The 64,808-nt window shown below is 43.4% G+C and overlaps 2 protein-coding genes across 6 annotated transcripts in view; both read left to right on the top strand.

Annotated features, from left to right (window-relative positions):
- The first annotated feature begins 30,171 nt into the window (after nt 1–30,171).
- On the top strand, nt 30,172–45,980 carry Cep20 (centrosomal protein 20). Of its 4 annotated transcripts, none has more exons than XM_041676685.1 (5): nt 30,172–30,260; nt 34,266–34,463; nt 36,158–36,242; nt 42,402–42,488; nt 44,911–45,980. In XM_041676685.1, exons 1-5 carry the CDS (start codon nt 30,233–30,235, stop codon nt 44,912–44,914), a joined length of 402 nt encoding a protein of 133 aa, XP_041532619.1. In that variant the 5' UTR covers nt 30,172–30,232; the 3' UTR covers nt 44,915–45,980. The 4 variants fall into 4 exon arrangements, with proteins under 4 accessions (XP_041532619.1, XP_041532617.1, XP_041532616.1 ...); XM_041676683.1 differs by having other exon boundaries at nt 42,378–42,488; XM_041676682.1 differs by having other exon boundaries at nt 42,355–42,488.
- Nucleotides 45,981–57,527: 11,547 nt separating this feature from the next.
- The window catches only part of Myh11 (myosin heavy chain 11), a 97,036-nt gene continuing 89,755 nt past the window's right edge, over nt 57,528–64,808 (top strand). For both annotated transcript variants that reach the window (XM_041675919.1, XM_041675920.1), the window contains exon 1: nt 57,528–57,683. The gene's annotated coding sequence lies outside the window, so the exon portion shown is untranslated. The remainder of the gene's footprint in view (nt 57,684–64,808) is intronic.

Here is a 64,808-nt window from a genome sequence, read left to right as displayed (position 1 = left end):
CTGTCTCAAGAATAAGGTGCTGGGCAGTGGTGGCGCACACCTTTAATCCCAGCACTCAGGAGGCAGAGGCAGGTGGATCTCTGAGTTTGAAGCCAGCCTGGGCTACAAGAGCTAGTTCCAGGACAGTCTCCAAAGCTACAGGAAACTGTGTGTCAAAAAATATTATAATAATAATAATAATAATTAAAGAAAGGTGGCAATTCTGGGGAAGGGCTAAACAGTACAGAGCCATTCCTGGCCTTACCACAGTAGGTTCCTGGCACCAACGGTAAGCAGTTCACAGCCATCTGTGACTCCAGCTCCAGGGCAAGTCCTCTGACCTCTGAGAGATGTGAGCTCACATGCAATAACCCCCCAAACAAGCATATACATAATTAAAGATCAATATATTAAAAAGTAATAGGAATAAATTGTTGCCAAAGACACCTGAAGATGCATGCGTCAACATGCATGGGCACAACTTGTGCATACAATATACATACAAAACACAAACAAAAACACACTGGGAGGGAGAATTATTAAGCTCATAGTTTTGGAAACTGAGAGTCCACAATAAGGTGGTCCTGTTGAAAGAACAAAAAAAGAAAGGTGAAGTGGGTACTTTTCAGTGGGCCCTGCCAAGGTCTGCCACTAAACATCAGTTAGCGTAAGAGGTTTATTGGGGGAGGGTGGAGGAAGAGGGTGAAAGAGTGGAAGGCCTTGTGGGAGGGGGGACGTGAGAGAGGCAGGCAGACAGACAGACAGAGATATAGGGAAGAAACAAGAGGAAGAAAAGAGGAAAGAAAGGAGCAAGAGACAAGAGGAAAAAAGAGGGACAAGAGAGTGAGCTGTGCCTGTGGGGCACTTTTCAGGGGTGCACTTTTCAGGGGTGCACTTTTCAGGGGTGCACGTGTCACACAGTGCTGGAAGAAAGGCGCCTGGCAGGGGCAGCTCCTGCACATCAAAACCACATTCACCCCTTTCATTTACCATAAAAATGTGAGGGAACAGGGAGGGGTAGCTGGTAGGTGGGAATGGAGGTGCTGTGTTCTCTAGACTGTTTCCTGTTGTCTGGGAGTGTCAGCATCTTTCGGGGACCTGAAAAAGCTAGGATGCTGGCAAGTGCTGTCCAGGCTCTGTGAAAGTTCAGACCTGGTTGAAGCAGTCTGCGAGGTTGGACCACTTAGGGGTAACCATTTTCAAGCTGTACGGGATGCAGATGTTGAGGAGCTCTGGCAGGATTCTGGCAGAGCAGAAGATAAAGTTTCAGACACATTAGCATTCTCTCTGTAATCTGTACTGAAATCTGCACTGTAGAAAAGGCAGTAGACTCACGCCTTTAAGTCATGGGGACCCAAAAATGCTTCTCGTTAAAAACATGAACACCCTTTCTTTTTCTCAGAAAACTGGGATGTTCTTAGCACAGTAAGAAACACTTAAATCTATACCTAGAAAACAACCAAAGGAGATTTAAAATCTTGAGCTTATGACTATGATAGTAGTAATGGTTCTTTGCCAGAGATAGATTAATAATTTATCAGAATTCCATTGATTAATGTTAAGACTATGAACATTAGTTCATAGGGAGGGAAAGAAATCTGAAACTTTTTTATTCTTTTTATACCTTAGATCACTTTCTTATCACCATTTAAGGTTTCACATCCTCAGACCTTTATAACTTGCATTTACATACCTTAAAAAAACCTTCTTTGACTCTAAAACATTTTCTTAGATCTTCACAACTTAAGGTTTAAACTTTACATCTTTTTTTCTATATAATCATTTACCAGAAGATACAGGTGATTGATTAGTGAATCATTGTAGAGTGAATTCCCTTAAATAAAGGAACAGTAAAAAGTTACATTGAAATCTGTTTTGAGGGTTTCAGGGGTCTATTTTAGCTGCTCTAGGCAATTCTTTCTGTCTGAAGCAGCATAATCAGTACAGAATAAACATCAGTGTAGCTAGTGTTCCCTGGATGCTATGCCTGGCATCACACCATGTTCGTCCTGCTCAGCACAGCAATCCTAGGAAACAGGTGTACCCTGATGCTACAGGTAAGGAAACAGAGGCAAAGAGAAATTGGGAAGTTGCCCACATGTGGCTGAGGAGTTTATAAAATGTCACAGATAATAATACTCTCTGCACCACCGCTGTCACTAACTAATAACTCCTGGGTCTTCCTTTAACTCCAACCTCACTGTCCCAGGAAAACTCTGGAAGAGAGTGCCTAGCTCATTGCCCTAAAGCTGAGTAGGGTTTGTGGCTTCATGTAATCTCAGAACATGGGAGGCAGTGGCGGGGGTGGGGGTGGGGATAGGATATTTCAGGCCAGCTTGGGATATACAGTGAGGGAAGAAGAGGAAGAGAAAAGAGGGGATGAGAAGGAAGAAAAAGAATGGCAAGTTAGGGGCTGGAAAGATGGCTTAGCAGTTAAGAACACTGAGTGTTCTTCCAGGGGATCCAGGTTTCAAGTCCCACATAGTAGCTCACAACTGTCTGTAACTCCATTTTCAGAGGATCTGATCCCATTGCACAGGCAAAACAAGAATTCACACAAATATTTTAAAAATTTTTACAAAGTATACAAAAGAAAGAAAGAGAAAGGAAGGTGAGATAAGGAAGAAGGGAAAGAAAAAAAAGAGAAGCGAAGGAGGAAGAGGAAGAAGGAAGGCAGAGAAAGTATTCTCTTGTTTTCCTGCGATCATAGAACTCTGTTTCTCTTTGTGTCTTCTCTAGTACTTTTCCATACTTGGAATTATTTGTTTCTTTCTTTGCTCTCTGTAGCCTCCCAAGCCAGATGGCAAACTTTGTGCTTCAAGCATCTTCTATCTCTTAACTGAATCCCTGCACCTGCCTTCTCTCCAGTCTCCCAGTTCCCCCATCTCCCCACCACAACCTGAGCCCTTTATGGCAGCTAGGGAGATCCTGTGAAGGCAGGAAAGCATCAAGTCACCATGACCTCCCCAATCCTTTGTAGAAAAACAAATGTGGAAATGACTCAGCAATCTCAATTGCAGGAACACGCCCAGAAGTGAGAATGTGAGTAGGCGTGCACACTCATGCTACATCAGAGTATTCTCCAGAGCCGAAGAGGGAAGCCAGCCTGAGTATAGATGGGAAATGGACAATAAAATATAGCATCTATGTACAATTGAACCTTCACCACAAAAGGAAGGGAATACTGACTATGCTATGCTATGACATGGATGATCCCTGAAGACATTATGACAATCAAAATCAGCCAGTCATGTCTTCAGAAAAATGGATGGACCAGAGCACATGACACTGAATAAAATAAGTCAGACCCAGAAGGACAAATGCTGCACGTTTTGTCTTCTGTGTGAAGTCTAGTTTTAAAAAACTATGTATGATATAAATGTAGAAGGTGGGTTGTGGGCAGAAAGAGGAGAGGTATCAGCAAAAGAAAGGAGGGGAGACCAGAAAGGGTAATGTGGTAAGTTAAGAACACATCCTACTCTTGCAGAGTGACTGAGTTTGGTTCCCAGCACCCATGTCAGATAGCTCACAATGACTTGTAGCTCTCTCGCCTCTGAGGGCACCTGCACACACATGTGCACATATAAACACAAATTTAAAAACATTTTTAAAAGGATAATACAATATGTGGGTGCATATGATCAAATACCATCAAACTCTGTGGTTGTATGTACATATGAGCTGAGTATGGTGGTGAAATCTCTGTCCCAGCACTCAAGAGCAGAGACAGGAGGATTACCACAAACTGTAGTCCCCACTCCGCTGTACATACAAATACTAAGCCAGTCTTAGTTATAGAGTGAGACCACATCTCAAAGCAAACAACTAAATAAAATGTCATAGTGAAATCCATCACTCTGGGCCAGACACAAATATCAATGGTGGAGCATTTGCCTAACATGCATGAGTTCATAGATCCAATCCCTAAAGCCAAAAGCAAGCAAGCAAATGATCCACTAAGATAATTGGGACAGTAAGAGCACTTGCTACACAAGCCTGATGACCTGAGTTCTGTGTCCAGAACCCATGTAAAAAAGCCAGTGTGGATGCAAGCCACCTTTCCCAGGTAAGTGTAATTATCACCCTGCATCAAACAAGCCTCTCTTTAGAGCATATGGAGACCATGACAGACAACCACAACTGGGCACAAAGCGAAAGTCAACAGATCATGGGGAGCCCAGCCTCAGTGGACACATCTCATCACAGCTCCTGCATCTATGGCTCAGGGAAGGTTGTGAGAGCCAGAACAAGAAGTTTGCTGAGAAAGGGTCGCTCCTAGAAATGGCTGCATGAACAATGGTCATATCAATGAATATGGTAACAAGGAAGGGATAAGGGTCTGCAGGGTCTCACCTATAGATAAAGAACTATAGGGGCTGGAGAGATGGCTCAGTGGTTAAGAGCATTGCCTGCTCTTCCAAAGGTCCTGGGTTCAATTCCTGGCAACCACATGATAGCTCACAACCATCTGTAATGAGGTCTGGTGCCCTCTTCTGGCCTGCAGACATACACACAGACAGAATATTGTATACATAATAAATAAATAAATAAATAAAAAGAACTATAGGCAGCTAATGACTGCCCAGAAAAGGAAAATCAGCTCCTCCCAGAAATGAGCTCCCTTATTCACTGTCCGTGCAGAGTCCTGAAACAATATACACACAAACAACAAAAATAGACTCAGCAAGCTGTATCTACACATTTTAGTCTGTGTACATACATCATACATACATACATACATACATACATATGTCCGTACTTACATAACAATAATAAGACTATCAACTTGAGATTGTTGGAAAATGACATGAAAGGATCAAGGGATGTTCCCTGGAGAGGCTGGAGGGAAGAAATGGAGAGGGAAGAAAGTGGTATAATTCTATTTCAATTTAAAACATATTTTTAAAGCCAGATGTAATGACACACATCTGTAATCCCAGTAACCTAATGGTGAAATAGACTGAACTAGGAGAATCAGCTGGAAGCCCTCAGGACCAGCTAGCCTGGGGTATGTAGCACAACAACAGGAAGAAGACCCTCCTCAGCAAGGCGAAGGGGGGAACAGACTCCTGAAAGTCCTCTGACTTCCACATGCATCAGTGGCTTCTGTGCACCTGCACTAACTCACACATACATACAAAATAATGCAATGAATAACTAAACATTTGAAAAGAAATATTATTTCATACAATGACTATACATGATATAAAAAATTAGGGCAATCATGGTAATGGTTTGATTAAAAGTAGTCATAAAAGAAATGTATTCCCTGAGTCCACATGTGGTTCCTAGATCAGAAACATTCAGAAACAAAGCTGGAGTCACTACCACAGACTGCAATCATTAATAGGAACAAAGTCACAGTAGGGGGTGATAAAGAAAGTTATAGAGCTAGGTGAGGGTTGTAGTAGGAGTAGCAGGCTGCATTCCTGCCGCCCCGGCTCCCAGCTGCCTGGCTAGCTTATGCCCCAAAATAATTACATGGAAACTGTATTCTTTTAAACACTGCCTGGCCCATTATATCTAGCTTCTTCCTGGCTAACTCTCATATCTTGCTTAACCCATTTCTAAAAATGTGTGTACCACCACGAAGTGGTGACTTACCAGGAAAGATTCAGCATGTCTGACCTGGCAAGCTGGCTCCATGGCGGCTGCGTCACCTCCCTTCTTCCCAGCATTCTGTTCTGTCTACTCTGCCTACCTAATTTTCTGTCCTATCAAAGGACCAAGGCAGTTTCTTTATTAACAGATTAAAGTAACACATAGACAGATGACCCTCCTCCATCAGAAGGTGAAGAATTCTGTCCATTTGACAACAGGCAGACCTGTGAGCTCCAACTGTGACTACCACACAGGACACTCAGACTGAGCACACTGATACCCTCATAGAATGAGACAGGGTTCAGTAGGTGTGAGAGGTAGGCATAAGGCCCCTTTCCTGGGACCTATAAGCTTTTACAGTTGTGGAGTGGGGAGGGTCTGAGGAGGCTCTGCCCTTCCCTTTCATACACAGGGAATGGTTGCTGGAAGAAAGAGCCTCTTCAGTGTCATAGCTGCTCATGCTCCTGTAAGTAACCCCAACACATTCACTGGCTCACTAAGCCAGACATCTGTGAAATGGTTTCTTTGGTTTGTCATTGGTGACCGATCAGGTAGGAATAGATGTGGGTTACATCCTGCTAGGAAAAGTGGCACAGCATATGGTGACCACATGAGTTTACTCAGAGACGTTTGAATTGGTTAAGATGCTAAACTGTCCATTGTATCCACATCACTACAGTAAACCAATGCAATAAGCAGGCAGAATAAAATGTTAGGAAGAAGTTATGGGGAGTGGGGAGAAGAGGCCCTGGGTCCTCGTTTCTGTTTTGCACTGCCTTAGAGACAAGAATTTCCACGCAAACAGCATATGAGACAGCTAACATTAAAACATCAAGGGAACTTCACTTCCCCCCAAAGCTCATGCAACTTTGCCAGCACCCCTTTCTCACAGTAACCTACAGAATGAGAACTCTATGGACCCTTCTGGCCTGTGTTTTTTATCTTATTGGCATTCCTTTTGTGTCTGAAAATCTGAACACCTGCACCTCATAAAGGGCCTTGCCATCATCTCACTCACTAGAGGAAGCAGAAGATAATCATCACTTTTCCTTACTCTTGTAAACCTGGTTAGAGATGACCTCTGCTGAACAAGGTAAATTTAAAGGCCACCAAAATCACATATATAAATATTGTTGTGACACCTCAGTGGGATTCTCTCTTAAGGTGCTCAAGTGTGTACTACTGTCTCTCTTTTGTATGTGTGGGGGTAGGGTGTGTGTGTGGTGCAGACACTTGAGTATGTATACAAACTTGTGGAGGCCAGAACACAAGTATCTTCTGTCAGCCTGGCAGTGGTGGCACATGCCTTAATTCCCAGCACTAGTGAGGGAGAGGCAGGCAGATCTCCATGAGTTCAAGGTCAGTCTGGGTTACACAGAGATACCCTATCCCCAAAACAAACAACAACAAAAAACAAGTGTTATCTATCATCCTCTGCCTTATTGCCTTGAGACAAGTCTCTCTTTGAATATGACGTTTACTACTTGGGTTAGTTATTCTGGCTGGCCAGGGAGCTTCAGAGGCTTGTTTGCCTTCATCGACCAGTGTTGGGGTTATAGAGACACATGGTTAGACCCGTAATTTTACACTAGTAATGGGAATTCAAACTAAGGTCCTCATGCAAAATTTCTCTTAGCTGCTGAACGATCTCCTGACTCTCTCCTTCCTTTCCTCCTCTTTTCTCCTTTCTCTCTTTCTGCCCATTCCCCTTAAACCTAGAGTCTCCCACGAGCTAGGTAAACACTCTATCAGCACTCTTAACCACTGCACCACCTCTCCGGCCCCTTGTTTTGTTTTTTGAGACATCATTTTACCACATAGCTGATGTAACTAAAGCTGGTCTGGAGCTTCCTACATAGCCCAGGCTGGTCTGGAGTTCATTATCTATCTGCTTCCTGAGTGCTGGGATTACAGGCATGAGCTACCCTGCCATTTAAATAATTCTGTGTGTGGTGTAGATGAGAAATGTCCCTCACAGGCTGTGCTTGATCAATCTGCCAGCTGGTGGTAGACCCTGCTCTGGGAGGCTATAGAATCTCTGGGGGATTCTATAGCTGTGGGTAAGCCCTGACCTTACAGCTCTCCATCGCTTGTTTGTCTGTTTCCTGACTGCCAACTTGATGGAACTGCTTGCTCATGAGACCACGAACCATCTGCTGCTGTCCGTTCCCATCATGATGGCCTGAATCCCCTCAAACCACAGACAAATCAATCTTTTCTTCCTTGAGTTGCTTTGTCAGGTATTGGTAACAGTGGCAAGAGAATAATTAATACACCCCAGCTTCATTTCATAGTGATTCTTCCTGAGGTGTTTTTTCTACAGTGTAAGTGAAGACCTTAGACCTTAGCTAAGACTCAAACGGCTGTCCTAGAGGGAAGGTCTCAAGCTGCACAGCCCACAGCACTGAGCTGAGTTCCCTGCGGCCAGAAGCAGCAGTTGGGCCTTAGATGCAGCTCCATGGCAGAACACACCTGCTTAGCATGCATAAGACCCAGTGTTGACACCCCTCACTGAGATGATGACAATAATGAGGAAGATGATGATACCAGGGCTGGTGAGATGGCCCAGTTGGTAAATTGTTTGCTGTACAAACATCAGGGCCTAAGTTAAGATCCCTAGCACCCATGTAAAAAGCCAGGCACTGGGCTGGAGAGATGGCTCAGAGGTTAAGAGCATTGCCTGCTCTTCCAAAGGTCCTGAGTTCAATTCCCAGCAACCACATGGTGGCTCACAACCATCTGTAATAAGGTCTGGTGCCCTCTTCTGGCCTGCAGGCACACACAGACAGAATATTGTATACATAATAAATAAATAAATAAATAAATAAATAAATAAATAAATAAATATTTTAAAAAAATAAGAAAAAAAAAAGCAGTCACTATAGCACACACCCATAATCCTATCACTGGGGAGGCAGAGACAGAGGATTTCTGGGGTTTGCAGACCAGACAGTCTAGCCAAATTAGTGAACTCTAGGTTCAGAGAGAAACCCTGTCTCAAAAATTGATGTGGTTTTTGAATATTCCCTGGCACCTGGAGTTTAGAGAGAAAGTAGGAAAAACGTAAGATAAATAAAAAAAGATAAGGTAAGATAAATAGGTGGGCTGGTAATGAAGCCCACTGATAACATGATTGCCTAGCGTTTACCAGGCTCTGGTTAAAAATAAATAAACAAAATAAAAGAGTTTTCTGAAAGTCTTGAATCACATTTTAAAAAATTTATTTATTTTGCCTGGTGGTGGTGGTGCATACCTTTAATCCCAGCACCTGGGAGGCAGAGGCAAGCAGATATCTATGAATTTGAGGCCAGCCTGCTCTACAGGAGAGCTTCAGGATAGCCAGGGTTGTTTCACAGAGAAACCATGTCTTGGAAAGAGAGAGAGAGAGAGAGAGAGAGAGAGAGAGAGAGAGGAGAAATTATTTTTATTTTGTGTCTGTGTACCATGTATGTGCAGTGCCCTTAAAGACCAGAAAAGGGTATCAGATCCCCTGGAATTTAAGTAAGATGGTTGTGTATGGCCAGGTTGGCTGGGAACTAAACCTGGATAGGATCTTCTGGAAGAACAGACAGTGCTTTTAACCACTGAGCCACCTCTCCAGTCTCTCGCGTCATATTTTTAACAAAGGCTCTTTGTGATCCTAATATTTATATACTTGTATGCACATGTGTGTAAGCAGTTGTATATTCCAAAGCCCGAGGTCCATATCAGCTGTTATCTTATATTGTTCACCATTTTGTTTTAATAGTTGCTTTACTTTTTATGTGTATGTGCATGTATGTGAGGCCAGAAGAGGTCATCAGACCTCCTGGAGCTAGAGTTACAGACAGTGTGAACCACCTACTGTGAGTGCTGGGAACAGAACTCTGCTGCTCTGCAGATGCTCTTAACCACTGAGCCAGTTCGCACCTTGTTTTTTGAGACATGATCTCTTGCTGAACCTGGAACCCACTGATTCCACTGGATTTGCTGGCCACCAATCTTTCTGTCTCCTCCTCCCAGTACTGGGATTAGAGGCATATGCCTTTATGTCCAGCTTTTTAACAGGGGTGTTGGGAATCCCAGCTCAGACCCTCATACTTGTGCAGCTACACTGTGTACACCAAGCCATCTCCTCAGTTACTAATGTAGTTTCTAGGCAACAGCGATATGGTAACTAAGATTCTGCTCAGCTAGTCAAGGCTTAACTCTCGGTTCCTTTTTTTCCTTCCTTCCCTCTTTTCTTTCTTTCTTCTTTTTTTACTTTCTTTTGGTTTTTTGAGACAGAGTTTCTCTGTGTAGCATGACTATTGTGCTGAAACTCACTCTGTAGAGCAGACTGGCCTTGAACTCATAGAGATCTGTCTTCCTCTGCCTTCCAAGTGCTAGGATTAAATGTATGTACCTCAAGTATTTCTTACTAACCATGTTCTGCCTGGACAAGTTGTTCAACTTCTCATTTTCTAGTTTTTCTAGGTGCACCGTAGAAATGATAACAGTAATTGTTGCATTTGATTGTCATAAAGATTAAATGTAATGATTTGAGGAAAATATTACGTCTGTGTGTGACATAGAGCCGATTGCCATGATCACTGAGTGTAAATAAGTCATTCCCAGACTGTATCACCAGCCAGCCTCTGATTGATGTAATCACAGCAGCAGAAACAAGAGAGATGCTGCTCAGCAAGGTGAACCTGCCTTAACCTCCCAAGGGCTGGGTCTTCAGGTATGCTTCATCACACTTGGCAAAGTATTGGCAAATAGGTTGGACATCATTAGAATGAAAAGCTTTTGTGCATCAAAGTATACTATTGATGTGGGATTCCCCTCTGTATGCTATGAATATGTTTTAATACCATTGATTAATAAAGAAGCTGCTTTGGCCCATGGCAGGGCAGAATATAGCAAGGTGGGAAAATAAACTAAATGCAGGAAGAAAGAAGACAGAGTCAAACAGATGCCATTTAGTCACCCAAGAACCAAGATGTGAGGTAACCAACCACAAACCTCGTGGTAAAATAGAGTTAACTAGGAATACGCCTAAGCCATTGGCCAAACAGTGTTGCAATTAATATAGTTTTGTGTGATTATTTGGGTCTGGGTAGTCAGGAAACAAAAGCACAATCTCTGTTTACATAATGGTGCCCGAGGTTCAGCACCCAACATTCGGTACATCCACAGAAAGCCTAAGAAAGCTTTTAAAGGAAAGGATTTCTAGACCCACAAAAATGGGAGTCAGTTGGAGCTTCTTGGCAACTGCATTTTTCAAATAGGCTCTTTTTGTTGGCCACAAGCAGAGGTGTGGGTTTTTTAAGAGATAGCTTCCTGGTTCATACTGATGACATAGATGGCTCTGGCTCCTTGGTGATGTTGGAGTCCCCTCTGTGTACTGTGATTACCATTAATGAATAAAGAAACTGCCTTGGCCTGTTGATAGGGCAGAACTTCGGTAGGCGGAGAAGACTGAACTGAATGCTGGGAGAAAAAAAGGCGGAGTCAGGGAGATGCCATGGAGCTGCCAGAGTCAGACATGCCAAATCTTTGCTGGTAAGCCACTGCCATGTGGTGATATACAGATTACTAGAAATGGGTTAAATTAAGATGTAAGAGTTAGCCAATAAGAAGTTAGAGCTAATGGGCCAAGCAATGGTTTAATGAATACAGTTTCTGTATGATTATTTTGGTTCTGGTCAGCTGGGACAAACAAAAGCCTCCTCCAACAAGGTCCTGCTACAGAGCACTTAAATGTGGTTTGTGAGCAGAGTCCTACAAGTTGCTTAATGGTGACATAGACTGGTTGCGTCCCTGGTGCTGGGGCAGTGAGTATGCCTCATAGAGGTAGAGAACATACCACCATCATGTTGGACAGGGAGGAGCCAACAGGCAAAGCCTAGCCATTCCTGCTTAGCATTAAAAAAAATCTCCTGGTCAGAAAATGATTACAGATACACAATAAGACAGATTCTGGTAAAAAAAAAAAAAAGACATCTGAATGGGTCACAGTGTTGGATACATGTACATGAGCTTAGGAGAGAGAGACAAAAGAGTACAGACAGTCATAGATTTGCTGTAGGAAGTCTTACAGCCAGTGATTATCTGCCCACTGGGGTGTGGCCTCATATACTATATAAGTCAGTGTAGAGCATGTGTCTGCTCTCCTTCCAGTTGCTGGATTCAGTTTCTATTCTCCATTCAAGCAGAGGATTCTGATTTGTGAGTTTACCCCTAAATAAATAGCCATCTATTTCTCAATGCTGAGCTAGTGTGGGATTTCTTTTAAGCATCCTTCCACATTCGGTGCCCAATGTGGGGCTCGAACCCACAACCCTGAGATTAAAAGACTCATGATCTACTGACTGAGCTATATACCAGACTAATCTTGCAACTTAACCACAAGTTTACTTTCACAGGATCCCATAGAAAGAACATTACCCTCATGAAAGCTGGAAGTAATGTCCCCTCTTCCAACAAAGTTTGTCCTCAGGGTTAGGGACATCACTTAGGGGTTGATTATAATTGTATAGGGTTGGGGGTTGGGAGGGAAATTTTATAGACTCAGTAATCTCTTTGAAAAAAAGGGGGGAATTGGATGGGGTAATAAATTAGTATGAGCTTACTCACACTAATATTAATAGTAATAGAGTGAATACTTGTGAGTTATTATTTATAGGCAATAACATTGGTATAGATTCTTGTATACTGATGCAAAGTTAAATTATATTGAATATTGTATGCACGCATGCTTCTACCTATGATTAAAACATTTTTTATATATTGATACATATTTATCATATTGCAATGTTCATTTCTACCTCTGACCAAGATACTTATACATTGTTTGCAGTGTGAGATCATTGTTCTCACTTGTTGCACATTTGTTTATTGTATAATATTCTTTTTTTATTGTATAATATTCTAATATGAAGTCCTAGTCTTTAAGTTATATAGGTATTAAGAATTATAGATCATTAGTCATCTATGTTTGTTATACTTGAAGTTAGATTAATCAGGTTCTTTAGATACATAGAGATTATATTCTGCATAAATAAGTAATCTTCAACCACTTCAAAGAGCTGTAGAATATGGCATTTAAAAAACTTAGAGTCGGGCTGGAGAGATGGCTCAGTGGTTAAGAGCATTGCCTGCTCTTCCAAAGGTCCTGAGTTCAATTCCCGGCAACCACATGGTGGCTCACAACCATCTGTAATGAGGTCTGATGCAGAGTATTGTATACATAATAAATAAATAAATATTTTAAAAAAAACAAAACTTAGAGTTCTGTTGAAGTGAGACATAATTGCTCCTGGCAGCACGGATCTATTCCTGAGAGTATGTTGAGCACCAAAGACACTCTACTTGGAGCTTGTTTTCTTCTTGGCAAAACTGGCCTTTGGGCAAAGAAATGCCCATGCCTCAACCACTGACAAGATACATAGTATCCAGAAATGGATAAGCAGTACTGTCAAATCTTGCCAAAACAGGGAGATGGTTTTGAAATTTTTCCTGCCTCTGAAAATGGTCTGTCAGTTATTCTAGGCCTTAACCAAAGTTGGTTGCTTCAATGTTGCAAATGAGTCTTTGGGTGATTGCCCAAGTAGCCAGTTGTCTCTGTCATTTGTTGCACATTTGGGAAGTTGCTTGATTGCACTTCCTACTCACCCAGGTAATATTATTTCCCTTCTCAGATCTTCGATGGAGTTGAAGACTAGATGGTTGTAGTTACTTTCTTCTCATAACTTAGCGAAGTTATTTATTTGTACAAAACTTAAACTAGTTAGGATAGGATAATTATTGAATATGTTTGTTCTTATTGTATATAATTTTGTATTAGGGTTAGAACTCTCTTATTTAAACAAAAGGGGAGGTGCTGTAGGAAGTCTTACAGCCAGTGGTTACCCACTCACTGGGGCATGGCCTCATATACTATATAAGCTGATGTAGAACATGTGTCCACTCTCTTTTTCCAGTTGCTGGATTCAGTTTCTGTTCTCCGTTCAAGCAGAGGATTCTGATTTGTGAGTTTACCCCTAAATAAATAGCCATCTATTTCTCAATTCTGAACTAGTGTGGGATTTCTTTTAAGCATCCTTCCACATAGATTAAAGGAGTAAAGATAATAAAATAAATATTAAAAAATAATAGAGTAAAAAAGATAAGATACATAAAAATGGAAAATACAGAGTCTGGATAATGTATATTATTGTGTTTTCTTGGATTTTTTGACTGTTAATGAGTTAACTCCTGAAAAACATTTTATTCTGGGGGCTGCTAAGCTAAAAAGCATATATTTTGACTTCAAAATTTGATTCTAGGGCTATGTTACTTTGGAAAAGAAGTTATGCTTTTGTTTTCCCAGAGGATGGGAACCTGTGGATTCCTTCCAGACTAATGTGGATTAATGGAACAAGATCCTCCTGAAAGGTCTCCATGATCCCTCCCTAAAATACTTTACCCCAAAAATAGCAGAAAGCAGTTGGGACAAACTATGCCCAAATTCCCAAAATGATTGCTTATAAATTTTCTTTCATTTTAAAGGGATTGGGTATAAATGATTAATGATCACAGTTAACATCTTTGTTTCAAATGCGGGGATGACTATGATATAAAAATGAATATTTTACATTAGTATGGATCTTGGTTTCTGGATAAAAACTTAAGCCAATTTTGTTATATGTATATTTCTACTCTTGTTTAAGGTATCATGTTTATACAGTTCATTTAAAATGTAATGCATAGTTAAAATTACAAATTAATAGGTTGTCATAATAGTCAAACTTACTGTAGTTATAGTTAGCTTTTATAGATATACAGAGATATGTTTCAATACTTCAAAGACCTACAGAATATGGCATTTTAAAGGTTTTAAGAACTTAGACTTTTCTTGACAGTGAGACATGTCTGCTTCTGGCAACATCAAATACTTTAGAGAGGTTGATGGGCATTGAAAAAACTCATTATGTAATTTGCCTTCAATGTAACAAGGCTAGTCATTCGGGTGAGAAACTGCTATTGACTTGATGTTTGATGGTATGCTGTATAAACTGGACATGCAGGACCCACAGAAAAATGACTGCTGAACCTGTCAAAAGAATGGTTCCTGCTTCATGAAAGAGTCTGCCAGATATTCTGCAGGACACAGAAGAAAGTGACTGACAAACTATCAATAGAGGCAAAACAGTCTTTCAAATTTCCTGCTTCAAGGAGAAGTTTACCAGATACTATGGGCCTGTAGACTGAAGATGGATGCCCCAACAGTACAGAAGAACTTTGGGTGACTGTACAGGCAGCGAGATGTCTCTGTCAGTTCTAGAGTTTTGGAAGTTGCTTAAAATGCACTTCCTGGGGGGCTGGAGAGATGGCTCAGTGGTTAAGAGCATTGCCTGCTCTTCCAAAGGTCCTGAGTTCAATTCCCAGCAACCACATGGTGGCTCACAACCATCTGTAAAGAGGTCTGGCGCCCTCTTCTGGCCTTCAGGCATACATACAGAATATTGTATACATAATAAATAAATAAATATTAAAAAAAATGCACTTCCTGTTTACTTAAGTAATATTATATCCTTCTGGGGTCATTGATGGAGTTGAAGATAGTTATATTTTTCCTTAGTTATGATAAAAGATAAATTAGATATGAAACTTTAGACTCACAAAGATAAAATAGATGATAGACTATTTCTTTAATTTTGCCAGATACAAATAAGACTAAATATTGTAACTGTAATTCTTGATTGATTCCTGTTTTATTATATGTAATTTTACTATGTTAACGTTAAAACCTTCCTTTTTATTTAGACAGAAAAGGGGAGATGATATGGAATTCTCCTCTGTATGCTGTGAATATGGTTTATTACCATTGGTTAGTAAAGAAGCTGTTTTGACCTATCACAGGGCAGAATATAGCTAAGTGGGAAACCTAAACTGAATGCAGGGAGAAAGAAGGCAGAGTCAGGCAGATGTCATGTAGTCACCTGAGAACCAAGATGTGAGGTAACAAACCACATGCCTCATGGTAAAATATAAGATAATATAAATGGGTTACTTTTAGATTTAAGAGTTAGCTAGAAATACGCTTGAGCTGTTGGCTGATTATTATTGTAATTAATATAGTTTTTGTGATTATTTGAGCCTGGGTGATCAGAAAACAAAAGTGCGGTCTCCATTTACACACTATCAAGAGAGTAACATGGTAAACCACAGAATGGGAGAAAATAATTACAAATTATTGATAATGTGATCGTGGTGGCACTTGGGAAGCTAAGGCAGGAGGATCAAGCATTTGAGGCTGTCCTTGACTATGGTGAGTTTGAGATCAGTCTGGACTTTGTGAGACACTATACACAATATACAAGCAGGTAAATAAAATCTGATAAAATCTGGACTTTGTGAGACACTATACACAATTTACAAACAGGTAAATAAAACCTGATAATCATAGCTTCAATTTTTATAAAAATGGTGCTCAACTTTCCAGCAAGATATAAATGGATATTTACGTGCAGTTAGTGCCTTAAATAAATGCTCCATTGGATAGGAAGTAAGTGACTGAAGCTTCTCCTGTGCTGCCATGGTACTGGGAGTGTCTTCTCAGGAAGGGAGATGTTTATTTAAAATTGACTGTCTGGAGGGACCTGTTTCTCTGCTCTGCTTAGTTCCCATAGAGACAAGCTGGGGCAAGCCATGGAAGTGTAGAGGGAGATAGCTGTGGGCACAGGCAAGACATTGAGCCTTGAGTCCACCAAATATTTGGACACCCAATGATAATCAATGTTTTTAACAGAAAGACTGTTATATAGAGAAAAAGGAAGAAAGAAAGCAAAAGCAGAAGGAAGAAAGGAGGGAGGGAGGAAGGGAGGGAGGGAGGGAGGGAGGAAAGAAGGAAGAAAGGAAGGAAGGAAGGAAGGAAGGAAGGAAGGGCTGGCCAGCTGATCTAACCAAAGTTTTGCTTTATTTTGGTAGAGGAATAAAGAAAGGAATGAGGTGGGCATGGTGGTACATGCCTCTAATTCCAGAACTTAGAAGTTGGAGGCAGGAGGATCAGGAGAAAAAGAAGAAATGAAGATAAATCAGACAATGAAGTGCAGATTTGGCATGATCATTCTGCCCAGATATGTCCAAGGTCCATTCATCCTCTGTAAGGCGTTGAAGGAGACCTTTGGTTTGTATGAATTACTTAAGAATATAATATTCAGACTTGTAAAACATTTATAATTTAATTGTGTTGCACATGCCTTAGCCTGTGTATGGAAGTCAGAGGACAATTTTCTGGAGACAATTCTCTTCTTCCACCATGTGGGTGCCAGGATCAAAGGCCAAACTCCAATCTTTCCATAAGCTGTCATTTAATTTCTATGCACTTTAGTTCATCATTAGACCCATGTTTGTGTCTGTCATTTTTGCCCGGGGAATGGCTAGTTCTTATAAATGTGCTGTTTATATTTGAGCCTCAAATTTAATTTAACATCTGTTCAAGAGAAGCAATAAACAGACAATATTGAACACATTTAGGTAAAGGGAGGGAGGGAGGGAAAACATAGAGAGGCCCAGAGATGTGCTGGAGGCATCCAAATGGCAACAGCTGTTAAGAATTTTGGGTGCCACTCTTTAATCCCTGCACTGGGGAGGGAGAGGCAGGGGGACTATCTAAGTTCAAGGATAGCCTAATCTTCAGAGTGAGTTCCAGGACAGCCAGAGCTACACAGAAAACCGGGGTGGGGGGTGGGGGGTGTTGAAGGAATCTTGAGTTCAAGATACAGAAATTCAAATCAACCTAATTTGTTTCCTGTCTCTAACACATCTGGTGGCAAAGGCGCCTTTAGTCACAAGCCAAGGACTCAAAGGCCTCCAGCATTCCATTCTCCTTTGCCTCTGTTAGGTGAAATCTAGAAAGGAACTTGGTTTTGTTTCTGTGGCTTTTGTTATTGTTGTTTTTGTTTTGTTATTTGAGACAGGCATTTGTGAGCTGCCCTGAGGTACAAGCACTGAATGATGGTTTTCTGCAAGAGGACAGACTGTTCTTAACCACAGCCCCATCTTCTCAGCTCCAGTTTGTTTATTTATTTATTTATTTAGTTTCTTTGTTTACATTCTCGATTAAGGAACGCAGGACAGTGCATTTAAGGAAAGTGCTCTGCCTCTGAGCTACATTTCCAATTCCTCTGCAAAGTTTATTAGCACATCAGTTTGAACTGATATCTTGGATGTATTACTACCTCCCTCCCACAATGCTGACCTTTTATGCCAACTTGACACAAGTTATAGTCACTTGGGAGGAAAAAACTCAATTGAGAAACTTTCCACACCAATTTGGCCAGCCTGTGGAGGCATTTTCTTAATTGATGTGATAGGACCAGCTCATTGTGTACTCCTAGACAGGCATCCCTGTGTGGTATACGTTAGTATTCAGGCATTTGCACTGGCCTGCTCTTGGGGCCGACAGAATACGTTCTCAGTTGCAGCCCACTAAGAGCACCTTCTGTGCACATTCACCATGTTCCCTTTTAACAGATGGGCCTCCCCCACCTTCCATTTCTTTCTTTATCTCTCCCTGCATTTTCTCTGCCTGTCTCTCTGTTTCTCCCTCTTTCCCTCTTTCTCCCTCTCTGCGGCTCCTGTTCCCAGATGCCGGTCTCCCCTCTCCCCTCCCACCCTTTTTCATTCCCTCTCCCTTAATATTAAAAAAAAATAAGCCTCCACATCTTTTTCTCTCATTCCACTTTTTGGTAAATTACAACATTGGTTTCCTGACCAGGAAAGACTCTCTTGGCACTTCCTCCCACCAGCCAGTAGTTTGAGACACACCAGGACCCTGGAACCTGGTCCACATAAGACATCCTTGCTTCTCCAACTGGATCTAACACTGGCATGACTGGTAAGCCCCCTTTTCTCCACCTCTGGCCATTTTTCATGAGTGAGTATTCGTCTCTTCAGTGTGGTTTCTCACCTTTTGGTCTTGTCAAGTTCTAGTACCAGGCAACCAGGCTCTCTCAGGCTCAGAGCCTTTTGCCCCTGATCTGTAAGTTTGACGAAGAAAACACAAAGCAGCCTGTGCCTTCTCAAAATTGACCCTCTCTTGTAAACAGAGACTGCTCATTTGTTCCCTGACTGCCCAGACCCGAATAACCCCAGAGAAACTATATTAATTACACTATCTGGCCTATTAGTTCAGGCTTCTAATTAACTCTTGCATCTTAAATTAACCCATTTCTTTTAATCTGTGTATTGTCACAATACTGTGGCCTACTGGTAAGATTTTTTGGTTTCTTTTTCCTTTGCCTACTCTCTCTATATATATCTCTTCCGTGGCTTTACTCTGCTAAGCCATTGGCCCAAACAGCTTTATTCATCAACCAATAAAAGCAACACATATACAGAAGGATATCTCACACAACTCTCTGAATTCCGGGGACACTACGAATTACAGATCTTTGGGTCTCACTTATCTGCCTCACACATGGGAACTTTGGCATCGTCTACACGTCCAACTTTTGCACTCAGTGCCCAGCTTATGGGCTTCTAAACTCATCTGCCTTTGTAGTAAGATCTGACCCAAATATCCCTTACATATTACTTTTTGATCTGCTCTCTTCCACCTGCAACAAATCTGCTTTCTCGTTCACTGGCAGCTTTGCCTTCCATTCAATATTGGCAATTAGGTCTCTGGCCGGGTTATCCACCTCTGACCGTTCCCCTGGATGCTAGACTTCCTTTCTCAAGCATAGTCCCTTCCTCACTTTCTGGCTGTCTTGAAGTTCTGGTACCAGGTGACTATGTCTCTCTAGGGCTCAGAGCCCTTGGTCCCTGTTCTTATGTGACCACTCAGTCTGACCCTCCCTGGATCCCTGGGATGCCAGTGTATTCAGGCCTATGGATTTCCTTTCTCTACCTCATCCTTGGGAGCTGTGTCATACACCTCCTCGATCCCATTGGGATGCCTTTTGGAGACCCACTGACCACTCCTTCTAAATCAAATCTGGCTTCGGTATTCTTTGGACCAGACAGCTGGGGAACAGAGAAAGATTTCTCCACTTTCTTTCTTTTTCGTTGCTTCAAAATCTGCTTTCTACTGGATTGGGAACCCCTATGGAAGTGGATGCTTTCCTTCCTGACCCCTCTCCTTGTTCCCCTATCTTTAACAACCACTCCCTGCTTCATCAATTTCTTTTCTATGTTTCTCCAATGTGCATTAAAAAAAATCTCTGATCAAACAACTAATTAGTTAGAGCTGGAGGCGCAGGACTACCAACTGTTAGCCATAGAGCTGGAGGCGCAGGATTACCAAACGTGTCCAGGTGGTGAGAATGAGCAGCACCCCAGAGCATTTCGCCATGTCCAAGCAGCACCTGACCCAGAGTCTGGACAGTAAAGTGAAATGGCAAACTACCCAGGATGTGGCCATCACTCCAGCTCTCTCAGGTCCCCCAAAGATGAACAACAACCCCCAGGTCTGCAGGAAGTAGTCTCACGAACACAGCATCCTCATCTGTGCCTCACTTGTTACTGCTTTCTAAATCAACAGCTATATAATAAACAAAGGGAGGAAAATTGGTATTCAGGCATCTGTACCGACCTGTCTTAGGGGTCCTGACATTTGCTATGCTTCTTTTTAAAAGGTGGGCCTTGCCCACCTCTCTCTCTCTCTCTCTCTCTCTCTCTCTCTCTCTCTCTCCCTCTCCCCCCTCCTTTTTCTTCTCTTCTGCCCCTCCTGTCCCCAGAGGCCAAGTCCCCTCCCACTCCCACCCTTTTCCTTAAAAAAAAAAAAAAACGCCACATGAGCTCTGTCACATGGTGTCTTTCTCTCTCGTACTGCTTTTTTACAATTACAGCAGTATAAGAATGCACACTGAGCAAGCCATCCATGGCAAGCTAGTAAGCCTTATTCCTTTATTCCTCCATGGCTACTGATTGCATCAGTTCTTGCCTCCAGGGAGTGTAGGATGAAATAAATCCTCTCCTACCTAAGAGGTTATAGCTTTTGGTTATGACCTTCACAACAACAGTAGAAACCCTAACTCAGCCAGTCTGTGAGCTCTATGTGAGTAGAGACCCTGACTGTTTTTACTCCAGTATTCTTATTGTCTAGAAACACTGCTAATCCAGGAAGGCTGGTCCCAGAGAGAGAGAGAGAGAGAGAGGGACAGTAGAGGAGAGAAGGATGGGGGGGGCTTTCTGTCACTCAGTGTGTGTCCTGGGTACCAAGCTAAGTCTTGTTCATACATGGTATCTTGAGATGATACCATGTCATCATCCCAAGAGATAAATAATTAAGTATATTAAGCCTCTCCAGCGTTAGGGTTAAAGGCATACACTTCATTCCTGACTTTGTCTTTGAATAGTTGTTGATATCAAAGCTCAGTGGAAAGACCATTCGCCAAAACCCACAGTGATCGGGATTCTCACTCAGCCTTATACAGAGCTTATACAGAAAGAGGGGGCTCCACCTGTGGGGTCTAGTGGGAAGCCAGAGATCCAGGGGTTCAGAAATGTGTTTGGAAAAATACTGTACAGAGCTAGAGAGATAGCACATGCATCAGGCAACTTACAACTGTCTTTAACCTCAGTTCCAGGGGTTCTGATACTCCTCAATTCTGAGAACATCCCTCAATTCTGAGGACACCTACACTCATGTGCACCTATGCAAATGTGTGTGCGTACACACACACACATGCACACACACACACACACACACACAATTCAAAATATTTTTTCTTAAGACAAAAGAGCATTCTAGAAATCCAGTGCTGCAGTGAGGTTCCAGGCAGGGACCCAGCCACTACATTGTCTGCTGGGTTCAAGGTTGGTATTGCCACAAAACACTGTCCTTCTGAGCCTCTGATACACCATGTTTATCTATCTATCTATCTATCTATCTATCTATCTCACAAGTATAACTGACCCAGGAACAAAAAAGGGAAGTTCTTTTGCTGTTCAGAGACAGGCTTTCAGGCAGCCCACCCAGGTGAGAATAAGCAAGAGCCTGAAGTCCTGGTCCTCCAGCTTCCTCTTCTGAAGTAGAAGATGAAATAGCACAGGTCTGTATATGTCTCGACCATCACACTTTTAGAGAGTGTTGAGGATCAAACCCAGGGCTTCTGGTAGGCTACAGAAGTTCTTTCCCCACCTAACTTACCCCCAGCACAAGAAAGAAAAGCTCTTACTGGGTAACACGCTAGGAAAGCTTGTAGAAATTTTGAAGAAGAAGGGTAAATCAACTTTACCCAACATGGAAAAGTCTTTGTTCTGTGAATCTGGGAGTTCATTCCAACCACCACACTGGTAGAAGTTAATAGAGGCATGTAGAAAGGAACCAATAGGGAATTACCCTTCCCAGAACTTTAAGGAGAGTTACAGGCCTATCATAGACAAGCAGCCTTGACTAAGATCTCAGAGCAGACTAGTGTTAGGAGACATAGCTCCGTACAGCATCACGGGAGGTTCTGAAGAGAACAGACCCTTTAATTCCCAAAATATCAGGAGAGATATCATATCATAGCCACTGGCTACCACACTAATTGGGACTTTGAAGAGAGTGTACCTTCCCTTCAATTCCAGAGGACAAAGGGAATTTCTGAGTCTTACAGTTTTTGAGGGACACAAGGACAAGTTTTGTACCATGTGAGCTATCTAGCCCGGCCCTATGTGCTAGGAATCACAAGGCAGGAAGGCATTAGATAAGCCAAGTTGTAGTTCAAGGCTGTCCTTGTTCTAGGTATCAGGGAGGTTGGAAAGTTCACAGCTGCCAGCAGGAGGGTGCCAACTGGACTCTTTTGTAAGACTCATGAGACCACAGCTTACTTTATTAACTCTGTCCAGAAAAAGAGGCTGCAGAGGGCCTGGCCTGATTTCTGGGAAGGGAGAAAGGTAGTCAGAGTCTGCAGTCTAACACATAGGGAATAGATGTGCATAGTCTAGCTGGCATCATCACACTGTCTGGGTCCAGTTGTGTGGCCTTGGGCAGGCCATCCTCCCCTCCTGAAGCTTGTTGTCCTCTTCTTTCCCATCAGTCTCCTGGGCTCTTGTGAGGATCAAGTGGAATGATCTCCATGAAATGCTTCCTAGGGGCCATCTTCAAAACTAATAGCCACTCCTTTTCCAGCATGACCAATAACATCGGTGGCTATTTTCTTCCTCAGTAAGTCTAGGAAGAATGTGAAAGTCTCAGGATTCTGGTTAATCCCTTTGAATCAGCAATCACTTTACCTACAGTGTCCTCCCTCCCCTGCTCCTGCACTGTGCCACCTTTGCAAAAGCTGCACATGTCCTCAGAAAAGTTGCTACTTCCAAAAGCTGCTGTCCATCCTTGTAAATTTCCACCTACAGGAGGATTTTCCCCGTTCTCAAGCCTCTTACTGCAGTGCCTCTCCCGGAAAGGAAACCACTAAGACTTGGCTAGAAGACATTAAAATCCTTTGAGCCCAGCCCACAGCTCTGTTGGGCTGTTTTCCTCTAACAGCTAGCATTTCAGCAAGAGTTACCACAAGAATTCCTTAATCTCTAATTCACTTGATAAATAAGGCTTTAAATGAGTTTCTTGCTCATCTAGCTGAAAATGGCTAGAGGAAAAGTCACAGGGGATCATTTTACCTGGAGGACCCATTTGTTTCTTCTAAAGGATTAGTATAAATATCTACCTTAAAAATAAATAAAACCAAACACCTAAACAGAACAAAATCCAAGTGCACTCTAAAACGTCCTTCTTGACATTTAAATGTTCTCTATTCTGGACGGGGAGTGAAGAGTTCCCAGGCAGTACTACCAAGCAGTCCCACATGGCATGGTGCAGGTGAGCTCAGCCTTTCTTGGGGCCAGGTATAATACCAGCCTTCCTCTGTGGTGACATGACTAATCCATGTGGTGGCCATGACTAATCACCTGGCACACCTCAGGGAGTGGAACAGGATGGGATCAGAGGTCCCTGGTCCCTGGGAGAGAGTCCCAGATTCCTTGAGAAGCTCCAGAGAGTGCTTATATGTGTAAGAGGCTTGAGGAAGGACTCTTGGAATCAACACTGAAGGAAAGAAGGAAGATGGACTTCTAAGAAGCCTCAACAGAGCCTTCACGATCCCTGGGAAGTTCCATGTTAAGAAAATCCTATATAACTGACCCAAGTGCCAACTGACTCCAAGAGGAACCAGGCACCAAGAGGAGATGTCCCTAAGAAGCAGATATGACATTGGCCTTAGGGGTGGACCAGGATGATGTATCTCTGTTTGGAAGCTCTCTTTCCCCCTTCTCAACTCTCCCAAGATGGAGAAGGAGTCCAATCTGACCCCAGAAGGTTTAAGAAGAATTGATGAAGTGGCCAGAACTAGCCTTAAAGAAATTGTCCAGACAAGGGACTGTACCAAGAAGGGGAAGGAAGGGAAAAGGAGGGAATGTGATGTGGAAGGGGTAGACAAGGAAGAAAATTTGGGAGAGGGAAGAGGAGAGAAGAAAAGAAGGGAGGAAGGGAAGAGGGAAGAGAAGAAGGGAAGAGGGGAGGGAGACAGGAAGAGATGAAGAGAGAAAATGAAGAGAGGAAAAGGAGAGTTAGAGAAAAAGAGATGGGGATAAGAGGAAGAAAGAAAGGTGTCTAGGTGTGGTCAGTAGCCTTGGAGTCAGGCACTGGCTCAGTCAATTGTTCCCAATGCCTCACACCTCCAGGCTCACTCTTCTTTCTTCATGGCTGTCCATCACTCAGCTGTGTTATGGATCAGGAAGATGTGCACACCAGAGAGGGCCCCAATCCACACACCTTGCTGCTCTTTTTATTATTACTTTTGTCTTACTGGCTAGAAAAAAATAATAATCATTGAGCAATTATTGTATGTATTTTTCATAGAAAAACCATATAACCAGAAAGTAGGCATCAGCAAACATTTTAAAGTGCAGGACAAAGCACCTCACTTGTCTGAACTTTGGTGGAGCCTCTCAACTCTTGATTTGGCTCTACTTCCAGATATGAGTGTCAATGACATCTGTTGACACTGAAATAAGCTGTCACACCCATAGACACATCAGGTCCCATGTGAATGGAACTTCCTTTCTCTTGCTTGGAGTGTTCTGGTACACACAGTTTTATACCCATAAGTATATAGCTGGATGACTTAGGCTATTGCATGACAATAAAGCAAAAGATAAGAAACCAATCCTAAAATTCTCAAATAGCTCACGGACTCAGGTTCCATGAAATTCACTGTCATTTCTTCCATCTGAAATTATCAGTGTCCATGATCTTCTGCTGGTGTCTGAAGATCATAATTCCAGTATTAAGGAATCACACCAGTTTGACTTCATTTCAACACCATCTCTCTCCTGCCTTAGTTGGAATAAAGCTGATGTACTGTGAAAGAATGTGTTCATACAGTTGATGCTTCATATATGCAACTAACATCCATGGATTCAAACAATTATTGAAAATACTGGAAAATATAGTAACATCTAAACTCAATATGCAAAGACTTATTCCCTAGATAATATAATATAACTATTTATGGGACTGGATAGATGGCTCCATGGTTAAGAGCTCACACTGCTCTTGCAAGGACTTAAGTTTGGCTCCCAGCACCCATATCAAGTTGTTAACAACCACCTGTAACTCCAGTTCCACAGGATATAATGCCCTCTTATGGCCTCCATGGGTACCCACATGCATGTGCATGCTCAGGGGTGGGGGTGCCATTTACATGTCATCAACCATTTTGAGCATTAGAAGTTATGTAGAGATGGCTTAAGTAGGCCCTGTCCAACCCAGGGTCCACCAGCCTCATGCATACCAGGATAGCTATGACTGTCTCCTGACACTCTGTGCATAGTAGTGACATATAGCAATGTCAAAAGATTAGACAGGGCTTCAGAGATGGCTCAGGGGTAGAGTGTTTGCTTCATAAGCATGAGGACTAGAGTTCCAGCCCCAGCACCCGTGTAAAAGGCCAGGTGTGGTAGGAGGTGCTTGGCACTGGGGAGGATGAAACAGTTGGACCCTGAGTTTGTTGACCAGTTGGCCTAGTCTACTTGGTAAGTTCCAGGCCAGTGAGAGACTCTGTCTCAAAAAACAACTGGATGTTTCCTGAGGAACAATACCTGAGGTTGATCTCAGTCCTCCACATGAATGCAGGTGCGCCTCTGCATACAAGAATTTGTACCTCTGCCCCCACAAAGCTGGGTACCCTTGAAAAGTATCTACAGATGTGGGTAGGCTTTACATAAATGCTTTTTTATGGTTTACACATAAGATACTTTTAGTGTCCTTGGACATTGTTTTCTGTAAGGACCCACCAGGTAGATGAAGAGGGACACTATATACTAATATAACTGTCCCAGCTTATTCTGACCTAAAGAACAGTTCCAGGAAACTAGAGTCAGGGGACTATGGAAGGATAATGAATACATTGGCAAACTTATGGAAGCTATGCTACCACACCTTGGACAGCTAGGACTGGGTCTCACCGGAGTGCCCTGGGAACTATGCAGAACAGAATACGCCTTCAGTGTGTCCACAGCAGACATGGGTAATCCACTGCTCCCACCACTCACTGGCCAAGGGCTAAAACATTCCCATTTCCAGAAATGGGTGTGCACATAGCTGAGATGACTCCTACAATGGACCCAATGACAGGGAGGAAGAGATGTCCCTGGCAATATGAAAAGCATTGTTTTGTGGCACCTCTTCCTAGCTGCCCATTCACAGCAGCACAGATGCTTAGTTAAAAATGTCAGTCATGGACTGGAGAGATGGTTCAACAGATTAAAGCATTGGCTGTTCTTCCAGAGGACCAGAGTTCAATTCCCAGCACCCACATGGCAGCTCACAACTGTCTATAACTCCAGTTCCCGGGAATGTTACACCCTTACATGGACACACATGCACATAAAATAAAAATAAACGAATCATTTAAAACTTTTTTTTTAAATGTCAATCTTGATACCTATCTTATTTCGGGTTTCCACTGCTGTGAAGAGACACCATAACCATGGGAACTATAAGGAAAAGTCTTCATTGGGGCTTGCTTACAGTTTCAGAGGTTCAGTCCTTTATCATCATAGTGGGGAGCATGGAGGCATGCAGGGAAACATGATGCTGGAGAAGTGGCTGAGAATCCTGCATCTTGCAGGCAACAGGAAATGGTGTAAAAGTCACACTGAGGGAAGTTTAAGAAAAAGAAACCTCAAAGCCGTTCTCACAGTGACACACTTCCTCCAACAAGGCCACAGCTCCTTACAGTGCCACTTCCGTTGGGGGCCATTTTCTTTCAAACCCCCACAGTGCACAATCCTGAAGAACTGAGTTAGATCCCTACAACCCATATAAAGGAGGAAGGAGACAAGGGACTCCACAAAGTTGTCCTCTGCCCTCCACATGTTCACCATGGAGTACCAGCAGTTCTCTATCTGTGGGCTGCATAGCAATATCCTGTCTAGCAGATATTTACATTACAATTAACAGTAGCAAAACTGTAGTTATGAAGTAGCAACAAAATAATTTTATGGTTGGGGTCACCACAACATTCAGAACTATATTAAAAGGTCACAGTATTAGAAGATTGGGAACCACTGGCATACATCCATATCATGTGCACACACACAAGTACTAATTAAAAAAAAACATAAATCAACTCAACACCAGAGAATGGAGGCAGAGTCAGAAGTTCAAGGTCATCCTTAGCTACATGGTAAGTCAGCCTGAACTAGTTTCTTTGAAAGAACATATGTGTTTGAGAGTAAGACATGTGGCATGTCTCAAAATTTCAGCTCCTTTTCAATACCCCGTGGGAAGAGACACCATTGTTCATTTATCCATTCATCAAAACATTAGGCTGTTTCCACGTTTGGAAAATTGTCACTGACTATGCCACCGCTGCACACATGCTTTTCACTGGTCTTGGACAAACTCCTAGGATTGGGTGACAGCACCAGAGACATAAATATGTGACTGGATAAGCATTGCAGAGCTGTGTTCCAAAGCAGCCCTACCAGGCCACATAGTGGCTCGCTCACAGTATCCTTGACAACACTTAGGATTGTTGGCCTTTCTTCTTCGACATTTATTTATTCTTAGAGAGAGGTATGTGCCCATGTCACAGTGTGCACATGGACATCAGAGGATAATATCTGAGGATTTGTTCTCTCTTTCTACCACATAGATGGGATCTAGAGTCCAAACTCAGGTTCTCAGGCTTGGTGGCAAACACCATTACACACTGAGCCATCTCATCCGTTGCTTTTATTTGAGTATTTCTGATCCTGTGCAGTTTTTGTCTAGTGCAAACAAAGCCACAAGAAATATCTTCATAAATAAGTTCTTTTGTATTAGCTACTAATAGCTCTATAACATACACTGAGAACAAGAGCAAGTGAGTTAAAGGGCGAGGAAGGTTTATTTGCACTCATCTAACAGTCTCTGGGTGGTGGTGCCAGTTTGCTCACCTGCCAGTTAGCTTTGGCATTGCCTGACTTCTACATCCTCACCAACAGTGCTCAATGTGAATGAATGCTTTACCTGTCTATGTTCAAGTTCTTATTATTTAAAGTGTAACTTTCCTAAGGAGATGTAAAAGAAATGTCTATTCAGCCCAAAGAGTGAAGAAGGCAGACCAAAGTTTGGTGAGTCACTGAGTTTACTAGGATTACTCACAGGAGCATGGGGGACTCAAGGCAGCTGCACAACTGCGAAGTCCCACCCCTCTGCCATTTTTTTTAACCTTTGATATATTTTTGCAGTTTCAAGATTCATTGTAGTGGGAGAAGATATAACTGTTTATTTTGCTGCCACGGCTGCAGTCTTCTGTAATAGGGCCCTGCTTCATGATGATGATAATCATGACATACCCACAGGAAACAGTCACACTATGATTGCCCTGGCTGACTCTGAGCTCCTGGCTCGGGATTACCTGATTACTTACAGCATATGATTACATACAGCTACCACATTCAACAAAATGTGGAAAATTTGAGCTGTATCTATTTTTGGTGAACATAGTCATGGATGTCAATTAATGCATGATAATTACAATCCGTCCAGGCTGCTTTGCTCTGGATTCCTCACTAGTAGAGTCAGGAGTGTTGTTCTCACCTTTAGAATGCAGTTAGTCCTCTAGTGCTCAGAGCTGCTCCCCAGGCATTCAGGCACCATGGTTTCACAGAATAGAAAGGCCTGACTGAAAGGGACCTTTCTAAGGTTACAGAACAGATCTACCCAAGGTACTCTAAGATAAGAATAGACTCCTCTAAAGTTTTGATTCTAAGTGTCTTCCTCCATTGTTTTCTACCTTCTATATTGTGGCAAAGTTTCTCACTTGAACTCAGAGCTTGTTGATTTGGCTGGTCTAGTTAGACACATTGCCCCAGGGATCCTCTGTCTTTGCTAGCCAAGTGTTGAGATTAGGGAAAGCCCAAACCAGCATTTACATGGGTGATGAGATTCTAAACTCAGCTCTTCAGGCATCTGTGGCCAGCACTTTACTTTTGAGCCATTCCTCTACGTTGATTTCAAACTTTTGGAACTCTACTCACTTAAGAAATATCTGGAGAGCATTTACGGTGATGCACAACTGTCACCCCAGCATTTAGGAGGTTAAAGAAAGGAACACTAATTCAAAGTCACCCTGTGTCCTACAGAGAAACTTTAAAAAAGGAACAAAGCCAACCTTAGGAAGAACATACACGTATCTTCCTTTAGACACATTTAATAGAAAACAAAACAGAATTCGACCAGTATGGTAGCACTCATTGGTAAAATCCCAGCACTCTGAGACAGAGCAAGGAAGACTGTTAGGTCAATGCTAGTCTGGGCTACAGAATGAATGTCCAGACAACCTGAACTACACAATGAGGCTGAAAAACAAACCAATGATTTCTTTTTAATAAAATCTATACTTCTTATTACATTTCACTTCCTTGAAAAAATGCTGACTGGCATCCACTAATAAATAGACTGGCGCTATTGGATTGTCCATAATTTTAAGGGTCCAGTTTTAGACTCTAGGTCAAGATTGCTTCTTATTTAACAGTGTCTTTGGCCTTCCTGGAGAGTCAGCTGCAATCATACTACCTACCTCACATCGTTTTGAACGTATTATTCCCATGTTCTTTTTTCTACTTATAACACTACATGTTATTCCTTTATCAGTTATCTTCACGAATAGCTCGGTGACTCCAAATGTACTTGGTATTAATGCTAGTGTAGAGAGCAGGCTTTGAAGAGGCACGGCCTGGGTTTAGGTATCACCTCCACCATCTGCAGGTCATCTTAACGAAAGCTTGTTCACCATTGAAAACTCAAGTTTCCTCCTTTGTAAAATGGGCACCTGAGGCGTGTCAAGTGAGTGTCCTTAGACTACCAGCAGCCAATCATAGCATCCGGGAACATGATAGAAAAACCAACTTTCGGTCCTCGACTCAGAAAGACCCAAGAGTGGGTCAGAGCCATCTGTTCTAACTCTACTTCCAGGTAACTCTGACGGCACTGCAGCAGCTCCCGCCAGCAACGCCCGGGAACTGACTCGGCCCTGGCTCCGCCCTCTTTCCCTACGATCGTTCATTGGTGAAGTCTCTGGTGGCGATTCGCCAATCACCCGACCTCAGACACAGAAACAGTTGAGGTTGCGTCTGAAGAGAGCAGTGCTCCTATTGGTTAGAAACCACGTCGCCGCGCCGGGCGTAAGCACGGCAGACGCGTGACGCCGGTAGCAGTTGAAAAATGGCGAGTGTTACTGAACTGAAAGCTGGTGAGTGCGCCGAGGGGACGCTCGCCAGCGGGATAGGGATGGGACGGAAGGAGAGCGCGCGGGACATCGGCTCGGCCTTTCCGGGATCTTCTGAGGTGGCAGGGCCCTCCGGGGGCTGGGGAGGCGGAATCGACCGCTGCGCATGTGCAGTGGGAGGGCCAGGCGACTTGCAGGAAGGAACTGAGAGGGCTGCAGGTCTGTTCTACGGACGCCTGGACATCCATCTGAACCCCGCTGAGCCGCCAGCCCCAAGTCAAGGCCTTGTGTTCAGGGCTGACCATTGACAACACCACAGCCACGTTTGGTAACACAGTTCTTAACGATTTGTAGATAGGTCCTCCTGGTCCTTCGAGATAAACCTGAGGCAGAGTTGCCCATCCTGACGGTTCTTCGGGATTTTTCGGAAGAGTTTTTCCAAAGTGATTATGTGCAGGACCCTGAGTTCCATTCCCAGGACTACAAAAAACAAAGAGTAACCATCAATAACACGTGTATCCTATCAGCTCTAGTAGTTATAGTTAATGTTTCCGTTGTAACAATTCATCCATGTTGATTCCATCTAACAAACCCCGTTCTCTACATTGGGAATTTGAGGTGCCGAGACGTAGAATATTTCATCCAAGATAATTTAGGTAGAAATAGACTGGCGTGGAACTCACATAAGGTGCAGTAGCGTCTTAATCACCGCGCCATTCCGCTTCACAATGAATAAAACCAGTCCTGAGTTTCAAAGAATTCAGAGACAAAGCCAGTGATAGTGGAAATTTGGAGAGGACCAAGTAGAGTAGCTTGGAGACTATAATTTAGTAACCATTGGCAAAATATGTGTTGGTGGCATTGTGCAAAACTAGAAATGCCTTAGCCCCCAGGAGGATATATAACACGTGTGATATTGTATAAACTTCTCAAAGGACATGAAGATAATCCGGTGGGAAATAAGTCAGATTAAGACCGGCTCCCAACATGGGGAGATGGTCCAGAGGTTAAGAGCACTGGCTGTTCTTCTAGAGGTCCAAGTTCAATTCCCAGCAACCACATGGTGGCTCACAACCATCTCTGGTGCCCTCTTCTGGCCTGCAGGGATACATGCAGGCGAACACTGAATACATAATAAATAAATACATAATATTTAAAAAAAAAAACAACAAAAAAGACCTGCAGCCCAGCAGTGGTGGTGCACGCCTTTAATCCCAGCACTTGGGAGGCAGAGGCAGGCAGCTCTCTGTGAGTTCACGGCCAGCCTGGTCTACAAGAACTAGTTCTAGGACGGTGGCCTCTATAGACTTGGGGTTTCTTCTTTACGTTTGTTTTTCTGTATTCTCGGGCTCTTGATATGCTTTGTGTCCAAGAGAAAGGTAATGAAAACTTGTTCCCTAATCGATGATCTTATATTTTATGGGCCTTTTACTCATGTAAAACACTCTTCCATCTCACCTAGATCTTCTTTCTGAGAGGTAGAGTTCATTACCACCGAGAAGGCAACCAAGGCATGAGTTAGGAATCTGCCACCAAGTCATGAAGGACATGCTAAGTTTTCCAGTGCCAGCTTCATTACTTTTTATTTTCTGCTGAGTATGAGGCTGTACTGTGTGTTCTTCATAGTAATTGGAACAGGATGCTTGCCAGTAGAAAAGAATCTCTCCATTTAATTTCCAAAGATGGAACTAGAGAACAGGGGTTGTCTTATGATCTTAAGAGTATGATAAAGCTTTCCTTTTATGGGCCTGTTACAAAGTAAATTTGTTGATAACTGCAGTTAGTGCACCTGCAGAAAGGCTGAAGGAATGAATGCATTAAAAACAAAAGAGAAGGAAGATGGAAAGTCTATCAGTGTGTATCTTTAATCACATGACCAAGGATATTGTTATTTACCAGAGCTTAGGAACTTTACTGATTGTACCTAAATGGATAAGCTGTCTTATGAATTTTTATTGTTGTGGCATAATAATGCTTTTGCCACTGGCAGAGCACAGTGTTCTGTTAAACTACACTTTTTAGCTGGGTGGTGATGACGCACACCTATAATCCCAGCACTTAGGAGGCAGAAGCAGGCGGATCTCTATGAATTGGAGGCCAGCCTGGTCTACAAAGGGAATTCCAGGACAGCCAGGGCTACACAGAGAAGCTGTATCTCAAAAAATAAAACAGAAAACGAACTACTTTTTTTTTTCACCAATAGTGTAAGGCACTATAGATATTATACATTTGTAACATTTAGTGAGCTCTTGTTATATTCTAGGTATTATATTGATTCTTCAGAACTGTCATGTAGTCACAAAAGACTGTTTGAAAAGGGAAGGATCTGGATGGTAACTTTTTTTTAAAATTGATTCTCTGTGGTTTCACATCATGCATCCTGATCCCATTCATCTCCACATCCCTTCACATCTACCCTCTGCCACTGCAACCTTCCCCTCCCCCCAACATAATATTTAAAAGAAAAACAAACTAATAATACCAAAAAAAAAAGTCTTGGCATACATCTTTACTTGTAAGTGTTCATTGCAGTGAATCATTGGTCTGGTTGTAAGCCCCGGGTTTGACTCCTTTTGGTACTGGACCCTCACTGGAACTCCTCTTAATATCCTGTTGTTGTCCTGTGTCATGGAGTTCCTGCAGCTTTGGATCTGCAGGTCTGGCCCCTCACATGCTCCAGCAGTTCATAGATGAGGTGGTCATCTCATAGCCCTGGTTCTGGGCTGGGTGGCAGCAGAGTTGACTCTGACTTCGTAAGTTAACAGTGGTATAGTCCCTTATTAGAGTCTCATTACATTTCCTTTTTTTAAGATTTATTTTTTTGTCTCTCTCTCTCTCTCTCTCTCTCTCTCTCTCTCTCTCTGTGTGTGTGTGTGTGTGTGTGTGTGTGTACATGTATACAGGAGTGTGGTTGCCTGTGGAGGCCAGCAGAAGAGGGCATCAGATGGTTGTGGGTACTCATGGGTACCAGGAAGTAAACTGAAGTCCTCTGCAAGAACAATATGCATTCTTAACTACTAAGCCATCTCTTCAGCACTTTGTATTACATTCCTAACCAGACTTGACATTTTAAAATCTACTGTTGGGCTAGGGATGTTGGTTCCCCGTCATGCATGAGGCCCTGGGTATGATCCCCACCAACACATACGTTGGGGTTGGTCCTGTACATCTGTAATCCCAGCACAGCCTACAGGAGGATCAGAAATTTAGGGTCATGTTCAGCCTACATCAGAGTTTAAAGTTAGCTTGGGTTACAGTCTAGGTATGAGGCCCAAGCTGGTCTGACTTCCCAGCCTCCCAAGTACTGGAATTACAGGAATGTGCAACATTCCCAGTTCTAGTTCCCTTAAAACAGAACAGAATCAAAACCCACAACACTTTTTTTTTTTTTAATTAAGAATCAACTGTGATTCTAAGACAGCCAAGGTTACAGAGAAACCACGTCTGGAAACAAACAAACAAAAATCAGTTATGGATTTCAGTCAGCTGAATGTGTGGTGGCATACTCGAGAAAGGCAGGCAGATCTCTGTTAGTTCCAGACCAGCCAGGGCTGCATAGAGAGACCCTATCTTGGAAAACAAAACCAAGTCAGCTGTGGATGTCAGAAGTTTTTCTCTGTCGACATTAATGATATATTCCTTCTTTTTCTGGAGGTTAGTTGTTTTCCATAGTCATCTTTCCCGACTAAAGATCATAGTAGTGTCTGTGTCCCCTATAAATAGACAAACACTTGAACATCTGTGGGAGACTCGGGTAAACAAACTTTATTCTGTTCACCCTTTCCCCCCCATCAAACTCAGTCCCTAACTAAAGATGCATCATGGGTAAACTTGAATTTGCACAAATACATTGAGAGTGGATTATACTATGAGGACTTTAATTTTTACCAATAGAGCTTATGATATTGAAATTGTTTATCTTTTTCTTTAAACTAAGAGCTATATTTGTGTCCTTTTTATTCTTTAACACATACCTGAACTTTCAACAGTTAGTCTGTAACAGAACCATCTATATTTTCCATTTAACAGTTTTAAAGGACACCTTGGAAAAAAGGGGAGTGTTAGGACATTTAAAAGCAAGGATCCGTGCTGAAGTTTTCAGTGCCCTAGATGATGATCATGAACCCCGACCATCATTGTCTCATGAAAACCTTCTAATTAATGAATTAATTAGAGAGTATTTGGAATTCAACAAATATAAGTACACAGCCTCTGTCCTCATAGCAGGTAAGTGGTTATTCATCTCTGAAGAAAACCTCTGCTTTATCCTTTTTCTAATTCTCAGAAAGCAGCCTGAATATGTAGTTTGATTACTCTGTCATGCAAGTGACTGAACACATAGCATCCTGTGGTTTCTTGTCATAGCATTAACAAGTTTTGGTGAGCTTTATGCTGTCGGGGAAAGTAAGAGCTAGGACCTTCTACTGCAGGTTCTCCATGTAATATTATGCACACATGCTCATAAAGGATATGATTTTGGTATGTTGAAGGTTCTCTAAAGATCTAGTATCAGTATTTATTTCTCTCAGATTATCATAGCTGGTTGTATAATACCATCAACACTCCAGAGGGGGAAAATTTTTTTTTTTTGAAAATGCCATCACCAGGGGCTGGAGAGATGGCTCAGAGGTTAAGAGCATTGCCTGCTCTTCCAAAGGTCCTGAGTTCAATTCCCAGCAACCACATGGTGGCTGACAACCATCTGTAATGGGGTCTGGTGCCCTCTTCTGGCCTGTGTGTATGCAGGCATACACACAGACAGAATATTGTATACATAATAAATAAATATTCTTTTAAAAAATGAAAATGCCATCACCTAGGTGTGAGGTGTGTGTCATCCCTAGGATGAAATAGTAACAGTGCTGTCTTTGATAACGAGTGTTTTAGATTGGTATTGTTGCTAATGCGTATAATCGCAGAAACTCAAGGAGCTGAAGCAGGAGGACACTGCTTCAAATTGAAAACCAGAAGAGCACTGGGGCTGCAGCTCCGTGTGAGGCCAGAGGCCAATTCCCAGCACCGGGGAAGGTGGGGAGGAAAGGAGAAGAGAGACTGGGTTTCTGTTCATCAGGTGTGCCTCTTCCATCATGCCATATAAGTGAAGGCCTACGGGACGTGCCTTTCAATGCTGCCTCACTTCACCTGGTACGACACACGAGAGTTCAGTCATGTTGACTTCTACCCTGCAAATGGGGTAATGCTGTGCTGTGCCATTTTTTTCTGCTCTCATAGGCAGATTGGTTGTTTATACTTTCTGGCAGCAGTGAATCAAATCCTCAAAAACATATGAAGTTTTTGTGTGACTTTCATTTTATTTTTGTAAATAAAGAACTAAAGATGAAATTGCCATATTGTCTGGGAAGTGAATGCTTCCCTTCAGGTAATGACTGCCACTGCTTTTGAGTAACGCATCAGGGAGGTGGTGCTCACATGTATAGTCCCAGCAGTCAGGAAGCAAGGGCAGGATTAAGGCCAGTCTAGGTCCCATAGTGAATTTGAGACCAGTCTGTGCTAGAGTAAGACTCAGTCTAATAATTTATAATTTTAATTTTAGAATTACTGTCCCTAAGTGAATATATTTTTAATGAGCTATTTATTATTATCATGTATTTAATGTATAGGCATCTTAGGGAGCTTACTGAAGTCCAGCATTGTAATTTTAGATTTAGAAACCATATCACCAATCACAAATGGGGATATAAAAAGTGAGTATGTGTTAAGCTTTAATTAAGTTCTACATTTCATTGCATTGGAGTTTGTTGACATAAAGTCATATGCAGTTTGATCTGTGTTGGTACGTGCTGTCAGCATTCTACCAAAGTCTGAGAAATGTATGTGCCTAGGAGATATGGTTATTATCAAAATTAAGTTTGCCTTTTAGATTAATAGACTCAGTGCTTTTCTGAATTTTTTCCCTCCAGAATCTGGTCAACCTGTAGTTCCATTGGACAGACAGTTTCTCATCCGTGAACTGAATGCCTTTGAAGAATCAAAGGATAACTCAATGTAAGAAGTTTTTAAAAGAGGTTTGCAGATGTTGCATTCAGTGCTGCCTATGATTCATTTTAATCCAGCAGGAACTTATTGGGGTTTACTGTAAGTTACACACTATATGAGGTCTAAGCAGTGTGGCAGCAGGTCAGTCACCTGAGGTCTCTGCTACAGCTGAGCTTGTTGTGTCTTCAGAGAACTGAATACCTAGCCAACCACCATGCCTGCCTGCCTGCCTCTCTTCCTTCTTTTCTTTTTCTTTCTTTCTTTCTTGAGGGCTTTTTCCTCAATTTGTTTCTTTCGGTGGTGGTAATTGAACCAGAGCCTTAACTGCTCGTGGTGCAACACACCCTGTACCCTGAGCAGTCTCCTTGGCCTGGCCCTCTATTTTCTTTTTTAAACTTAAAAAAAAAGTGTTTATGTGGATATGTGTTTTGTCTGCAAGCATGCTGCTTACCACATACCTGCGGCCTTGGAACTGGAGTTACAGGTGGCTGTGAACCACCAAGTAAATGCTGGGCATTGAGACTGGTCCTCCGGAAGAACAGCCAGTGCTCGTAATTGCTAAGCACGCCACCTCTCCAGCTCCCCCTTCGGCCTTCTTACTTCTTTCTAAGGATGATTTTTCTTGGCCTCCTAATCTTTTTTGTTCTTCCTGAGGCTTTGTTCTTTAAGTTCCTTTCTTCTTCATATTTAACTCTTCCTCATTGCTTTTGTCACTCCAATGTAGAAATAGACTCAGATCTCCTCTAAAAATGAAAAAAAGAAGAAGAAAAGCCTTCCCATCAACTTCCTCTCACCCTGCTACTGCTGTATCTTCTTTAGTTGCTAGGCCTGCCCTCTGCGTTCATGTTACCATCCCTCTCTCTTCTGCTATCTTCAGTGCTCCTTCTCCTCATTTATACTCATCATCTCTTAGTTCTTTCCCTGTGTTTAATACATTCTACACTTTACCATAGAGTTCCTAACTGGCTTACTAGTTTACCCTGTGTTTAATACAGTCTACACTTTACCATAGAGTCCCGAACTGGCTCACTAGTTTACCCTGTGTTTAATACATTCTACACTTTACCATAGAGTCCCGAACTGGCTCACTAGTTTGTCCCTCGTGCCAGAGTACGTGGCTCAACACAACACAACTAGCTGGAAATTTCCTTGAAAACTCGTGTTTTCTTTCTAAAAGCTTGTTGAATTTTTTCATTTGTTTTTATGGTATAATTATGTTTGTTTTACCATAAATGGTATTATATCATATGTCATTTAAACTAACACTCCCTCAGTGCTGTCCTATCCCTAGAGCCAAGTGTATGCCTGTTTTTACAACATGTAATACTGACTTCTTTTCTCCACGCTGTTTTCTGTCCTGTTTCTTGTGGTTCTTCACTGTTGTACGAGTTCCCGGTGGTAGTCTTGCTTTCTTCATTGACTCCTATCTTCTGCTTTTATTTCTACACCCCTCCCCACCATATTCTTGAGTCTCTAGGGAGGTCTGTATGGGGCAAATGTGCTAATTTTCCTGAGTTGGGGCTCATGTGGTGTCCAGAAGACAAGGGCACTTTGTGCTTTCTCACACCTTCCTCATAAGCTGCTCATGAGCTGCTCAGGTTTTGTTGGTTTTTTGTTTTTGTTTTCTTTTTTCTCAAAACAGATTTTCTCTGTGTAACAGCCCTGGCTGTTCTGGAACTTGACTTGTAGACCAGTCTGCCCTTGAACTCACTGACTTCTGAGTGCCTGGTTGCTGCTCAGATTTTAAAGGCAGAGTCCACAGGCAGTTTAAAGGGAACTCTTTCTCTGGCTAGTCCTTCACCTGTACTATTGATTCTGCCTCTGGGTATCTCTTCTCACTGCCCTGTGCCATGCTGTTCACATTGTTAAGGAGCCACCTGACTAGTTTATCACCAGTCTCTCTTTTTCAAGCTGATTTTATCCTGCCCTCTATCTTTCTAAGGCAGCTACTGCATCGTTTAAAGACACTTAATAAACATCCATTATATACATGAGCAAGTCATAACCCGTTGCATGGCTTCCAGCTCCAATGGCTTTACCCACCTCACTGGCACACAGCTCATTGCAGCTTCATGGTTTTTTGCCTTTGCAGCAATTGTTCCCTCTTCTGGAAGCTGGAGATCTCTCTTCTTCCTCAACTTCTGTGGGATCACCTTTCATCTTCTTGGCCCTGTTTAGATGCTCCCACAGGAGTTGGGAAGGAGAAAAAAGTTACCCACAGGTTTTCGACTATATTTTGTTCTCATTGCAATGGATTTCAGTTACAAAGAAAACTGATTATCTGTATAAAATCAAGGTGACCTGGAGAAGGAGAAAAGAAAGCATTTCATAGTTCCACAGTTTCATGTTTTCTTCTCTTTATACTTGTCTTTGCGCTGATATGATATGACTACAAAGGGTTTCAACAGCAATCTTAAACAGACTACAAAGGAATATAATGGTTGTTATACTACGTGTTAAATAAATGATTCAAGTAAGTGCAGAGTATTACTATAGTGGACTGTTACTATGATATTGTATATTTAGAAACTTCCAATTGCACTTTGATGTTGTTTTGCATTGAGCGTCCAGATGCTGTGTTGCTTTGAGCTGGACAGGTGAACTAGCTCTTGTAGACCAGGCTGGCCTCAAACTCACAGAGATCCTCCTGCCTCTGCCTCCCTAGTGCTGGGATTAAAGGCCTGCTGTGCCACCACCACCCAGCCTTGAAGGGAAAGCTTTAAGTCACTAGGTATGAGTGATGACAGCAAGCTGACTGCTTGCGTATACTTACGTTGTGTATTAACCTCAAGTGGCATGAGCCCTTAGAGAGGAACAATGGCCTGAGTGAGGTGAAATCTCTTTTAAGGTGGTCATGGTGAAAGTATTGGTGTTTTGCTACGAAACGTGTAGATGGCAGAGAAAACTGTAATGTTGTCTCCATCTGCCCACTGACACCTCTACCCAAAGGTGACCCAAGTGAACATTTTTCCCTTGCATTATTCAGATACAAGCTCACCACTTAGAGCACAACTGTGTGTATTTTCTTCCACTTAGTGAGGGAATTGTATTATATATATACTTCTCTTTTTCAAATACTTGCATTCTTCTTATTTGGGGGGTATTTTGTTTCAGGGTTTTTTTGTTGTTGTTGTTGTCATCACTGTTGTTGTTATCTACACAGAATATGAAGGTGTCTATTGAGGCTGTCTCCCTCTGCTTCCTTTTCTTATCATGTCTTCCCCTTTTGTTGTAAACAACTCTCATGTTCTTGGGTCACTGTGGATTCCTATATCCATGAGGTATTTTCCAGCATTTTACTATTCTGCCAAAACCTATCTGACACCTGCTATCATGTGGGATACTGCTGGAGATGTGGCGGCACACTGTTTTCTGAAGTGTTCCCAGATGCTCACAAAAGACCATTGAACCACATTCCCTCTTGGTCATTCTTGATATACATATACAAAGCATATGCCCCAAGAAATCCTGCCACAGAAAGAGCCTTTGTCATCTAACTTGGTAACCAGATTTATTGGGTGCAGAAATCTTTAAGGGGGCATAGTCCTCCTTTTTGCAGAGATAGTGGCCATGGGTGCAATAATCACTATATTTGAGTGTTAAGCAAAACAGTGGGCAATGCTTTATACATTTGGACAGTTTTTGAAATGTGTGAAAAAAGTCTCTAAGAGTAGCTTAGTCAGTGTTCTATTGCTATGAAGAGGCATACAGCAACTCTTACGAAGGAAAGCATTTAATTGGGGCTGACTTGCCATTCCAGAGGTTTAGTCCATTTTTATTATGGTGGGAAGCATGGCAGCATGCAGGCAGACATGGCGCTGGAGAGAGAGCTGAGAGTTCTACATCTGGATCTGCAGGTAGCAGGATGTGAGGAGACACTGGAACTGGCTTGGTTTTTGGAACCCCAAAGCCCATCCCCAGTGACATACTTCCTCCAACATGGCCATACCTCCTAATGTCTCTCATTATCACCACCCCCTAATTACCGAGCATTCAAATATATGAGCCTATGGGGGCCATTCCTTTCTAGACTACCACAGTAGCAAAGGATGGTGAGCACTCGGGTAGGAGGTCATTCAAGCATAAGGCATTGTTTGTAGTTAGCAGGTGTTGGGAGCTCTTAGATTTTTCCTAGCCTCTGAGACAGTTGCCTCAGATGAGCTAGTTAAAGAGGAAACTGGTGACCAGCTTTATTTCCAGAAAGTAGTGTCTTGGGGCTGGAGGGATGGCTCAGAGGTTAAGAGCATTGACTGTTCTTCCAAAGGTCCTGAGTTCAATTCCCAGTACCCACATGATGGCTCACAACCATCTGTAATCTGGCGCCCTCTTCTGGCCTGCAGGCATACATGTAGGCAGAAAACTGTATATGTAATAAACAAATAAAATCTTTGGAAAAAAAAAGAAAGGAGCGTCTTGCTGCTCTTTGGAAATTGGGGGGTATACGTGCTGAAGATCAAACTTGGGGTTTTGCACATGATAGGTGAGTGCTTTCCCACTGGGCAACAACCCTTGCTATACTTTTCTGTATATGGCCTTTTAAAGCTTATTTTTGCAAAGACACTTTACTGTCTATGAAATTGTAGTCTAATTGTGCTAATTATGTATTATCTAAAGCAGTTTAAGATATCTGACACTTAAAATTTCCTAAATCTCGAGCAGATTCCATCTAAGTTAGAAGTAAAGCCTTTAGCAGTCTCTCAAACCAGTTGACTTGTAAGGGGCAGAGGCATGAAGTGTATCCTGGTATGATTTCCACTGAGCCTGTGCTGCTCCTTGGCCTGGAGGAGTTGCTCCTGTCCCACACATCACTCCAGAACTCACTGTATCCGGGGTATTGGGAGCTGTACTCACCTGAGTGTAGACCCAGATTTCTTGAGATTTCAGGCTTCTAGAGCCTTAACTGAGGCCATGGAATCTGCTTCAAACTGTCTCAGCGCCTCACACATGTGCCTGTCTGTGGGACTGCCTGAACGTCCTTAGTCTGTGCCTCCCACAGAAGTGATACAAGAAAGCAAGTAATAAATAGGCCCTTGTCCTTACCACCTTGTCCCATTGGTAGAAGTAAGTGAGGCTCAGTAAACTATAAGGGGTTTAGACTCTGTTCTCTGTTTTCGATAGACATACCATACTTTGAATCATTATACCAACTGGGCAGGAGATGGATATCTCAAAAGTAAATGTATTTACTTGTATTTTCAGGGGTGAGATTGGAAGCAAAGGGACTTTGGCTTCTGTGCTGTCAGCAGACCAGCCTTCAGTGACAAGGGACTGATTAACAGGACTCTAGGTGACATATTTTTAAGGAAAAGCACATAGGAGTTGGTTATGTGTGTAAATGTCGTTACCCCCGAGAGACACTAGCACATCACTGAGGCCTGGCTTTCTCATTAATAAGTTGGTTGAGTAGAGTGATGGGTAAGAGGAAACCACAAAGCAACCTTTTAGATATTAGTTACTGCGCAGCTCACCTGTAACCAAAATTAATGTGCCTTTTACTGTGTGCAAGGTGCACAGCTAAAAGCTTGACATTGTGAACTAATTCACAGCATACCAAAGGACTGCTCAGACCCTTTGAGGGAGAAAAACATCTGTGAGCTTCAGGAAACTAAGATCTTCCAAGGTCTGCAGCTGGCTGTTGGCAAAGCAGGAAACCAATTTTAGGTTCTAGGAAGGTTTTAGGCTGGGTTTGGAGTTGACAAGGTGAATTCCAGTGAGTTGATTATAATTTTATTTCAATTTAGATTATTTTAATGGTATTAATGTGTTTCCTGGGGGTTTACAAATTCTCAAGAGCCATGTGGTTGCCGAAGTGGTGCACACCTTTAATCTCAGCACTCGGGAGACAGAGGCAGGCGGATCTCTTAAATTCAGGGCCAACGTGGTCTAAGAGTTCCAGGGTATCCAGAGAAACTCCATCTCGAAAACAAAAACTTCTCAAGTTAATTGGTAGTTTTAAACTGAGAGTGACCATTTGCCACTTGGATAATAATCCTGTGTCTTTTGTGATCTAGTGAGTTAAAGGGCAGCTACAGTGTCAGAGTTACCTTTAAAGCAAATGTCTTAAGCTTTGTCTACTTATGGGAAATGAATTGATTTTGGTTTTGCCTTCTTCCTGAAATAGTCCTCTGTTATATGGAATTTTAGCCCATTTTTTGCGTGGTCCTCCAGATGGCATCCAGAATGTGCTTCTGACAGAGTCGACACTCCAGCCTCCAAACAGGCATCCCAGCTGGAAGCCCAGCAGAAAACCAAAGGGTAGGTGTTTCCAACGTTCTCCTTTAACTTCATTGACTTAATTCTCCTGCAGGCATACACACAGACAGAATATTGTATACATAATAAATAAATAAATATTTAAAAAAAAGAATGCATGGCAGTACTCAGTTCTTGTCCCTGGTGGTTGCTGATGACACATTAATACTTGTTAACACAATAACCACAAGATACTGAATTAGTCCCATAAAAAAAAATAATGTTTTGAGAAGTAACTTGTGGTTTGTAAATGTGTTAGAACTTCCTTAATACTAATGTAATGGTGGTAGAGAGCTGAAAGTGAGGAGAGGAGTCACTGACCACCTTCCTCCACTGTGGTGTGGAGTAGTGTAGGGACAGTCGGTAAAGTGCCTTTGGGCACCTGCTCTGAAGAAAGCTCCAGAGGAAGCTTATGAGTGAGGGGAGCTACAGAGCTACAGGGACAGTGATTTTATAATTTCTTTCTTTCTTTTCTTTTTTTTTTTTTTTTTTTTGTTGTTGTTGATTGTTTTTGAGATGGGTTCTCAGTGTAACCCAAGCTGGCCTGGAACTAGCTCTGTAGACCAGGCTGTCCTCAAACTCAGAAATCCACCTGGCTTTGCCTCCAGAGTGCTAGGATTAAAGACTTGTATCACCATTTCTGGCTTGCAAATTATTTTCTTAGCACATTGACCTTTGTGTGCAATGCCTTGAGACGAGCCCTCAGCCGTAGATCATCTGTAACATGGTTGCTCTCTAAGTCCAACCTGACTGCACTTGACAGCTCCTCTTGCTTAAATGGAGGGTGAGATGCTGTCGAGGATCACATAGGAACCCACCCTCAGAAGAGCCCGTCACCTAGTCCTGTGGTGAGTAGATGTGATCTTTGAGGCAGAGTAGGTTTCGTTCTAAATAAAAGTTGAAGTTTTTATGACAGAAAAGCCATCTCAGTTCTGCTTTAATGTACATCCATCAGTGTACTTTAAAGTGCAAAAATAACATAGTTTGGACCAAGGAGGTGGCTTAGTAGTTGGGAGACATTTGCTGTCAAACTCAACAACCTGACAGCTTCCGGCCCTCACAACAGAAAAAAGGAACCAATTTCTAAAAGTTGTCCATTGAAGCCAGCACTGCTGGTGCCTGCCTTTAGTCCCAGCATTCGGGAGGCAGAGGCAGGCAGCTCTCTGTGAGTTGGAGTCCAGCCTGGTCTACAGAGTGCGTTCCAGGACAGCCAGAACTGTTACACAGAGAAACCCTGTCTCCAAAAGCCAAAAGAAAAAAAGTTGTCTTTTGATTTCCACGTATACCTGCTGTGGCCTGTGTGTACACACTCACATGTATGCATATGTGCACACGCACACAAAGAAAGAAATTTAATTTTAAAAGGCCCTTCATTTTTTAATTTAAATTTAAATTTTATCTGGTTTGTTTTTTTTTTTTTTTTGAAGATGGTGTTTTTCCATGTAGTCCAGCCTGGCCTCACACTGGTGACAATCCCTTTGTCTCAGCTGGGATTATAGGTATATGCCACTACACATGACTCAGACATTTTTTTTTAATAAAGTTTTATATTTGGTTTTTTTGTGTGTGTGTGTGTGGGTGTGTGTCTATGTACCATGTACATGCCTGGTACCCAAGGAGGCCAGAAGAGGACATCAGATTTTCCTTGAATTAGACTACACACCAGTTCATTGTGAGCTGCCATGTGGGTGCTAGAAACTGAACCTGGTTCCTCTACAAGAGCAGTAATTGCTATTAACTACTGAACCATCTCTCTAACTTGGCATGTGTGCCCCTAGCTCCAGCATTGGTGGAGCAGAGACAGACAGATCTCCATGTTGATCAGAGTGGCCCTGACTTGTATTTATCCTTCTACCCCAGCCTCCCAAGTGCTGGGATTACAGGTGTGTCTCCCTCTACCTAGTTTATCTTTGGATTTTATTTTATTTAGTTATCATTTATTACACTTATATGTATGTTTGTGCACACATGGACTATAGTACGTATGTGGAAATCAGAGCAGCTGATAGGAGTCAGTTCTGTAAATTTCAGGGATAAAGTTGGAGATCACTTTGTAGCAAGCCTCTTTACCCACTGAGTCATCTTGCAGGCTTTAAAAGCACTTTCCACAATTCCCTGAATAGTGTTACAGTGTTGATACAAAGATATCAACTGTACTCCTTTTTTGTTCCACATGAGGGCTTAGCTAGCAGGCAGTCATAGTAGCTCTGTTCAGTTGCTGGGACACACATGGTGGAAGGAGAGAACCGCGTCCCTCAAGTTTTCCTCTGACCTCCACATACACACCTGCCAGTCCTCACCCCCACAAGTCAATATATGTTATAAGAAAAACTCATAAAATACTAATATATTGCCCTAAAATAGATAGAGGTGTGTTTGCCTGTCTGCCTGTTTTGGAGTATTAACACCTATATATTCTCTCTAGATGACCACCTGAGGAAGGACACGGTCCCGAGCACCGCGACTGAAGAGCTGCATGCTACTGCGCAAGCAGTCAGTAGATGAGTCTCTGATCTCAGCTGTGTATGTGGAGAAGTTAACTTATTATTCCCAATACCATTAATTAGACCACCACTGTTTGTAAACGTTTGAGCTTCTACAAACATTCAGCCTCAAATTTTACTGTATCTGTGAAAAGCTAATCCATGCTAAAAGCCACTGGAGAAAAATATGTATTGTTTTCAGGATTGTTTTTTGTTTTGTTTTTTTACTTTTTTGTTTTTTGAGTCAGGTTTTTTTTTTTTGGTATAGCCTTGGCTGTTCTAGAACTCACACTGTAGCCCAGGCTGGCCTCAAACTCACAGAGATCTGCCTGCGAAGTGCTGGAATTAAAGGTGTGTGCCACCACTGCCAGGCCAGGATGTATATTTTAAAGTTCTTAAGTTTGAGAAAACTGAAAGGTACTTTGTACTTTATTCTTTGTCCCTCTTCCCTTTTTTAAAGGCCATCACCAAGGGCTGTGATGTGCTTCCAGGGAAGCACTTGCCTCGCATTTGTAAGGTCCAAGTTTAGTCCTTGCACTGGGAAAAAGAAAACACAAGCACAGGTCTTTGTCTGTACACTCTGTTCATTAAACTTCCTTCAGCTAGAATTATATAGACCTGTGGAAAAACTCATTCATGTTTTTGAAAAAATATTTAAAGGGCATAAAACCAAAATTTATTCCTTTAAAGTTTGATATTTAAGAAATATCTGAATCACTGTCTGCCCCAGCTAGTTTTGTCTCAGCTTGACACAAGTTAGAGTTATTTGGGAAGAGGAACTCTCAGTCGAGAAATATCCCTTCATCAGATTGGCCTATGGGCAAGCCTGTAGTGCATTTTATCAGTGATTGATGTGAGAGGGTCCAGCCCATTGTGGGTGGGTGGTCCTGGGTTCAGTAAGAAAGGCCGAGCAGGCCTTGTTGAGCAAGTCAATGTGGTGTTCTACCCTGACTTCTTCAGTGGTAGCTTGTGATATGGAACTGTATGCTGAAATAAACCCTCTCCTTCCCAAGTTGCTTATGGTCCTGGTCTTTACAATATTAATGAAAACCCTGAGACACTCTAATGTTGATATTTAAACTAAATAACAATGTTCTTTTCCCAAGAACAGTGTGGCTTCTACTAGGAAATTTAATGAAAAGGTAACAGGGGAAATAATTCTTTTAATTTTGTTTTAGTGAAACAGGGTTTATTTTATTATATAAAGAATGTAAGGACAAGGCTTTGGGAGAAGTGCCATGTAGGAACTTTGATGGAGCTGTTACCAGAGATCTCTGTGCAGCTCCCTCCTGCACACAGTGACAGTAGAGGTGCCATCTTTTGCTTACATGGACTCTTGAGAGACTTAGTAAACAGGAGTTTTGATTCTTAGGATAGGAAAATCGTAAGAGCTGCTACTGTTCTGCCTCTGAATGCTACTTTGCTGTTTATCAAGGAGATTTTTCTAGTGTAGGTAGCTACAGCCTTATTTCATGGAACACAGCTGTTCCATCAATGGTTCATTACTGTCAAGGGTCACACAGCGTAAGAGTTGCACAGTTTTATTACAGATAAAGTAGCATGGGGGACAGAACTTAACAATGCATAGCCAAGTATATGCCACAGGAAGAGAGCTGAGGGTTACTGTCAGTGGCATTGGAGACTTGGAATGTTACCAGTTTGAGTTGTATTTGGTGATACTAGTCATGCACTGATCAAAGATGGATTGATAACATTCCTGTTAATGCAGAACGTGATGAAGGAAACCTCTTTAAATGGTCTTCACCACTCTAAAGTTCTTAGAAACCCTGTTGGATAAAGGGGATCCATAAATGCAGTTTTACAAGAACCCATTTCCATTTTTTCTTTTCAATGTAAAAATAGAAATGTATTTAAAATACATTTCCTGTTGATCATTCTTACTGTACTTTGAGCAGAGAGAATAAGCTGATATTGTACTTGTAAGCACAGTAAAAAAAAGAACAGCCTGTTAACATTGACAAGCTAAGGGTAGATTGCTGGCACATAAAGGGTGCCTGCTCCTGTAATGTGTGTATCAAAAAGGGATCTAGAGCAGTACAGAGCCATGCAGACAGCAGCCCAGGACTAGTGCCGACCCCCATTCCTGAGGAGGGCTTTGTTTCTCTCTTGTTTTATCAGAGAACATGGGGCACCGTTCTGTTTTAGAGTGGCAGAGTAGGCACCGTCACCAAAAGCTGATGGCTTCCAGTGATCATTTAATATACTGACAGTTGAAATCTAAAATGCATGAAATGTCTGGTGTTAAAAATTAGAGCCCTTTAAATTGGAGTGTGTTGTGTCCATATTCTTTTCCATACTTTGCAGGCATGGTATAGAATATACATTCTGTTGAATTGGCTGAATCGGGGCTTACTTATAATGGCTGGGTCTTCTGTTTTGTTGTCGTTGTCAGTTTTACAGCCTTGAAATGCCATTTCTATGGTGCCTGTTCTGCAGTTTTGGTTTTCCCAGAAGATAATTATTTCAGTGTTAACTTGCTGATTTTCCTTGGTTGCATGAATCGCCTCCAGTATTTCTCACAAATTCACTGTTTTTCTCTTTTTAAGATTTTATTTTTATGTAAATGGGTTTTTCCTACTTGTATATCTGTGTACCGTGTGCATACAGTGCCCTCAGAGGCCAGAAAAGGATGTCATATCCCCTGGAACTGTAATAACAGGAAGTTGTGAGCCAACATGTGGGTACTGGGAACTGAACCCAAGTCCTCTGCAAAAGCATCCAGTTTTCTTAACCTCTGAGCCATCTCTCCAGCCCCCAAATTAACTCTTCCTTAACACTTCACTGTTAGAATATGTGCTTGTGTGTACCATCTCTTCCATAGGCTGAGTCTTGCAAGCACAGCCTTCTTAGAGATTTAGAGAATGTTTTCAATAAGACTTGTGGTCAATTCAGTATGGGCAAGACAGAATATTTAACAAGTGTTTTGGCAGATGTAGCTTTTGTTAGCAGGTCAGACCAGGTTCTTATAGTTCTTGGGACAGCCCTTACTAATCAGGCTGGGTATTTCCAGTGGTAGAACTGCCAGGGGTTCTGTGGAGGCCTTATTTCTGAGCGTGTGCATGTTACTATGGTGATTGTTGTGGTAGTCAAGGTCATAGCTGTGTCTGTAACCCTTCTGCTGTTTATACAGACCAAGGCTTTGCAGCTTTGGAGATAGTAGAAGAACTTTATTTATTGTAGAGTTCTGTCTCTGTCTTACAGAGACTTTCTGAATGAATTAATCTTAGACCCAACAATGTAGCCGTGACCAAAGCTGCATGGGCTTTTTGGTCTTCCTGCAGTCACTTGTCTCTGTTACTCTCAGGGAAAGGTTAAACATTGTATCTGACTTTGGAAATCATATTTAATTGGTAGGGAGTGTAATATGTCCTCCTCAAAGTTATTTCTGAATTGGTTAATTTATTAGAAGATTTTACAGAAATATGGGTTGTGTTAATTTTGCTCTTTATAGGATTTTTTTTTTTTTTTTTTTTTAGGTTTTTTGAGGCAGGGTTTCTCTGTAGCTTTGGAGCCTGTCCTTTGGAGCTCTTGTAGACCAGGATGACCTTCAACTCACAGAGATCCGCCTGCCTGCCTCTGCCTCCCGAGTGGGGGACTAAAGGCATGCACCACCATCATCTGACAAGGATTTTTGATATTTCTTTTAAAAATACTTTTTAGGTGTGCATGTGTGTACGTGTGTGTGTGTGTGTGTGTGTGTGTGTGTGTGTAGGTGTTCATGCATGTAGGTAGGCATGTATATGCATGTGTGTAGGTGCAGAGGTGCTGGGTCCTCCTGGAGCTTGAGGCACAGGTAGTTGTGAGCAGCAACCAGTCCTGAGCTTTCTTTCCAATCCCTCAGTATTTTCTCCTCTCTCTGTCTTTGGCTATCTCTGTCTCTCTCTTTCTCTGGATAGGATGTCTCTGTTGGCTCTGGTTGTCCTGGAACCCACTTTATAGATCAGACTGGCCTCAGACTCACAGAGATCCTCCTGCTCCTGCCTCCCCTGTGCTAGGAGTAAACCTTGTGTCAGAACACCAGGCTCCTCTGCATTTTCTTTATCGGCAGTTTTTGTTTTCTGTTTTAGAACTATTTTCCCTCTTTGGATCTGGTCTTGAAGTGTCATCACTCTGACCTCTGGATAGCTGTTTTTCCTGTTTGTATGCACACTGTTTCTCCTCTTAGCAGTCTTTGTTATCGTTGCTCTCAGAAAGTGTGGGCTGTACTTTCCACATGGGAGCAGGTGCAGGTCTCTGGACTCCGGGTGTTCATCACAACCTATGTTCAGAGGGCATCTTTCTCAACTAGAAGCACTGCAAGCTCACTTAGGCCACCAATGCCTGAAGCTGCACACACCCTCATTTCCGCTTCTAAATCTGCACTGACTATAGTTATGAATTTCATTATGTTCTGTGTGTGAATGTAAATACCAGATGCTCCCAGAGGACTTGGTTAATATTCAGAGGTGTCAGCTATGGATGCTGTACTGCCTCAGGAATTGCAGTTATGTAGGGCCAGACTAAGGGAAAATTTTGGTGTTTATAATTTTGGATATTGATGTAAAATTATCAAAATGGAAGATAAACAGAATTGCCGCATGCATTCCTATGTTTTATTCTAACCTGTCTATGCCAAGGCAATGTTTTAATCTCAGTGACTGCTTGATGAGAATCAGGTTAGCTCTGTAGAGGCTTCATGTCACCATCTTGTCATCCAGAGGGACCCTGAAACAAGGGAGGCTGGAGCTGGCTTACTGGGTAGCTGGGGACTAAAGGCAGGGCTGGCACATGTGTGCACTTGGTATACCATTCTGGGGGTCAGTGTCACAGCCTGGAGGACCTGATATGTTTGAAAAAAAGGAAAACTGTCGATTTTTAATATTTTTGTTTTCCATCTATATTTAAAATGTATTACCATTTTTGTTTTTTAATTATCCAAATAAAGATTTTGTATTCCCTTTTTTATGTATATGAGTGCTCTATCGACTTTTTGCCAGAAGAGGGCATCAGATTTCACTATAGATGGTTGTGAACCACCATCTGGTTGCTGGGAATTGAACTCAGGACCTCTGGAAGAGTAGCCAGTGCTCTTAACCACTAAGCCATCTCTTCAGCCCCAGAATATATATATATATATATATATATATATATATATATATTTCCCCCCAAGTCAGGGTTTCTCTGTAGCTTTGGAGCCTGTCCTGGAACTAGCTCTTGTAGACCAGGCTGGTCTCGAACTCACAGAGATCCGCTTGCCTCTGCCTCCCAAGTGCTGGGATTAAAGGCGTGCGCCACCACCACCTGATCAGGTTCTTAAAAGCTAAGGAAGAGCCAGGTCATGGTGGGGTGTACCTGTATGATGTGGGATTCCCCTCTGTATGCTGTGACTACCATTGGTTAATAAAGAATCTGTCTTGGGCCTGGCGGGGCAAAATAGAGGTAGGCGGGGAAAGCTAAACTGAATGCTGGGAGAAAGAAGGCGGAGTCAGACGCCATGGAGCCACCAGAGGGGAAAAGACATGAATTGACAGGTGGAACCTTGCCAGTAGGCCATGAGCCTCATGGTAAAATATGATAGAAGTGGGTTAACTAAAGCTGTAAGAGCTAGCTAGCAATATGCTTAAGTGATTGGCCAAGCAGTGGTTTTAAGTAATATAGTTTCTGAGTGATTATTTTGTGGTATGGGCAGCTGGGAACAAACAAGCAGCCTCTGCTCAACACCTGTAATCCAGCCAAGTACTTGGTGGCCCACGTAGGAAGATTGGTAATTCTAGGCCAGCTCTGGCTGTGTAGCCAGACCCTGTGTCCAAAAAAGAATCAAGGGGCTAGAGAGATGGCTAAGTGCTTACCACTTGTTGATCCTTTAGAGGATCTGATGCCCTCCTCTGACCTTTCTGAGCACCTGCACTCACAGACTCATACCCATCCATGCATATAATTGAAAATAAAAGAAACTAAGGATCTCTAAAGCAAACAAACAGCAACAAGCAACAAAACAAAGAATTGAAGACAATCTGCTGTTGCCGCCTCTTCACGGGGTATGTATGAACACTATCAGCTGATTACTTCTGTGGCTTTTTTTTTTTTTTTTTTTTTTGGATTTTCGAGACAGGATTTCTCCGTAGCTTTTGGTTCCTGACCTGGAACTAGCTCTTGTAGACCAGGCTGGCCTCGAACTCATAGAGATCCGCCTGCCTCTGCCTCCCGAGTGCTGGGATTAAAGGCGTGCGCCACCACCACCCGGCTCTTCTGTGGCTTTTTAATTTATTTTGTAGGCTGGAACATTTCAAGACAAGGTGTTACCATGTAGACCAGGCTTGCCTAGAACTTTTGGATGTGCCTCTGCCTTCCAGAGTGCCTGACTAAGCTGGGACATTTAAAACTCCCAAGAAAGGAAAAGCAGGTGTGTTGAAGAATAAATCACAAGCCCAGAAGACCCGTCAGGCTGCACTTAGAAACAGTAGTGACACCTCACTTGGGGTTCGGAGAAGTCACCTTCTAGAAATACAAGAGAGGTTTATGGGAAAATTTGAATTCACACAAAAATTGGATGGTAACAGAACCAGATGGCTATAGGAGACTTGGTTATCCAAAATTTGGGCGAACAAAAGTACCTATCAAGTCCGGGGCTGGCTTCTGAACATTGTAAATTTAAGCCTAGCATGTATGTTTGTGTAGAGTAAACAGATAGCTTTATAATTATGTGCAAGAACACGTTTGTATATGACTTGCATGTCTGGCTGATTATGTAAAGTCCATAGTTCCTCTAGGAAAAAGCCAAGTGTCTGGAGCTGTGACAGTGGAGAATGCGCCTTCCAAGGCGTCTGGAAGATGCTTCCCAGACATTTGTCCTTTGATGTTTGTAACAACCATCCTGTGCATGAAATGCTTCGAATAAAGTGAGACCAAACTTCCTGGAGATGGCTCAGTCAGGGAAAGTGCTTCCTATGCAAGCATGAAGACCAGGAGTTCAGTTTCCAGATACCCAGCATCTACATAAAGAACTGGACACAGCTGCAGGCTCCTGGTATCACAAAGATGTAGAGGTGGGGACAAACATGAGTCTCATTGGCCAATTAGGTGAGCTCTGGGTTCAATGAGGGACCCTGTCTCAAAAAGTGAAATTCTGGGTGTGTCCTAGCACTCTGGAGGTTAGAGACAGGCAGATACCTGAGTTTGAGCCAAGCCTGCTCTGCATAGCAACTTCCAGGCCAGTCAGGGCTAGTAGTGAAACCTTGTCTCACAAAAAAAAAAAAAAGTTATGAAATGAAACCCCCACTGTCTGAGTCTGCATTGGAGCTGCAATTGTTAGAGAGGAAGAGCCTGCTCTGGCACCCAACAAAGCATGGTGATGTGAGTTTGCCATAACAGTACAGGAGAGCAGCTGCTGTGCCCTGACACCTGCCCCATCCTCTCCCTGGGCACCACATGGCTCGACTCATTTGCACCTTGTAGGATTGGCAATGCGCCGTGAAGTTTCTCCCACATCTTTCTGTCTTGTTGGCTCTTTATAATGCAGAATCCTGCCTCTTAGTTACTTGTCTACCTATTAGAAAGTGCCCTCTGCTTCCTGGTACTCGCAGTTAATAAAGCTGCTGAACCTGACACGTGATCAGTTTTAAAGGTGTGGGCTACTTGGTGAGACCCTGTCTCAAAAGCACAATAACAAAGTGCGCTGGAAATGCCATGTATAGGAAGGACTGTGTGGAGGTAAGTTCATCTCCTTTGGGTAAATTCCCAAGAAGAATTTGCTGATGAGTGTCTTAGTTACTTTTTTATTGCTGTGACAAAATATCATTACTAAGGTATTACTAACATAACATAATAAAGAACGTATTGGGGCCTTACAGTTGTACAGGGCTAGCTAGAATCCATAACTGTCATGTTGGGGAGCATGGTAGCATGCAGGCAGGCGTGGTGCTGGAGCAGTAACTGAAATCACAAGCATGAGGCAAAGAGTACTGATTGGAAATGGCCTGAGCTGCAGAAACCTCAAAGCCTACCCCAGTGACACACGTCCTTCAACAAGGCCACCGCTCCTAAAGCTTCCTAGTTCTACCATCTGGGAACCAAGCCTATGGGGGCATTCTTATTCAAATCACCATACAGATTAGTTTTATAAAAATACTAAAACTACTGAGAATTATGAACTCTTCCCAATAGTGACATCTATAGTTACAGGAATGATCTTGGCAGCAAACTCACAGAAATCAGAACTGGACATGAGTAAGAGGGAGCGGCACAGTAGGTGCAGTCTTTTTATCTAGAGACTCGGTGGGTCATCTTGAGGAGGACCAGGGCTTGTGCGTGTGACAGTTCCCACTGTTCTGTGCTTGTGAGTAAAGATGGTTCTTCATGAGGAGGCACGTCTTACGTCACATTGATCTGTTTCCGTGCACGTGTCTGTGCACACGTGTGCATGCATGCCTGTTCACTTGTGCATTTGAGGCCAGAGGAGATATCAGGTGTCTTGTCACTGCTTTATTCCCTTGAGATAGGCTCGCAGTGAACTTGCTGGAGCTAGGCTGGTAGCCAGCAAGCCCCAGTGAGTCTCCTGTCTCCATCTCCCACAGCACAGATGTTATGGGTGTTTGTGGCTGTGAATGCTGAGGACTCAGACTCTGGTCCTCATACTTGTGCAGTGAGCATTCATCTCCTCAGCCCTGCTGCTGTACTTCTCAATAATTAAGTCTTAAAGCAAATGCAGGAGTCTGCCATGCTTGCATATAGTTCCTAAAGCCAGAGGCTTTTAGAAGCCAGTAGCCATTTAAAACTAATCCCAACACTCATGAGGCAGAGGCAGGTGGGTCTGTATGAGTTTGAGGCCAGCATGGCCTACATAGTGAGTTCCAGACCAGCCAGGGCTAGCTACACAGTGAGACCCTGTCTATAAAAAACGACTCCAAAGAGAAACTTCCCCTCTGTCATCTTGTCTTGTGAGTTTATGGAAACTCCCATTAAACTGCCCTTCACAGAGAAACTTACAATTTATTTGATATCACTCAGTCAAAGGAGCATTTTGTAAAGTGACTTTTCTCTTCTTCTTAAAATAAGTGACCTTTTCAACCAAAAGAAACAAAACATAAGCCTCTATAGTTACTCCTAGAACAGGGTCCTTCCAAAAACTTCAGATATCTGAAATTCTCACAGTGGACAGATATTTATTGAGTGACTGTTAAATGAACATACTGTCTTTGGGTACTGCTCAAGCCTGCCAGGAGGGCATGGATGGTTTATACAAGGCCAGCACTGTCCTTAATAACCCAGCAGGATAGAGAAGGAGAGAGCCTGGTGTTTGCCTTTCCTGAGACAATGGAATGTAAGGATGTGGGGGTCACCCCAGAGGCTCTTGGTTAGCACTTAGCAGAGCTGAGATCAGGCTTCTGGGCCTCAGTGGCAGAGTACTTGCCTAGTGTGGGCAAGACTTGGGATTTAAACTCCACCCCTGCGGGAAAGACATAAATGGAGCTGGGGAAATGGCTCAGTCAATAAAGTACTTGCCACTCAAGCATGAGGACCTGATCTCCAGCACCCGTATAAAAAGCTAAAAGCTGAATATGGCAGTGCACACCCTTAATCCCAGCACTCGGGAGGCAGAGAAAGGGGAATCTGTGGGCTGGCTCTCTGGCCTAGCAGTGTAGCAGAATCAACACACTCCAGGCTCAATGAGGGATAGCGGCTCAGAAACTAAAATGAAGATGTGACTCGTGAGAACACTCAGTGTTGACTGTCAGCCTCCACACACAAGAACATGTGTTTACACAGACAGGCACTGCCGCCACCACGCTGTCAGCCTCCACACACAAGAACATGTGTTTACACAGACAGGCACCGCCACCATCACTTCTTGCTATGAATGGACTCAGCCAGCCCAGACGGGAATCCCAGCTCTTCCATTAACCTTGCTACATTGACCAGATGACTTGCCTTTCTCAAACCTATATCCTCAACAGCAGATGCTGGGAAGCCTACTTCATGCCATCATTCTGGTCATTAGGTGTGAAGAAGACAGTGAAATTTCCACATCCTTTGGCAGAGGTGGTGAGACAAGAATGAGGGCCTGAATTCCATCTCTAGCACTGATGGAAAGAGACAAGGGTGCCCTGAGTGCCTGTCACAGCAAGCTGCAGCTGAGCAGCCAAGCCTGTGAAGACAACAGCAAAAGCAATGTCAGAGGTGGCGGTGCACACGCTGAATCCCAGCACTTGGAAGGCAGGCTGATTTCTGTGAGTTTGCTGCCAGATCAACCAGATCTACATAGACCCTGTGGTGGATGGCTTCTGAGAACTGATATCTGTGATTGAGTTGTGCACACATACCACATACACAACACAGCCTGCAGTTTTAAAACCCCTTTTATTACATGTACTAACTTATCAGGGGTGGGGTTGTGCCACCGCTACACATGGAAGGCAGAATATTGTGTCCCAGTCAGTCAGTTCTTTCCTCCCACCATGTAGGTCCTCAGGGTGGAACTCAAGTGGTCAGGCTTAGGCAGCAAATACTTTACCCACACAGCCATTTTATTGGCCCAGTCTCTCCTTAATAATGAAGTCATTTTCATTTCAAAATTGGCACAGTCCTTTAAAAATCAGCTATGCCCCTTGGAAGTTACTGTTGGGGCCTGAGGCAGAACAGCCAGCTCTGGACTGGTTCCAGAGTGGGTAGGTGCAGGTGGGCCCTGGGCTTTCCCTTCCATTCCTCCTGAGCTCAGCGGAGGGACGGTTTCCATTCCTTTTACAGCAGCTGTAAAGAGGCTTTGGGGAAGCAGCCTCATCCATCATCCCGAGGGCTCCTCCCCCACCTCCACAGAGGGCCAGCCAAGCAGCTGTCCTTGGCTCTGTTCTATGTCGCCCTACGGGGCAGGGGGATAGCGGTGGGGATGGGGAAGACCAGGATCCAGATGTTTTCAAGGACGAGAAGCAGATGGACTGGTGTTGAAGGTATGCAGAAGGGGTCTAGAGGGACTGAGACACAGATCACTGTGCAAAGCCAATGGGAGGCTGCCTGGCCTTCTGTATCCCACAGCCAGCTCACTGCTATTTTGCTGGGCTTCCTAAGCCCACAAAGTTGCAATGTGCTAATTTCACACTGTTTCAAGGATTGCTTATGAAAAATAGGAAGGAACTGGCATTCTTCCTTTTTTACAGACAGGGACACTGAGGCAGAAAAGGTTCAGTTACTTGCCCTTGGTCCTGCTGCTATTAAGAGGCTCAGCAGAGGTCCATGAAAACAACGCTGCCCAGAGGCCTCTCTTGGCCTTGTGGCCAGTTTCCTGATTGTTCCCCAGAGTGGACATTGGTATTAAAAGGTCCTGAGCGTGCTGTGGACCCTCAGGGGACTCAGTCTTCTGGCCTGCAAAATGGGGCCACTGAGCACCGCGGGACTGGGGTAGGTTTGGCAAGGGTCATCCTTCAGTTCGAAGCACCGACTGCACGCGGGCCTGAAGCTCATTGTCTGAGAACTGGGGTTCCCCAGCGCCCCGCGGGCTCAGCAGGCATCTTCACTGGACCATATTTAGTCAGGGGGAGCCAGAGCCCCGCTGGTATGCCGCGCTGGGAATTCCTCCGCGAGAATCGCGCCTTCCCTTTTTGGGTTGTCCGCCCAGCCCGGCCCCGGAGGGAGGACTGGCCTGGGACCTAGAGGGTCCGCACGCAGGGAGCTAGGCGTCCGCAGTTTGGAGTAGGGCCAGTCCTGCCTCGACTTCCTTTTATGGCCTGAGTGTGTGTGCATGTGGCGAGAGAGAGAGAGAGAGAGAGAGAGAGAGAGAGAGAGAGAGAGAGAGAGAGTGAGTTTAGGAACATACAAGAGACAGAAGAAAAACTCGTCAAAGCTAGAGAGATTGGAAAGAAGAGAGTGCCTGGTCAGACAAAAGAGACAGGGGCCTAGATCCACACAGGACCAAGGGAGAAAAAAATGTGACCTCTAAGTGGACAAAGACCCCTTGGTGAAGGGGGGACAGCTGGGAACTTTCAGGATCCAGAAAGTCCCCCACATTCTCTTAGGATCGTAACACAACTCTTCCAAATGCCATTATTCACCCTTCCCCAGCAGCACCCCACTTTTCGTCTGTGGACACAAGGACGTTGTCGGTTCCAAGTACCCCGGGGTTATATTTAATTTTGGTGAATGGAGCTGCAGAGAATAAGTTATGAAAAGCAAAAGTTTCCCCTTCCCACACGTTCCTAGCAGTCACAAGAGGGTGTGCCTTGCACTTCGAGGAGTTCAAAAAGTCCCCTTTCCCTGCCGGCCCAGTGGCGGGAGAAAGAAGTGGGGATGAGGGAGAAAGGGATGTGTCAGGTTCCCAGTATGATCAGGAAAAGGTTAAAGTACAGCTGGAATGGACCTAGTGGAGAAATTCTCAAATTTCCCTACAGACGCTGCGTACCCGATCCCTTTTCTCTGGGGACTCAGGATCTGGGTGACTGCAGGGAGCGAGGGTTGAGGCTGCAGGCCAGTGCGCTGGCAGCGCCGCTGCACCCCTGCCAGGTGGTTCCCGGCGGCTCTGTTCCTCACCTGCAGGGGGCGCCGCGAAGGGCAGAGGACTCTCCCACCCCTCCCGGCGGCCGCCTCCCCTTTTCACCCTCGGGGAGAGCCGGCTGTATAAAGCCAGGCGTCAGAGGCACACAGGGAGATTTGGACCGCCCCAGCCTGGGACCAGCGCCAGATCCGAGCTCTCCATCCTGTCCTACCGGTAGCCCCCAGTGACAGATCTGTAAGTAGGGCTGGTCTGGGTGGTGGTCTTGAGTGGCCTCTAGAACATCCTCCTGAGAGTGGGAATGGGAAGTGGGAAGAAACAAGGCGCCGGGTCATCCTAGACCCATGATTTCTCTCGGAAACCAGCATCCCCAAGGCTGTTGATGAGCGGTACCACATGGGCAAGTGGGGGTACCAATGAAAGGTCTGGTGGCTAGGTCCAATTCCAGGTATGCTAGAGTCTAAAAAATAGCCTACTTTAGCACCAGTGGTGATAGAGCTCTGTGGTTCCTGGGTTCAAATCCCATATTGGGGGCAGGGAGCAGACCCCCCAGGTTATTCTGACTAGAAGATCATGAGATGGATAACTCACTGACCATTGTACAAAGTAACCCAGAAATATTGGTGAGAGTGTTGACCTTGGATACAGGCTGTATGCAAAGTGTTTTCCATCCACTTAGGTGGGTGGTTGATGGTAGTCCGTGGCTAGACAAGGCAGCTTGTTGTAAGTTAAGGTTCATTTATTTCAGCTCTTATCCCTTCCAGAACCCAGACCCTGAAAATTAATAAAGGAGCTCTTCCACGTTAATGTTAGGGCCCCAGATGTCCAGGTGCATGTTGAGGCTCCATTCACAGCCGCCACCCACAGGTGCGCCAAGTGAGCAGGCGTTGGGGTTTGGGGCTTCTCAATGGGAAGGTGGAGGAACTAGCAGGAGAAATTTCAGCTGTTCAGGTTCAGAATTGGAGGATCTTGCCATGTGCAGAAAGCACCCTTCAAAGCTACACCTGTCAGATAACAAGAGAAGGTTTAGAAAGCCAGAGCTAGGCTGCTTTGGTTCTGCCACTAAGAACTGAGAGCTGCCGCTGTGCTTGTTGGGAAAGGAGGGAAGTTGGGCTGTGTTTAGCTCCTTTTCCTTTGGTGAAGGTTCTTCTCTTGTTTACTTCAAGAGGCTATTTTCGACTTGGCTTAAAGAAAAAGAGCTTGACCATGCAGGTCTGAAAGTCCGTGCGGGTGGCAGGGAACACTTTCCATTCTATGCTATTGCTGATGGCACACTTACAAGTCAGGTACTTTTAACAGCATTTAAATGGAACTGAGTTCTTTTAATCATTGCATGCACCTCATCACAAAGACACCGTGAGCCTGTTTAGTATATACCACATCTGAAACGCAGTGAGGTTAAACAATTTCCTCAGGGTCACACAACCAGGCAGTACTTGTGAGCCCATTTCCCAGTTTGTCTGATGCCAAGTTCATACCGTGACCCTGGCATCTCTTCTCTTTACTGAAACCAAAATTTGTTGATTTCATGTTTCTGGTGGATCCATTACTTTAAGCAAAAGAAACACTTAGCACTCTTCGAATAAGGCTTAAAATGACCTTTTACAAATTTAAAGACTGCCCCCGAGTGGGATAAGGTTGTGGTGGGAGTCCCTAAGGCTGGGGTGCTTCCATTCCAAGATCCCAGAACATACGCCTGTGTTGAGCCGCCCTGGAGAAACCTGTGGGTTTGCTTCGTAAACATCATGGATTTTATTATCATATCTGAAATAGAGCCGCTCTTCCGTACAAGGTAGTCACTATGGATTTATCATTGCTTTTCTGTGGAGGCTGGGCTGGAGGCAGACATGCCCATGTATGGTAGTGTTTTCCATGAGGCCATCGCCAGCCCCCCTGGCCGTTGCTCAGCCTTGCATTGCAGCCTGGCTAACTTGGGCTCTGGGGACTTCTCTGCCTTTCCCCTGCAGGGAATGGGGGACACTTGGAAGGCACTGAGGGTTTTTTTCCCTATCCCTTCTTATGTGGAAGTTTAATTTTCTGGTGGAAATTATCTCCTTTCTTCCATGCATCTAAGCAGAAAATGAATCACAAAGTAATTTTGAAACAAGATATAGATTATACTTTTAGAAAACTATGTCCCATGTCAAATAATCAAAGTCAGAAGGTACCGAGCACAACGGTGGTTCATGTCTCTAATACTAGCACTTGGGAGGCTGAGGCAAGAGAATTAAAGAGAGTTTGAGGCTAGCCTGGGCTACATAGGAAGTTCAGGCCATCCTGGACTACACTGGGAAACACTGTCTCAGAAAAAGGAGAAAAGAATAAGATCCAGCCTAAATTGTGATCCCAGCATCTGGGAGGTAAGTCAGGAGGATCAGAAGTTCAAGGTCAACCTCTCCTACACAGCACAGGAGCTCAAAGCCAGCCTGGGCTACTTGGAGATCTTATCTAAAAAAAATTTGTTGTTCGTGGTCTTCCTGATTGTTTTCCCATCTGCAGAGTGGGACTGGTGAGGACAGCCAGAGTGTGTTACAGTATGTTAAGCTTTGCAGCACTTGCCTGGTCCTCATAGAAGTAGAAGATCACTTTGCTAGCGAGGACCTGGGTTCAGTCTCCAGGGTTGCAACAAAAGAGAAAGAAAAAAAAACAAACTTTGAGTCTTCATAATAGTCCGTTGGAACAAATACTAATAGTCTTCATTTCATTTTATAAATGTGGGCTTTGAAAACCTTGCTCTATCTATAAAAGATGGGAGCCTACATACCAAGATTCTTGTGACTCCAGACCCTAAGGGTTGCCCTTTTGGGAGCATTGATAGATGCCTCATTTGAAGCATTTAACTCCCGGCTGACTCTTGCAAATTTAAGCAGATGGTCATTTATAACAATATGACTGGAGCTATTTAGGAGTGTGCTCTGTGTGACACAACTATTATCAATAAACCAGAAAGTCCTGTGTGGTCTGCCCCTACAGCAGAAACTCACCTATAATTTCCCTTTGGTTCCTCGTTGATCTCTGAGCAGTGACTGGGAACCTGTGCAGTCACCAGCACACTGCTGACCACTTCCACTAGCTCATCTGTGATCGTTCTACACCTTTAGAGTCTCCTTGGATTTCCCATACCCAGGAGAAGGCTGCCTAGCTCTCACAGTGGCCGCTTTGCTTCCTGATTCTCTTTCTGTCACCGTGACATTTAGTCACATTGACCTACAAGGCCTCAAGGACCAGGGTGCACAGAGTTAAAGAAAGGCAGGCAAGATTTTTGTTGTTGTTGTTTTCGTTTTTAGTTTTTTGAGACAGGGTTTCTCAGTAGCTATGGAGTCAGTCTGGGAACTCGCTCTGTAGACCAGGCTGACCTCAAACTCACAAAGACCCGCCTGCCTCTGCCTCCCAAGTGCTGGGATTAAAGGCGTGTGCCACCACTGCCTATGAGCAAGCAAGAATTTGAAGGCATTTCTGTCTCTGTCAAACCACAGAGGAAACCGCCCAGTATTCTAGCAGGGGCAAGTCACCCCGCTGTGGCTTACTGGAGCTTCAGAAGGGCTGACAGAGGGTAAGGGCCTGTCCTGTCCACTCACACCCATTTGGACTTGCCCTCTGTGCTGTGAGTCCCTACAGATGAATCCAGGGCACTGTGAACTGGATGTTTGTTTTTAACAGCATCCCTACTAAACACAGGCCTTCTTTCCTGTCACTATCCCTAAGTCATGCAGCACAAGGACTATTTTATCTCTCTGGAAGATACCTGGGAGGTTGCTCAAGGTACTATGCAAACACTACAGCTTTCTATGGCGGAGACTTCAGCATCCGTGAATTGTAGTATCCAAAGAAGTTCTGAAATGGAGCGAAGGATATCTGTACCTTTCTGCCATCCCTGGAGCAGCATGCAGTCAATGATAGAGAGCCTCGGAGTGTCTGAGACACCAAAGGGCGTCCTAGCCATTCCTCTGACTCCAGATAAGCATCCTTATGCCCTCTGTACCACTCTCCATTCTGCCTATCTCTACATGCACCCCTAAGAAACAGTCTTACATGTCATTCTAAAATTATTCTGTCACATTTCCTTTTTTGTTCAAATCCTGGAATTCTACAAAACATTTTTCACCCTATCACAAATCTTCACTGTCTTTTCTATATCCTTATATCATTGTCTGCTTCTTATCTGCTGCATAGTATTCTGTTATATGTTATTTATTTGTTATTATTTATTATTTGTTATATATATTATTTGTTATACTCTTACTAAAATATGCTGGCTCCATTCCACCATGTATAAATCCATGTGTGGGTTGGCTGTTGCTTATCAGAAATGCCTAGAACCAGAATGTTCCAGATTTTTATTTTTGATTTTGGATATTTACATATACATAATGAGATATTCTGGAAATGAGACCCAACTCTGAACACTAATCTTTTTATTTTGGTTTTGAGTTTTTTGTTCTTGTTTTTAGACAAGGTCTCTCTATGTAGTCCTGACATTCCTAGAACTCTCTGCAGATCAGGCTGCCTTTGAACTAGCAGAGATCCTCCTGCTTCTGCCTCCCACGTGCTGAGATTGAAGGTGTGCCCCACTACATCCAGTTGTGAGCACAAATCTTGATGTTTCATCTTTATTTTATGCAGATGACTGGACAGTCATTGTATGTGATGTGATTTTGTTGTTGTTGCTTTGTTTTGTTTTTTATTTTGAGACAGAGTTTCTCTGTGTAACAGCTTTGGCTATCCTGGAACTCTCTTTGTAGACCAGGCTGGCCTCAAACTCAGAGATCATCCTGCTTCTGCCTTCTGAGTGCTGGGATTAAAGGTGTGTGCCACAACTGCCCAGGTCGTATGTGATGTTTTTAATTCATTTTAATTGTGGCCTTTTAAATGAAGTCAAATGTGAACTTTCCCAGTTTTATAATATTGACCCTAAAAAAAGCTGTGAGTTTTGGAATCTTTGGGATTATATTCTTGGCTTGTACACTCTCTTTCTGGATAATCATATGAGTTTCCAGCAAAGAAGTGAATAGACAGCACATTGGGAATCAACAGCCGTCTCTAAATGGTGCTGGAAAGGGACTGCAGATGTCTGCCAGGACCAGCTAGGCCTGTGTCTCAGCATCTATTTTAAGCATTTTTCTACTTAAGTTGTGAGATGCAAAGCACAGCGGAACTCCGCGGGCCTAAAGGCCCTGAATAGGAGTGACCTCAGTTGTGTGTGTGTGTGGAGGGGAAACAGGAAAGAAGGGAGGGAGGGAAGAAGGGAGGGAGAAAGAGAGAGAGAGAGAAAGTGAAAGAGAGAGAGGTTCATGGTGTGTGTGTGTGTGTGTGTGCGCGCGCGCGCATGCATGTAGAAGCCACAATGATTGACTGTTATCCCTCAGGTACCATCCACCTGGCTTTTGGAAACAGAGGCCCTCACCAGCCTAGAACTTGCCAAGTAGGCTAGACTGGCTGGTCCCTGAACCCCCAGGATCTGTTTTTCCCTCCAACCCACAGGCTAGATTATGAGCACATGCTACCACATATAGCTTTTTCTTTCTTTTAAAGCATGGTTTCTAGAGCTCTAAGTTAAGTTTTCTTGTCTACACAGCAAGCACTTTGCTCTCTCCCCAGACTTTTCTTCCCTTTCCTTCCCTCAGTCACTAAGCTCTCTGGAGGAAGAGATCAGTTCATTTTCCCATAGCTATTGGAAAGAGCTTCTTTCTGAAGCAGGTTGAAAAGCAGTTTGGATTTCCAGGAGTTGGAAGTGTCACCAAGCCTCTGTGAAGGGACGGGTTCTTCTTCTCTTTTTCCCTGGGGGGCTGAGGGTGGTGGGAACCGGGTGGCCCTGGGACCAGGGAGAGAGGAAGAAGGATGGCTAGATTTGGGGTCAATCCTTTTTTTTTTTAACTTTTTATGACCTGGTTGTGGTAACAGGAAAATGGAGATATAAGTGATGTCCACTTCACAGAACCTTCATAAGATATCCAAGAGATGGATGTGGAACACTCCTGGTCTGCTGGGCGGGAGATGTAATTCAGTAGAGAGTGTGCTTGCCTAGTGTGTCCAAAGCTCTGCATTCCATCCTCAGAATCACATGAACCAGACATGGAAACACCTGGGACCCCCATTATTCAGTGGGAGGATCAAGAGTTGAAGGCCATCTTGGATTACATGAGTTTGAGGTTAGCCTGGGCTACATGAGACCCTATCCCAAGAAAAGGATGAGAGGGTTAAGTGGTGATGATCAACAACAGACTGCAGCCCCAAAGGCCTCGTGGGACAACACAGGCTTGAAGAACGAGTGTGCAGAGGATTCTCTCCCCTCTCTTGCTCATTGAGTGATTTTCTGGGCCCAAATGTGGCTTTGAACTAGAACTGACTGGCTTACTGGAGCTGTTGTTCAGACTCCAAGAACTTATTTCTTATCTCTGTGGTGTTTAAAATCCAGGCAATATGTGGGATGGGGCAGGCATAGTGGTTACACCTATACTCCCAGCACTTGGGAGGCTGAAGCAGGAGGATTGTTACTTTAAGACCGGCCTAGGCCAGAGTGGATGTAGCTCAATGGTAGAGCATTTACTGAGCATGTGCGAGTTCTGAGTTTGATCTCCAGCACCTCAAGCATCCACCAACTAAAAAGAATAATTGTAACACCTGAAATATAGCTCAGTTGGTAGAGTGCTTGCCTAGTATGCACAAGCCCCCAAGTTTGATTCCCCAGCACCCCAGCACCTGAGTGTGATAGCACACACCTGTAGTGCCCGTACTCAGGAAAATTTTAAAGTTATTCTCAGCTACATAATGGTGAGACCAGCCTGGGCCACATGAGATCTTGTCTCCATAAGAAGATTTTGTTTCAAACTGGGGGCAGTTTCTCCTCTGGGACTGATATCTGGCAATGTCTGAACCTCCTTTTGATGTCATACCTGGGAGAGGGTGGATACCTTACTGAACTCTCTGTACAGGGCCAAAGAACCGGTCAGTGCCAAGGCCAGTAGCATAGAGGCTGAGAAAACTCACTCTAAATCAGTAGTCAGAGCAGGGACAGGTCAAATGTCACTTCAGTCCCTCTTGTGGGGTCTCTGCTGCCATTGTGGTCCCTGGTCCCAGCTGTCATCTTGGTACTGGGATTTGAGCTAGGGCCTTGAGCATGCTAAGCAAGTGTTCCATCACTGTGCCACTTCCCATCCATCATCACTGTACCACATCCCATCATTACTGTACCACATCCCATCATCACTGTACCACATCCCATCATCACTGTACCACATCCATCATCACTGTACCACATCCATCATCACTGTACCACATCCATCATCACTGTACCACATCCCATCATCACTGTACCACATCCCATCATCACTGTACCACATCCCATCATCACTGTACCACATC

Source organism: Microtus oregoni, unplaced genomic scaffold (genome assembly GCF_018167655.1).
Source record: "Microtus oregoni isolate MIOR12 unplaced genomic scaffold, Mior012 000027F_ref0000203, whole genome shotgun sequence".
In the NCBI taxonomy this organism is placed as follows: domain Eukaryota; kingdom Metazoa; phylum Chordata; class Mammalia; order Rodentia; family Cricetidae; genus Microtus; species Microtus oregoni.
Note: the sequence above shows the minus strand (reverse complement) of the source record. Positions and strands in the feature narration are given on the sequence as shown.

Excerpts from the sequence above, each read along its gene's own strand:
- Cep20 (XM_041676682.1), top strand. The coding sequence starts at position 30,233 with ATGGCGAGTGTTACTGAACTGAAAGCTG. Across the intron at positions 34,464-36,157 it reads AGCCTCTGTCCTCATAGCAG|AATCTGGTCAACCTGTAGTT; the intron begins GTAAGTGGTTAT and ends TTTTCCCTCCAG. Across the intron at positions 36,243-42,354 it reads GAATCAAAGGATAACTCAAT|TCCTCTGTTATATGGAATTT; the intron begins GTAAGAAGTTTT and ends TTCCTGAAATAG.